The 72,089-nt window shown below is 36.0% G+C and overlaps 1 protein-coding gene across 1 annotated transcript; it reads left to right on the top strand.

Annotated features, from left to right (window-relative positions):
• Positions 1-3,821: 3,821 nt before the first annotated feature.
• On the top strand, positions 3,822-29,566 carry LOC131037954 (rho GTPase-activating protein 2). The gene is made up of 5 exons (XM_057970218.2): positions 3,822-4,447; positions 26,509-26,629; positions 26,743-26,862; positions 28,046-28,276; positions 28,386-29,566. The coding sequence occupies exons 1-5, from the start codon at positions 4,059-4,061 to the stop codon at positions 29,091-29,093; spliced, it is 1,569 nt and encodes a 522-aa protein (XP_057826201.1). The 5' UTR covers positions 3,822-4,058; the 3' UTR covers positions 29,094-29,566.
• Positions 29,567-72,089: the final 42,523 nt, after the last annotated feature.

Genomic DNA, 72,089 nt, shown 5'->3' on the forward strand with positions numbered 1-72,089 from the left:
ATAAGTCGCCTATAAATACAATTCATCAACCTTAATGATAAGGTCGACTAAACCCTAAACCTATAAACCCATAATTACAAAAATTACATCACATGATATCACCAGACTAATATTATGATTTACATTACATAGCATGGACCTAATTCAAATTCCTAAACAATTACATCCGCCATAAATCATGCTAAGACCAATCTCCAACACATTTCACAAACCGATAGAAACCCTTAGTGCAATAACACAGAATAATCAACCAGATCCAAATAGGACCACCAAATCAACACACCAGCCAATGAAAAGCCACCAAACAATTAGAACAAGATCAATAACACCTTCAACATGATAAGAAACTATTTCCATAAGACGAACCAAAATCACTTAACCAAATCATTAAGTATCACCAACCGGTAAAGCTAACCGGTACCAAGAAATATCAACCAGGAACATAAGAGATAGCTTTCGGAGCACCAAATCATGAACCAACTGAATATGACAAGCATGTAGCCAACTTGAATAACCAACCAAAACCGAATGCAAGGATCTGATCATACCAGATCAGAATCACAACCAAAACCAAGACAAACACCAAGTCTAACTGGGATAGGTCCAACCGCAATAGCAAAACCATATCCAATCGAGATACAGTGTTGACATCAATGACAACACTTAACCAAATCCAACATATTGCCAACACTTCACTTCATCATTAATGCTTATGAAGGAAAATTGAAGATCTCCTTGGTATGCATCTAAAAGATAAAGAAGTTTATTAATTCAAATGGAAACATATCTTCACTTCTTTTTGAAGAAAATGTTGAATTTGGAGCTCTTTCCAATCCATTTACCAACCGAAATCATAAGCAACTCAAAGGGTTGCAAATATTAGTTCTAGGAAACATGACAAGTTGGTTTGAAAGAGGTAAAGATGTGAAAGGCCAATCAAAATCCAAAAAACAAGGTGGCCCATGCACCCTTATCTAATTTGTTCCTCAATTTTGTGGGATAAAAAGCCTTGCAATCAAGGTTACATGAATCAAATTTGGACTAGTTAAGTTAGTGAAGTCAATGAACTTACTTAAGTTTCTCAAGAATATTTTCCTTATACTTGAAACTCCTAATGACTTGTTCTAGTAGGAAGCATGATTGAATTGAATTTCAAAGCAAAATTTTGTGGTATAATAGGTTATAAGAGGCACATGGAGTGATAAAGACACTTAAGGAGCCAATGCCACACACAATTTTAGCATTGTTGATAGATATGATTCTAGTTGGATTCATCTAATAATTTTAACTATAGTTGAACTCATCTTTTGTAGAGTAAGTCAATAGAGATGAGTTTAGTCATGGGTGAACAAGTACCAGACATGAGAAAATTTTGAGAGAGTTTTAAGAAGTCAGAACATATCATATTCTTTCTAGTTTTACTTCAATAAGACCTTTTGGATTCCTTCTAATGTTTCCTTCTACTTTTTTAATTCTATGCTCCCAAGAGAGGCCATTATAAACATTCAATGACATATTCCTAAGTATTTTCTTAGAAAATTATTTGAGTTGAGCTATCGTTTCTTTAGCCTATGAGTATTAAAGGATTGACAATGTGAGAGAATTTAAAAGCATTGTATAGTATTTGGACCTTGTTGGTTGTACCAAATAAGTCCATAAGGCCTCTAGAAGATGGTAAACCATTGTAAGAACTCATGGGATAGTGATTTGAGGAGGAGATCCATCACTCTTATAGAGTGTTTTTTCATTTTAGATTTCTCTCAATAACACGTTGTCTTATTCATTCTTACACATGTTTTATGCTTCATGCTTGTTACAAGCTTTCTTCTTTTTAACATAAGGGCAAAAAATATATTAAAAACACAATTGATTTCAAAGAGAGCCTAAAAAATAATCTTGGCACATCAATTCCAAAAAATCTTGATATTCCAAATGGAATGAACAATACTAGAATTCATAAACATGGACTATATATCTATAATTGTGAATATATAACAACATTTTTGTTAATTAAAGTACACTATGTACATCATCAATTGAATATGATTCATTTTGGTACATCGTACATTGGATTATCCACACCATTTACAAAACAATAACCAATTAAAGGGTATTTTTTATATTATAAAAATATAGTTTATAAAGTATGTGGCTTTAGAACTCAAACATAAAAAAGAGCACAAACAACAAAAACCCAAAAATAAATATCAATAACATCTCTTGAGGAGCAAAAAGAGTCAATCATGATATCATATTGACATTATTATAATCACACAAGAAATAAATTAACTATCATTCTCAAAATCTTTCTCCTCTCAAATGAGAATCATTAACATCTAAAGTCCCAAGGTCACTAGAAAGCTCATGAGAGTGATCTCTATTAACACTAATACCAACATAGCTACAATTTTGAAAGAGACAAATTAACCACCATTCTCACAATCTTTCATTTATCAAGTAAGAAACTCACTACCATCCAAAGTGTCAAGATCAACAATAAGTTTACCAATTGACCATCTTTATCGACATTAATATTAACACAACTACACGTATGAAAGAGATAAATTACCTATCATTTTCAAAACTTTTCTTTCGGTAAGAATCAATAGCACCTAATGTACCAAGGTCAACAAGAAGCTCATGACCATCAAGAGTGGCCATCTCTATTAACACCAATAATCATTAACATCCAAAGTGTCAAGACAAGCAACAAAGTCATGGGTGTAAATAATAATTGTCTTTATTAATGCTAAGAACCACTAACAACTAAAGTACTATAATCAATACGAAACTCCTAAACATTGAGAATGCCATCTCTACTAACACCAACATAAACATGATTACAATTATGAAAGAGATAATTTGACCACCATCCTCAAAATCTTTTTATACTAAATAAAAGTCACGAGCCAACCTCCAAACTAACAAGGTAAGTGAAAAACAAGAGAGTGACAATTTCTATTAGCACCAATTTTGTATCAATTACACATAATTGAGAGAATGAATTATTTTTAATAATGTCCATGAGGCCAAGGTAGCGTATGGGACCTAAGAGTAGCACACAACCCCTTTCTGCCAAAGCCTTTAAAAGTTCGTAATCTCCTTTCAAAATTAGGTCTTTTGCAATGAGTATTAACAATGAAGTTTGCAGTTTTGTACAACCTTACCTCCTCAAACAAGATGTTTAAATTATCAATTTTCAAGGTATCTTCGTAGCTGATACGAATGTCATCATATGCTAAGCACTTCATGACAAGATGCCAGTTTGTCTCCCCACCACACCCTTATGGCAAAATCCACCCTTATTGCAAAATCCACAATATCCTTGATCGTCTACATTAAATGTGCACTCCATGACAAAGGGCCCTTACTGCAAAATTCGTCACATTCTTGAGCTTCTACATTGAGTGTGCGGTATAAATTACATTGCACGAGTAGGGTGAATTTTTGCTTACTTATAAAGTGGAGAGTAGATACAACAAACTGACAATAAACTACCACGGCCGGGAAGCGACAGGATAGATTCGGCGGTCACATGGTCAGTTAACCGTTGAAACATTTCAAACCAAACCTTGGATTCTCGTGCGCAGGAATGGTTGACTAAAGACGAAAAATAGCTCATTTTAGAGCCCAAGCATAAGGTCACATGGGACCCTCCTCCACAGACTTCCCGCCTACTCCACCGGCACCTCTGCCGGTTCAAATTCCCCACACGACCTGGCGTCAGAAGACGTCAAACCAGAGAAGGATAAAATTCCAGTCGACAGACAGAAACACAAAGCCGTTGGGAATAGAGCCAAACGCTTCAAATTTGTACTGTGGCCCCCCTGCTCAAAATTTGAATGATTATTTACACCTTTTAATGGATTCAGCCAGACAAAACACAACGCCACCACTATCCCGTTTCTCTGACATACAACACACATTACCAGCTCCACTACGCAGACAGTACGAGCTTTAGCTGTCAAGCTTCCATGGACGACTAACTTCCTCACAGTAAGCCAAACTCATTTAAAAGCACCTTTAAGTCGTCACTTTGAATCCCCTCGCCACTTTCCATGGCTGAAGTTCATGTTCTCCCTTCTGACACTGGAAATCCCTCTCAGTCGTTCGATGACGGCAAACTTACCGTCTCCGTCGCCGTGACATCTGCTCCAAAGAGTCGCAGAGACAGAGCCTCTCTGCACAATGAGCAGGATAATAATACTGGAAACGGTAGTGGTAACAGCAATAGTGACCAGTTGTCTGTTTTAGCGCTTCTGTTAACGACATTTAGGCGGTCTCTGGTTGCATGCCGTGCTAATCGTGATGAATGTACGAACATGGAGATTAGCTGGCCTACAAATGTGAGGCATGTGGCACATGTAACGTTTGATCGCTATAATGGCTTCCTAGGGCTGCCAGTCGAGTTCGAACTGGAGGTTCCTAGGAGAGTTCCCAGTGCCAGGTTAGGCTTCTTGCTTTTCTCTTGAAGATTTTGTTTTTTTAACTCTTGTGTTTAATTTAAGTTCGAACACGCCTTCTATGATTTTGGCTGAAAATTTTAGATTTGAGATTTTCTGGTCGTTTCCTGCAAGCCGTTTGATTTTGAGAGTTTAAATAGTTTATTCAAGAATATATCACTAAGAATTTTGAAACTTTTGAAATATATTACATTAGGTGATTTCTTTGGTAGTTTTCAAATATATATTTCACAAGATAAACTTTTTCTTGGCTTTTGAGGCTTATTTGTATGTTTTTTTGGTCCTAACATCTGATACTGAGGGCAATGTTCTATGTGGGGTGAGGGGAGGGAGGCGAGTTGCTGCCGCTCCTATTGTTTTGGTGCAGGTGGGCCTTTTGAAATATAAAAATCAGGCATTTAGCTAATTTGGAATGTTCTTCTGAAAAGTTGGAGTGGTTGCTTTCTATGATGGATGATTTCAGCTCTTGCCTGCGATTGAGTACAGTCGCTAAGATATTCGAGCACATTTTTTAGGCATCTCTAAGTTTTCCTGTGCTCTGGATTTGCTGATTTTTCAGATAATTGGGTATTAGAAATTCAAATACCTGTAGGATATCCAAATGCATTGTTCTCCGTGAAGCAATATATTGCAACCAATTCGCTGAATTTTTCTCCACGATGCCTGCTGAGGAAATTTAAGAATATCTCGTTGATGAAATCACTAGGTGATACTGGGTGGCACCTTATTTTCAAGTTGGGCCTTATTTCGGCGAAGGGATACCTTATTTTCAAAATTCGATAATCTCTCTCTCACATTTTTTGGTACCTATCAACCTCTGTGACATGTCATCCAGCTAGCAATAAGAATCTGGTTTTCGCTCGTTTTAAAGAACCTTCTTCACATTCTTTTTTTTTTTTTTTTCTCTTTGTAAGTGAATTTATGAGTCTTATTTGTATGTTTCTTCAAATTTTTAGTTAAATATATACTCCGCTAGCATTTTTTTTCATGACTGGTGGTTTGGTTTTGTTAATTTAAAAAATTTAGTACAGTTATAGTTTCAACTTGTGTTGTAAAAATTATTTCCGTGTTTTTTGCAACATTTTTGCTCAAGGTCTGGCACTTAGACGGTCTCTTGCCTTAACGCTGTGTGCTGCAATCTCATAGCCATGTGATGCCACTTTGTTTTCAATACTTTGCAAGCTCAGTTATCCATAGCGAAATGCTCCACAACCTCTTTAGTATGTTCTTGGTCATATGGAGAAATGAACCTACCTAGGTTACTTACATATGCTTGCAGCTCCTTACTTCTCACCAGTAGTGCCACTTTATGTTTACCATTTTGCAAGACAATTTATTTCTTACTAGTTTTTTCTTCTCTTTGGTGACTGTCATATGCTCCAGATGAAAACTGCATTGTTTAATTTTGTTGAAACATGCAGTTCAAGTTTTCTGGTAAAATTTTAGATAAAAGATTTGTTCTGCAAGTTGATCGATTCATCATCAGCAGTTAATTTTTAAAATATATTGCCATAACTGTATTGTATTCTGAATTTTTTTTGTATGATCTTTACATTTTATGCCAATAGACCAGCATTAGCACTATGATTGTCTGCAACAGCCTTATCACGATTGGACTGCCATATTGAGATGTGGTGTTATCTTGTTTTAAATACTTCATATACTCACTTATTTGTATTTAAATCATCCAAAAAACTATGAGATATGAGTGTGCGGATCTAGATCTACATCTTGCTCACATGAAAAAGCCTTCCTTGTATTCTTATTTGCCGTGTCAATTTTTGTTTTTTCTTTTTTACATGATAAATTTTATTGCATGTGAGGTTATTTTTTTTTTTTTACTGCATTGTACTTGAAGTGTTGGCTTAGCTGCACAATTTTTATACCTTGGGCTTAGACAGATTAACAAGGTGATTTGACATGAACTTTGGCAGAGGGTTCAAAATCAAAGAGTTGGAAATTGAATTGTAAATTGTAAAGTTCCCATGTTTCTATCAGTAATTTCATATACTCGTGCATTTCTTTTTTCCCCAAGTTTTATCAATTTATATTTCTGTGTTGTTTGGCGAGTGTTGCTCAATGTGTTCTCCACTTATCTTGTTTTCCAATGCTTTTGTGCACAAATTTCCTTTGTCTGAGCTTCTTATGTAACATTTATTTTTTGCAGAATTCAGTTTCTATCTTTTGCTGAGTTATTATCAATTGTTGGTTTCCTTGTTCTGTTTCACTTCTAGTTAATAGTTATCATAGACATTTTGTCTACCTTTCTTCCTAGACATTTAATTATTTATATTTATGCTATTCTAACCTTCTTTGTTCTCGTTTTCGTTTTTTCCTTAGCCTTTGAATTTACAATACTTGTCTTGTACAGTTTTCTTTAAAAGGTGCTCCCTAAGCTTCTCTCTAATAATTTACGTACAGGATCTTCTCTGTGTTGTGTATCATGCAAAAGATCTTTTATTTTTCTTTATATATTTTGCTATTTCATTTCCCATGTTTTTGATATTAAAAGCAGCCAAAAAGCAAGGGGGCTGACCCATAGGAACATTAAGAAGACCAGTGGCAGGACCACTGACCGCATATTTTTGATATTTTGCTTTTTCATTTCCCATGTTATTATTTAGTTCTCTTTTCCTTCCAGGTTCTTTTTCATAAATTTTTGTTGGGTAAATATTTTTCTGGAATTTACATATTTCTGTCCAAACCATACACAGCACTCTAATGGAGGGAACCCCTGAATTTTCTTAGCAGGTTTTTTAGGTTAACTTGTCAAATGGTCTGATGAGTATCCTACATAAACTCCACTACATCTTTTTATCACCCTTTATTGGTTACTTCTTAAAAGAATTTGTTGTCAGTGCTGCCATGCAGCAATGGAACTATTAGATGGTGCAAACTTTCATCTCCCTTCTCCAGCAGACATTGGAAGTCTTCCTCTTAATCAAAAGCCTCAGAATTTTTGTGAAAAATAACAAGTTTCAATATTATAATTTCCTGAATGAATCACATTTCATGTGACTGCCTGGAGCCTAAACAGTCGAGTTGTTTGGTATGCCCATGGAGCGCTCGGTTGGCAATAGTTTTGCCCTATTATTTTTTGCAATGATGGGCTAATTGGATGCTTTGGCTTGTTTGTTTTCTCTAGGGTAGTATGTGGTGGATCTCAAAAAATTTCCAGTGTTTCGCTTGTGAATTCATGGGGAATCCAAATCTTGTTAGAATGTTGTATGTAGAATTTTGGCTGTATTATTTGTTAATGCCTTTGTTTCTACTTATCAGCTATTGATATCTTTTGTTCCATGATGGGTGTTTTAATGACCCAACAAAATTAGTTGCCCATTTTACCAAATAATTTTGTGGCAAGGTTGGAAATTTGTGGTGGACAGTTGTTCTAGGCTGGTCCACCAATCCCTGACAAGTTTTAGAGGATTCTATCCTTTCACTGCAATCATGATGTATTATGGGCCATTCTAACCCTGTTAATAATATTTTTCTTGTTGTTGCTTTGCTGTGTATACACCCCTCAACCTGGCTTCCATGAGCTTCATTCTAATTTAAATTCTCTCTATTTGTTCCACAGCACAATTTCATAATCTGATCCTTACCTAAATGATACAGTAATCCTTGGATTAGTTGGAATAGTTCAGATTTTAAAATGATTTTCCTTTGTTGGCTAGTTGTTATGAACCCCCCTTCTGTTATAGGTGTGTGTTAGTATTATATTTGGTAGATAAACTTGTAAGTCACCCATAGGGTAAATGAGATTAAAAATATTTATCAAATATGCATGGGATGGTAAAAGTTATATTTAGTAAGGCTCTTTATATTGTAATAACTTCCCAAGTGGAAGGTATATTGGATATTTGTGATTGGAGTGTATACCCTATTGGGAGGTTGCTCCCTCAGAGTGGTGATTCAAAGTTAATATAAAGCATTTTGTTGCTCTCTTTTATGTGTATATCTGTGTGCATAGGCTTTATTTGTATTGTAGATTTTTTACAAGTGGTATCATATCTCTATATGAGCACTGTTCTGTAGTGTTGTGACCTTTTTCACACATCGCCCCATTGCAAATGGGGACCCTCTCTTTTCCTGCTTTCTAGGGTTTTGTTAGTGTCCTGTGACCTTTTGCTGTAGTTTCACCAAGCCTTGTCCAATTCAGAGCATTTCAGGCCCTGACGATTGAAAGTTAGTTTTTGCAAGTTATGTGATTCCGAAGTGTGAACAACACCAGAGTGCTTAGAGAGGCCAAAGGACGAAGATCACAATTGATTTGGACGAATTTGGACAACTTTCTATTTTTAGAAAGTTTGCTTTTTTGCTTTTTCCTATTTTTTAGGAAGTTTTGTTTTTGGCATTTTCAGCTCGATCCCCGGTATGGTTATTTTTAGAAAGTTTTTCCTATTTTTTAGGGATGTCTGCTTTTTGCTTTTTCGAGATGCAAACCTAGGGTTTACACTTGTACCACTGACCAGCTTCGACCGGAACTCAAAAATTCCAAGTTTTGACCTAAAAAGCTAAATCCCTAGATTTTAGGCTTTTTGCTTTTTCGGGATGCAAACCTAAGGTTTACACTTGTACCACTGACCAGCTTCGATCGGAACTTGAAAATTCCAAGTTTTGACCTAAAAAGCTAAATCCCTAGATTTTAGGCTTTTTGCTTTTTCGGGATGCAAACCTGGGGTTTACACTTGTACCACTGACCAGCTTCAACCAGAACTCGAAAATTCCAAGTTTTGACCCAAAAAGCTAAGTTCCTATATTTTAGGGGGTCATGGCACCTTCAAAGGATAATCAGCTCGAAAAATCATCCTGATCCTCAAATGTCCTGAAATTTGGCTAAGTCTGGAATGTCATCCTGATCTTGAAATTTGACTAAGTCTGGAAAATTGGAGAATTCTCCAAAAACTAGATTTTGCATTATTAGTCCTAGAGGCCCGAAACCACTCTCAAACATCCTGACAATATCTATGAAATATAACTTAAAGTATAAGTGGTATTTCAACTTATACTTAAATGTTATATTTCATATATAGTTCGCCCTCTTGAGAGCCTCCAAATGTCCGCCTTGAAGAGCAAAGGTCTAGAAGTCCGCCCATGTTGGAGATGTCTAAAAGTTCGCCATGTTGGGAGGTAGACCAAAACTCTGCCAAGATGGGAGAGATGCTTGAAGTCCGCCCAAGAGGAGGGATGCCTAAAGTCCGCCCTAGGAGGTGTCTCCAAAGTCCGCTCAAGGTGGGAGAGATGCCTAAAGTCCGCCCAAGGAGGTGTCTCCAAAGTCCGCTCAAGGTGGGAGTGTTGCCTAAAGTCCGCCTTGCATGGAGCAACTCCAAAGTCCACCATAGGTTGAAGAGGCCATGGTGGCCAACACTCCAAAGTCCGCCATGTATGTGTAGGGTGCATAGGGGTGTAGCCTAAAGTCCGCCCAAGCATGCCAAGTGATGAGAAGCCAAGTCTACACTCCGCCATAGGTTAGAGAGCCATGAGGAGGTGTCTCCAAAGTCCGCCCAAGGTGGGAGAGATGATAGAAGTCCGCCCAAGTTGGGGACACCACCAAAGTCCGCCCAAGACGAGAGACCACCAAAGTCCGCCCAAGATGGGAGCCGCCACCAAAGTCTGCCCAAGATGGGAGGTCATGTATGAGCCCTCTCCCAAGTCCCCCAAAGTAAGAGAGCAAGGTAGGAGGTGCCAAGTTTAAAGTCCTCCAAGGGTAAAGAGAGCTACGAGGAGGGACCTTCAAAGTCCGCCCCATGCCTTAGCCAAAATTTCGCCTTGATGGAGAGCCATGAGGAGAGACCTTCAAAGTCCGCCCCATGCCTTAGCCAAAATTTCACCATGTAGGAGTCAACACTCAAGTCCGCCCCACCTAAGGAGGTCATGTGGGTGCTAAGGCCCAAGTCCGCCAAGGTTGAAGGGGGCCATTAAGGAGGCCATGTAGGTGCCAAGCTCCAAGTCCGCCATGCTGATGGAGGTCACATGGGTGCTAAGGCCCAATTCTGCCAAGGTTGAAGGGGGCCATGAAGGAGGCAATGGAGGAGCTCACTCCCAAGTCCGCCATGTTTGAAGAGACCATGGTGGAGCTAAGCCTAAAGTCCGCCCCACTTTGATGGAGGTCATGTGGGAACAAGGGTCAAAGTCCACCCCAATGCCTTAGCCAAATTTTCACCATAATGGAGGCCAAGGAGGAGCTCTAGCTAAAGTCCGCCATACCTTGGAAAATATCCAAAAGTGTGCCAAAATTCAAGAAAATTGGAAATTCAAAATTTAAAAATTTCACCAGGGCATTGAAAAGTCAAACACAATCAATATGATGTCATAAAAAAACTTATCTAAAATTTCGAATTCGAAGACCAAAATAGAAAGTTTTTCAAAATGGAATATTGGAAGATTAACAAGGATTTCGAACTTGAAAGTCAAAATGGAAAGTTTCTAAAAAGGGAAATTCATGGATTGTCAGATATTTTCCAACCTCAACCAAAATAGAAAGTTTCCAGAGAAGAATATTGGAGGATTAATTAATATTTCGAACTTATAAACCAAAATAGAAACTTTTGGAAGATATTTTCAAAATTGGAAACATGACCAAAAACTTTACGAAAGAACTGGAGATGAAATTAGAAGTATTTTTTTAAAGGTTTCTACTTGAGAATTTAACCTTGCTTACAAATACTTCATTTTTAACTTCATTGTTACATCAACAACTTCGAAATCACTAAGGAAACTTGGTAAAAGTTCAGTTCGAAGATCATCTGGACAAGGATTTTGACATTTTTGGAAGCTGGATAATCGCTTTAGACCAGATTTTTCGCGGATTTTTGGAGGACAATCAAGGCGTGAGAAGATTATTTAACCTTCGCTGAAAATTTCTGAATATTTTCGAGAAGATTTCTAGCCCTGTTTCTGCACATTCGAAGGTGAAATCAGATTCATAATGCAGATTTATGAATTTTTCTGAATATTTTCAAGAACTTGAGAAATATTTTTTCAAAATTTTTTGAAAAAAAATAAAATATATTTTTTGGTTAAGTATGAAATTTTTTGAAAGTTTTAACTCTTGATGGTGACTTCAACCGGCCTCAAGGCTGAGGGTCTGGAGGTGAAAATTCAATTTTTGTGGCTAAGTATGAGAGTGAAAAATGGAAAATTTTCCAACACTTAGCCATTTCGCGGCCCCGTTATTTTTTTCGAAATTTTGCAGAAATTTTCTAACTTAAAGTTTTCATCATTCATCTGCAGGTCTTAGACACCATGAAGTTCCAGGTAGATAAAGATGCTCCTCCAGAGTCAAGGATGACTTCAAAATGGAAGAACGTCGGCGACACCAACCGCGGACACATCAATTTGAGGGAGTTCAAGAAGCGAATGTTTGGTCTGGACAACCTTGTGCCTACCATCATTGCGCGAAAGATGATGAAGAGCAGTATTGTACATGCTGTTGGCTTCCTTCCCACCATGCAGTGTAATGAACTAGTGGTTGAGTGTGCCAAGCATTACAACCCCACCAGCAAGGACATCATCGCACCTGATGGGAGGATACTGGCGAACATCAGTGATGAGGCCATCAGAGAGGCCTTCAGGATCTCGGAGTATCACAACACAGTGTATAAGGCTAAGGATGAAGCAGACAGTCTGTATCAGGACCACTTGGAGGAGTACGATGCCATCGTTAATCATTCCTGGCTGGACAAGCTAAGGAAGGGAGCCTCCAAACTTCAGAGGAAGAGCCTAGTAAGGGCATACTTCAAAGAGGAAATAGAAGCGGGATCATCATAGAGATCGCAGTTGGAGTTCACAGGCAAGGTTCATCCGGGCATGAAGATAGCCAAAATTTGGCTAAGTATGGGAAATGTTGAAGGCATGTCAGGGTATCGAGAAGAAGGACATGATCACAGTGAATGCTTGAACAACTTGATCCCATCATTTCATATTTGCAAGGGGCTACCCAGAGCTTTTTAACCCTCCTCCCACGCAACATAAATTGGCAACTGAAGGCAGGATCATCATAGAAAACACAAATGGAGTTTCGAGCCAATTTCAGAATTGAAAACGGGACCACAAGCAAGGTTCGTCCGAGCATAGAGAGGGACAAAATTTGGCTAAGTATGAGAAATACTTCGCGAAGAGATTTCTCTTCCAAATTTGAGACACTTGAAAGAATCTCAAGGCATCAAGAAAGAAAAGTTCTCAGACTTGGTGAAAATATGGAAAAGTTAAATAAACTTCCAACTTCTTGAAGGATTTCATCTTCGGAAGGAATTGAAAAATACAAGCTCCCAAGCAGAATTAAATGGTGACAAGAAAGAATCAAATTTCCATACTTAGACAATTTCTTGACACAAATTGAAGAATTCAAGGAAGACATCCAACATGTTGAGATGGTCTCTCGTCATCTTTTCGACCAATTAGATTACTCCAAGTCAGCATGTCCAGGTTCAATGAACCCGACTCGTCCATAAGCTTCTAGAAGGGTACACGTCACAATGTAACAACCTTCTACTTTCATTAAAGATTTATTTTAGCAAGAAGGACAAGTGTCCCAAATGTAATTGGTCGAGGGTAGTTAGTTTTGGGAAACCCTAATTAGGGTTTATAGCCTTCAATCTGGGCCCTTGATCACTATTTGATCTCGGCCGTTTGTTTATTTTTGAAAACTATATAAGGCTACCTCCTCTCATTTGAAGAGTGTGAGGTTTTTGATGTATTGTTGCTTAAGGTCATTTCCAGATAATATATTGCATGTGCGTTGCTTTGTAATCTCTATTATTTGAATGATTTGCATGGTTTCAATTGCCTCAACACTTAGTTAGAAATAATTTAGATTTGCTTTCATTGTTGTTAATTTGAACGAAGGATTTGACAAGTGTCAATTGATGGTGTATCTCCGCTCATACTTTTGGTGTATGGATGATTTCCATCTCACCGTGCAAAGTTAGTTTGAGCCCATCCCCTGTGCATCCCAACATCTCGATCATAAGCACAACCCATTGAAGATTGCACTGGCCTTGTGTAGTTGTCCCTAGTGTGGCGAAGCAAGGTTTGGTTTCTCGAGAGCACCCAATTGACACCGTCTCCAGAATTCGTAGGATTAGATTAGCCTTCCTAAACCCTATCTCTTTTTCCCTTTCTTTTGAAAGTCTAAATCTCGGAAAATCCCCCCCAAAAAAAGGAAGAGCCTAAATTGCTAAATCCATCTAAGTCCAGCAGTCCAAAAAAAAATACTTGTCAAACGTAAGTCCCCCTTGAAAATTTCAGCATACACTACCCAAGAAGCTATTCCACTAAAGTCGCTTGTTCGCACATACCTTGGAATCAATAGTGATTTTTCAGGAGAGGATAGAATACCTTCGGGTATCCTATCCTAATGTTTGGTAGATGATAAAATAGACACCAACATGTAGTAGTATCACAAGTTTAGGGTTTTTATTGAATTCCACCATATTCTCTGACCTCACCCTCTTGGGATCTTGGTGATTAGAAAGTAGCTACAAAAGTAGTGGCACTAAATATCTTATGATTTTCCATATTTTTCTTCCAAAAAGTAGTATTCATTTTTAGGTTAGAAACTTGTGTTTAAAGGATCTAGTGAAGTGAGGTCTTCTTTGACTCAAATACATAGGTCTTAGATAGTCTTTGTATATGGTTGTGAGCTTCCTGGGTACATCAAAAGGTCCCATAAGATTTTTTTGCAACCTAACCCTAGACAACCTCTAGCTATTTGAAATCTACGACATATAGGTAAGTGGTTAGTGTTAGAGAGCTTCTTTTGTTGCACCTTGAAGATGAAATGGTGGGCTATGAGAATAATCTATTCTATGTAGTTTGGAGCTTTGAAACTTCCGGTTGACATTGTTTATGAACGAGATCAATATATTTGTGAGCCTACAAACTAGACACACCCTATAGAAGTCTTCCCTCTTTACCCTATTCCATGTAGTTAGATTTGGGTATGGGTAGTTAGAATGTAAGATGATTGAGTAGTTTAATGATATTATATTGGTGGGACAACATGCCAGATTGTTTAGATAGTAGAAACTAATTCATAGTTTATAGTTTTTTGAGTGAGTTACTATAGTAGGTTTAGGTCCTATATACTCAGTCCTCAGGACTTGCATGTTCTAAAGCTGTTATTTCTCAATTTAGGAACAATGTGATCAATTCAACAAAAAATCTTGCCCACACCATATTAAAATTAAAAAAAATCTGAAATGATTGGGCCAATTATTATCCTTTTGGGGCAATTGTCTTATTGTAAGCTAGTCGTTTTAATATATATAAATAAGAACACTTTTTGTTTTGTCATTTGGGTTGTTGTTGACCTCGTCCAAGAGGCAAGCCCATTGTGATTGTCACTTCATAGTGATCATTTTGCCATATAACTTCATTCATCTCCAAAATCGTATTTAGCAACTATATGGCATATGGTGTTGCTAAATATGATTTTGGGGGTGGATGAAGTTATGGCAAAATGATCACAGTGAAGTAACAATCACAATAGGCTTGGTGCTTGGATGAGGTCAACAACAACACTAACGACAAAAAGTGTTCTCAAAGTTATGTATCAAAACGACTAGCTTGCCAAAGTGATCAAGCTTACTCACCATGTCCTAAAAATCGACCTCAACAAATTACTTTTGAATGCTATTAACACTAAGTCAATTTCAATCATAGGTGATCAGAGACTAGACAACTCCTTGCAAACTTCTATCATAGTTTTGTATAAAGATTCTTGCACATCTTATGGCTGCTCAACGAAATCATGCACTCCAAATTGGCATTCTCATGGACGTTTGCTCAACATGCCTTCCAGGAGTGCAAGCAATGCCTATGTGTCTTGTTTGTTTTTACAATACTTGCCTTTGGGTACCCCATTGATATTTAGGTTGATGCATTTGACTATGCACTTGACATAGTTCTCACACCTATGCTCCACCAAGTTTTGGGGACGGGGATGGTGGGGGACGATGGGACGTGTTTTTGGTACGAGGTACTTTTGGGCCATTTTTTAGGGGATGGTAGGAGACAACTATAAAAAATAGAGAAATTTCAAATATTCATATCATAACATTATTAAAGCATTCATCATAGACAGTGTAGAAGCCTAATACATAACATTAGACTTGAATTGAGATTTCACGAGCATTGACAAACAAATTAACAAAATTTAAATGTTTTCATTATCAATGTGCCTACATATTATGAAATAATTATTAACAAAATGCATAAAGGCTCCAAGTTTCAATTATAAAATGACAAAAACAGAGAAAATATATGGTTGCCCCTAATCAACAGATGCAATTGGTAGGTTTGTATGAAAACTAGAGCTCAAGTTTGAGTCATTGGTAGTATAAGGGGCTGACTTAGGCAATGGAACCCCAAATCTCTAAGTCTCGAGTCCCTAAAATGTTTTGGGGACGAGAACAAGGGTAACAAGGTAGGGAACAGGTCCCATGGAGCACAAAGCCACACAAATGGGTATCCAAGCACATATCACTTAGCGACATTTAGCAACATAGTTTAGTGCCACTCTACCTATGGGAAAACATGTACTCCATTCAAGCTATCAGCAATGCTAGCAATAAATTTTGGGTAAGGAGATTAGCATTTATTTTGATCATAAGCCACTCTAGTTTCTACACACAGAGCAAATTGGAGAATGTGTGCCACATGAAGTGGATGACATATTTGCAACTTGAGGTTTCATTGGTTTCAAGGAAATATTAGAGGTTTATTTGGCTTCAAGGCAATATTAATTAGGTAGGTGTGGAAACGTTGCCGCATAAGAACCTTGAAGGCAACTTAGGTTCAAAATTCAAGTCTTATCTACTCGATTAGATGCAAGATGCTGATTGAGTTGAGTTAATGAATTAAAGGGTTTGTAAGATGCTATGGGCTTGAAAGCTCTAAATAGGGGGATGTGAGGATTTATTTAACTAGAATATCACTCATTCACTTGAGTTCGATAGAAGCTTAGAAACTTCTCACTTTGGACTTGAGGAAGTGACTAGGTTCGATTGCAATAATAAATTGGTGTCCTTGGCACTCTTAATAGCTTCGAACTTGATGCATGACAATATTTTAGGTGGGATGCAATTTTAAAATGATCCTAAGGGGAGACTCAGGTCAACGAGTGCAAACACTACCTTGTTGATGATTGCAAGAATGCAAGTTATTGTGACTTAGCTTAACTTCTTGAGTCCAAACTTTACATGACTTATTCTTCACTCTAGTCTTGTAAGGGACTTGTCATGTGGAGGTTTACATCATGGGATCAATAGTCAAAAGCATGTTTGGTGAATCAATGGGGTAGAATATACTTGGTGCTGACTATGAACACGAATCTTTATGGAGTTTAGCTCATTCAATCACTTGGGCCCAAGGGGAGAATCAGACTTGGAATCCTTTGCATTTTTGACATTGTTGATGGTGTTTTGATGCACTATACAACTTAGAATACAATACCAAAGGTACTCTATCCTCTCTTGATACAAAGACTCTCAAATGTTGAAGATTTGCAAAGGATCACTTGAGATGACTCCAAGGTTCTCTAATGTTAGGTCTTAACGTGTTGGATAGCTTCAAAGGTATGATGTGATTTGCTATACCTGTGAGGGGACTTACGTACTTTCTTGCTTCTATCTCAATGGTTATGATGTTCTTTAAATGATATTGCAATATTGCTCCTTTTCCTATCTCTATTGATTGTTGATAAAAAAATAAGTGAAAAAGGAATGAGGTTTAGGAATGCTATTCTAAACTAAGAGTGCAAGACAACGAGTGATTTCAAGTTAGCTCAACGAAGCTTTACTTCGACATCGCATGAACATCTCCACAACGCTAGTGCAATATTCTAAGGGGTGCTTAATGATTTTCAATTTACTAACTCGAGCATAGACACCTTCAAAATGAAGCATACCAATGATGAAATAATAATTGAAGTTAAGTTTAGGCTTAATGATTCTAGTTGACCACACAAGGCAAGTTTGCAATCAACAAATTGCTAGTAGTATGGATAATGGAGCTTTACTTGCAATCATACACATGTATCTTTCACTCATCTAAAACTTTGAAAGCAAATTCTATTCAAATGCTTCAAAACTCTAAGTCACCAACACTTCAATGATTTTATCAATTTTTGAAACATCAAGCAACAATTCTTCATAGTCTCTTGATTGATCTCCTAATGCTGAATTTCTGCTGCAAATCTAATCTCAAATCTCCTTCTAATGATGCAAAATGAAATGAGCTTGGGCTTATATAGAGCTCCTTATTACAATGGATGGCCAAGATTAAAACAGAATCGAGGGTCAAGCTCTTGCCACCTAAACCCTAATTAGGGTTTGTTATTACAAAATACCTAATTTATTGCAAAGCATTAAATGTCTAACAAATGGGAATGTGACATCCATTTGGTACAAAATATGAGAAAAATCCCCCAATAGGAAAATTAATGCCACATAGGATCATAACAAACTTTCTTCTAGAATCAAGTTGCCCTTATCCTTTTCTCTTCTTGTAAATTCAATGAATTTGGACGTTATGGATTCTATCTTTGTAATAGGTGCTGCAGGTAGATTCTCCAATTGATGCTCCAAGTAACTAATCTTGCTGACGTTGGTAGCAAAGATGGTATCCCATTCTTGTTTGTGATCTTTTGTCTTGCTGGTAAGTAATGCGAATGAAAGGATGGAGTCCAGCTACTGCTCTGACCCAAAGAAGATAGCTCTTATTTTCTCCATCAACTCCTCAAGTACAATATCAACTCCTTCATTCTTCTTTTCTTCAAGAATAATCTCTGCTACTTCTAGGATCTTGTTGTGTATAGTGCTAATAGATTGATCCACTTGTGTACATCCAACATTGATGTCTTCAAATATGAGTCTCCTCATGCGAAGCAAGTTATACCACATCTGAAAATTAGGTGACTGTGTCTCTTCAAGTACTCCTTCATCTATCAATGTTTGCCTCGGTGAAACCATCATTACTTGCAATATGGGAATGGTGAAATCTCTTGTGTAATAGAATCATCATATGCTATCTTGAGTTGCTGCATCCTTTCGAGGATTCTCATCACTTTGTCAAATATTCTCACCAATTCTTTAATGAATGCCTTCGCCTTTCTGTATGTCTTGGTGATCCATGCTTCCATCAATTGTGCTGATGCCTTTACCCTCTCAAAATCTTCAACTGTATCTGGAGGCGGTAGCAAAGAAGCTATTGGATTACGTTCCCTCAATGGAGCCTTGAGTTGCTTGAGGTGATTTCTCAATGTGCTGTTCTCTTTCTCCAATTTATTGTTCTTCTCAACTTCTAGCTTGAGCATGTCATTAACTGTTTTAACCGTTTCATTCATATCTTTCAACGCTTGATCAGTGGTGGGAGGACCTAGATTGATGGTTTGCACATCAAACTCTTCCGCTGCGATTTCATCTTTTGGCTTGTCTACCCTAGGAATAGCAACCTGCAGGATCTTGGATCCATCTCCATCTCTTGTCATCTTCGACATCTTGGTAGCGTTCCTTATTTCATTTCTTCACTCCTATCCAAGTAGTTTCCTAGATCGAATGGATCTTGCTCTTCTACGATCACCTTCTTTGATAATCTCTCTCTCAGCCAAATAGGTATAGTTGATCGTTCTTCTTCAACTTGTATCTCTTTCATTTGTTCTTCTTCTCGTGGAGGAGATGTCACTTCTTGGTCATCATCATCTCCAATGTTCACATGTGTCACTACCTATTTTGTCATTGATTGGCTTGGGTGACACTACTTTGTCTGGTATAACATGTTGTTTCCCTTTATCTGTGACTTCTTGATTTGTCTCCATCTAATGCATGAAAGAGGTACTAGAAGAAGGTCGTGGTGTTGAGCTTGGTTTGTGCTTCTTCTTCGGTTGCTCCTCTACATCAATCTTCTTTTGCCTAGATTCTTCGGAACGAGATGATTGAGCTGCATTTTCACTTTGACTTTCATCTTTTGTATTGTCATCAGTTGATTCCTCTTTTCCCATCATTTGAAATGTCGGTTGTATGCCACCATTCTGCAACATACATATCTGTCCTTCCACCCATCGCTTGGTATTGAGTAATACTGGCCTCATGAGTTCCCTTAAATCTGTGACTTCAATCTCCACCCAATTGACCTTTATTTCCTTATTTTTCTCCTTTTCATAAGATGGCAAGAGGTGTCCTCCACCTTCTTGTGCTTGATCAAGAAGATTGAAGACCTCAGTGGCTCTGATAACTTCAACAGATAGTAGTGAATGCATCTTCACTCTTATTTGGGAATCATCTGTTGCATTCATAAAATGATCTTCTGGCTGCAATCGTTGTGCATGCTTCCTTCCACTTGTCTTTCGGATGTTGCCGTAGGGATCAAAGTTGTTCCTCAAAATGTAGGGTTGAAGGTGTAACACCATCAATTCTTCATCTATCTTCTTTGCTGCTTGCAAGGATGTGCATACTTCTAGAGATTTTCCCAATGTGAGAGGGAAAGGAATCTTCGCTTTCATCTTGTTCTTTTGCACTTTGTCATAGGTCATCAACTGTCTCACCAATTCAAGCAATACCAACTTATTTGTAGGATACCTTGGTAGCATGAGAGGTGGACTTGAGCAACCTTGAACTCTTATATAGGTGAATTTAGGGAACTATATGAACCATGCGCCAAACTTCTTAATCAATGTTTGCGCGTCCTGAGATAGCCTTTGATGAATGTCGCCCTGCAAAGTCCTTGTGATGTGCATAGTGAGTGCATCATTCACTCTCCTGTAGTGTGTTTGACTGAGGTAATGCAGCTGTGTGTACGAATCGCATGCTCTGAACTGTTCTGCTTGAGCGCCAATTGGTTCTTTGTACATGAGTCCTACGTATTGATAAGCCTGCGCAAGTGAATATATGATGTATGAGACCATGTAGAACGTCTTTGTGTGCTCAAGCCTTCTAAGTTGTGAATCAATGTTGTTGCTAATGATCTTTGCCCAATTGATTCTTTCTTTTCTTAGCGACACAATGTCCATGAAGTAAAACATCCAAGGTTCAAATTGAAAGGCCTATGGGATCCCGAAAATTCGCCTAAGGAGTGTGAGCGAATCGCCAAATTCTTCCTTAAAGTCGATCTTGTGAAGCTTTGGGATATGCCTTGCCTACTTTTTGATAACCAATATTTGTTGACTATCCCAAGACATTAATCTGGATCATTGTCGTAGACTGCCATCGTGCTATTATGGCTCTTGTATATCATGTCGGTGAATTGAGGTATATGAAATGCTTCATGAATTGCTTCCTCAGAGGGATAAGCTATCACTCTCTCATCCGATGCAGTAATCAGTCTTCTATTAGGATCATAATGTTTTGCACACTCAACAATGAGTTCGTTGCATTGCACTGCTTAAGGGAAGTCAACTGCATTGACGACGCCACTTTCAATCATCGCTCTTGCGCATCTTGTTGGTTTGGTGGTGTAAAGCGTGCCTTGAAATTTCTTCATGTCAATGCGTCCAAGGTTGGTGTCACCTATATTGCCCCAATATGACGTGATCATTGACTTGACAATGATATTCTTTGAGTCCTCCTTGAGAAATGCTTGTTGCAATCCTGCCATCGTGCACTTGTGAGAGTTGGCTAAGTTAGTGTCATGTAATGGTATACGCTTGTAAATATGTAATCAATCAACTAGGCTAAGGAACCTAAAACACATTCCTAATCATCGATTGAGCATAATCATCTTAAGTTAACAACTATCCTTTAAAAATTTCTAAGATGACCAAAATGACATAAAGAAGACGTTACAATCATGATACTGCAATAACTGAACGAGACACAATCTGATCGAAAAGTTGTTTGAACAAACTTATTTCAGACCTGAGATCAGTATACTCTAGTTTGATCACTTCTCATGAATATTTTGATCAAATGAAGTGATCAAAATGAATGCCAAATCGCTGTCTTATTAGTATTTTGCCTTGCTTTCGAAGCATAAATCAGAATCAAACAACTTGATGATTTTCAAATAATGTAAGTCAATTCTTTATGTGACTGCGAATCTTGAATATGTGTAAACTCAGATTGCTGATCAAAATAAATTATCTTCACCACTGTGCCAAGATCGCCACCCTTCACAAAATCACTGTCATTAGTCAAATATGAGTCATTGTCGAAGAATGATGGTTTACTGATTGCTATTTCAAAAATTGTAATTATATATATATATATATATATATATATATATATATCTGCAGTTTGATCTCACCTCGACAACCTCAAAGTCTCAGGGGTATCGTCTTCTAATCATTTCGCAGAAGAGATTTCAGAATTGCTACAAACAGTCCTCTAAATCGCACAGATCCAAAATCTCTATCTCGGACATAGTCGAATCAGCAAATGAGGTGGAAGAAGTGAAATCGCTGCCAGCTGAAGATCGATTGGAATGTTAAATTGCTGCCCATGTGTGACCAAAGCTGGAGGTGAACTCAAAATCGCAGATCCAAGACAAAAGTTGCCTCTTTAAAATTCACCAAATCTCATATCAAAATCGCACAGGCTCAAAGATTAATCGCTATTGCCTACTGATCACTTTGATGTGCTTGAATCGAATTGCAAGTGTAAAGATAAATTTGATTAAATGGAATGATCAAATTGGAGCATATAATCGCTTAAGAAGGCTAATACATCATCGCGGGCACTCAGTGATTATCATTAAATGAATTATATGTAAGATCACAGCCTTTGCTTCTTCCACTTCATCGATTTGCACGTATAAATGGTTTTCTTCAAAATCGCATCACCTTATTGAGAGACTAATGGGGTTTGATTGTGAATTGGGTTGCATTTGTAAATGCTCCAGGGCATATATTAAATGACTGCCCTTTGATATGATTTCAGAAATGCTTCGAACTCTACATCTCTTAAATGCAATCCCCATTCGCCTTTAACCAAATCAATCGACTTGCATTATTTTAAATTCATGCGATTACTTAGCGATTTTCATTAAATGGGAATTCAATATGGGAAACTCATTTCAAACTTACTATTCTTGGATTTGCAATCGATCAACAAGAGATGAGCATTTCTCATTAAATGTGATCCATTAAAGGTCATACCATTAAAGGTCATATATTGATGCTTCGAATTTTGTGATTTAATTGAATTAGCCATGCATCGTTGAATGCCTTCTTTCATATGCTTTGAATTGCCAAATGTATTGTTCGCCAAGTTCACCACCTTCATTAAATATCTTTCAATTGATCACCATGGGGGGTGCGTTGAATCTTGCATTCAAACTTATGAGTTGGCCGCTTTGGGTCTTGTGAGCTCCATCGAACTCGAATACCAAACGTGTCTCATTAAATGTCTCTTCATTGACCTCTTAAGTCATCATGTTGAATGTGATATAAGGCAGCCCCACTCATGGCGGTCTTGTTTGTAATTTGAAAGCTTGATGTCAACAGAACATGACAAAGATGTGAAAAGTTATTATATGGCAGATGCATAAAGATTTTGAAACGTACAACATGAAATACTAATGACTGCTACCGAGAAATTAATCTGAAGGTCACTGTCATTCAAGGCTACTGTGCCTCATGTTCACTATGTTCACCCTTCTGTCATTACATGTTCCTTCATGCCATGCATGCCAATAATCTTCAAAACCTTCTTAACTTGTGTGTCGGTATTATGACTGTATTCTTAAGGTTTGCTCATTGTCTTTGTCATCTCTTAGTAAACAGTGGCTTTAATGGACTGCCATCATGCCTTCTATTGTCTCCTTAGATCCTTTTTCACTGTGATGTGACTTGAATGCCATTATATCCAAGCATATTAACACTGGAAACAACCATGCCATATTTGATGCTTCATTTTGCTTTTCATAGACAAGGCACTATCATGGCTTTGAAAATGGACTTCACTGTCTTATTCATCTTCCTTACCCATGTTTGGCTGTCCCTTCATGAATTTGCCCTGTTATATACTTTGACTATGCACTGTCTTTTATAACTTTTGACTGTGACATTCTTTTATAACTTTGCAATCTTGTATTGTGTATTGTCAATGACATCTTGTCAACAGTCCTCTATTTTCATCAAGCTGCTATTTGACCTCTTGACACACTTTTGGAACGCTCAATGAACCCTTACTACTGTCAAACATTCTTCCAAAGATTTTAATGTTTGTCTTTTAAACACGACTGTTGCTGATATCCTTGGAACTTCTATGCCTCTTCCACTAACACTTACTTTGAAGAAACAACTCCCAATTCTTTTGCAAACTCTTAAATGATTCCTTTACCAATCGTGCTTGAATTTCCATGTGCAAACATTTCACAAACAGCTCATAGAGACTCAGGAATAAAAATGAAAAAGAACCCATGTTGCATACCTGAAGTCCTGTAGATGTGTGTGGAGGAGAGTTGAGATGTCCACGTTCTCAAAATGAATGCCCATAACTATCCTGGCTGCCATAGAAAGAAGAAAACTATTGCTGGAAGTGATAGTAAGGGGAAACTTCTAACAGCCATCAACCTAGTCAAAGAAATGCTCTTTTCCTCTTTGCCTAATGCAAAACTTCCCTCCTATTTTTGTCTCTACGTCCTCCAAAGGAAGCATTAATTTGTTTTCCTTTATAAACGAAGCTGAACTCTTGACTAAGCCACAGAGAGGCATAAGTCAAGTATAGAGTGAAGAAAACAAAACCTAAAGGAATACTCACCTTTAACATACTAGAACTAAGATCCTTAGACAATCTGATAAGGATGCAACAATAAGACAAAGAACTGACCCCTTAATCACCATAAAATGCAAAAATGGATAACAAATCCAAATAACTTAAAATTAGATAAGGGTTCTACTTGTAAAGTTGCTTCTATCCTTCCATGGTGTTCAGAAAATGAGACCAACTTTTCATGGGAGACAATAGACCTAGTTTGGATTTCTCTGCTAGTTTCATGGGGAGGTAAGGAATGCCTGTAGTTTTCCAGTTTAACAAGAAGGATCATTACAAGTTCTATGATGCATTCTAATCTCCATTTAAATTTTTCTCATTGGTTGCTATGTCATATCCATTGCAAGTTGTATCCAATCAACAAAAGGAGGCACAATGTCCTCTTGTTTTTCTCAAACTCAATAAGTTCTAGGATGTTATAAATACATATCTTGTTAGACAATTCTATACTGATCTCTTCAACACTTCTCTATGCTTCCTGTCAGAGATGTTACAAATAAGGAATATGGGAATGATGGGAAAATGATTGTGATGCTGCTAGTCATCATGCATTCTAAAAATCCCTGTTTGTTTGTTCAATTTTGCTTATACGATGAAAGATGGTTGGCAAAGCTCTCATGGCAAAATATTCATTAGCTAGATTTATTAACAACAGATGTTGTAAGAGTTAGAAATTGAGAACAATATGACTTAAAATGTAAGCAAATGAATTAGAAAATGAGAGACCATGTGTGATAATTGAAGCACCATCAAAATGAGTGATATATTTTGGAGAAATTTCTTGTGGGTACAAACTCGAAAAAATATGTCTATGCACTCATTTAAGTACTCCAATGGCAAATATAACTGAGAAGAGCTCTCAAAACAACTGAAATGCTCCCAAGAGACCAATTACAAGAGCCCTCAAAACAATTGAAATACTACCAAGAGATCAATATACTTGGGAGAACTCCTTGTGGGTAAAAACTCAAGAAAATATGTATATACAGTATACACTCATTTGAGTACTCCAATGGAAAATAAAACTGATGTCCCACCCTTAGGTTATCACAAGAGCTCTCAAAACAACCGAAATGCTCCCAAAAGACTCCTCTGCCTCTGCTCTTTACAACAGTCCTAAACTATGAGAAATACAAGAAGGCTTTTCATTACTATATATATATATACATATAGCCCTTAGGAAGCCCCTGAAAGTCAAAAGGAATGAAGAAATTGAAGAGACATAAAAAATTGAAATGTCGAATGTTCTACCCCGAACTACAATCAAAACTACCGGTTTCAGCAGAGATGTAGTTTCAAAACTGCCTCGCTGATGCAAAACCACCACTGGCACTGAAACTGGCCCTCCTGGCAGTGTTTTGTTCTTCAGACTTTCAGAAGCTGTAACTTTTGCATTTGGACTTGAAACAAGGTGCTTTTTTTCAAACTTTGAATTACTTTTTGGGAGGAATCCAAATATGCAGCCATATTCAACTTTTGGGGTCATATAAGACCTGTTTTGGGACCTGCAATATCAAGTTTCTTTACTTGTCAAGAGAAACCAGATCCTTCTTGGAGCACATGGCTTGCTTCTACATCTGTGTTATGATTGCCAGAATGATGACTGAGAATATTTAACAATATTATAAATTACTTCTGCTGAATGATATGTTGAATTATTGATAACGTGGAAATAATTGTACAACATGTGTACATTATCTCCTCACACTGTCATTAACCTTAGATATTGCACATAACAAATATTTATGAAATCATACTGATCAAGTATTTGAACTATGTAGTCAAATTACATGCCGATTTGTCCTAACATGCATTTTCTTGTTCTAATTTTTCCTACGATACAAGTATCTGCAAAATGAATGTTACTTATCCTATGAAACAGACTTTGACATAATCAATATCATGTAGATATGGATGACTCCATCTGTGCCTTTATGGGGCATGGCCAGGATTCAACTTGGAATTCGACTTAGCACATGGCTGAGCTTGTCTGTTTTCTCAAACTGTGTGAAAGGATGAAGTGTTACATAATTTTGTGAAAATAGCTCTCATGGTCCAACAGAAAAAAGTTGGGATTAATTGATCAAGGCAAAAACAAGATAGATTTGTTAGTGTTTCAAGGTAATGGTAACTGAGGAAAGCTGGAAGGATCATGTTTTTTATTTTGGGTCTCTTTAGTTCCAGGTCTGTTATGCTATATTGGCATCTCTTCTCCTATAGTTGCCTTTCAGCTTCTTTTTTATTCTGTCTGGTCATGTTTCATATCCTTAAGATTCAACAGCTGGTGGGTTTTACGGATGTGCATCTTATTCCTTTTTAAAAACATTTTGCAGTGCAAGTGTCTTTGGGGTGTCAGCAGAATCAATGCAGTGTTGTTACGATTCAAAAGGGAATAGTGTGCCCACTATTCTTTTGCTTATGCAGGAACGATTGTATGCCCAAGGAGGTCTTAAGGTATGTAGTTGTATTCTTACATATTAAATAAATTTCATTGCATCTGAACAGTGCTTGAGGAGTTCACAATTGGCTATTGGTCTCACTGTCATTTGTTTTATATGAGCTTGCAGATGGAAGGTATATTCCGCATAAATGCAGAGAATACACAAGAGGAGCATGTACGGGACCAGCTCAATAAAGGGATTGTGCCTGATGACATAGACGTACATTGTCTGGCAGGTTTGATAAAGGTATGCCTAATATAGATTTGTCTTAGTGGTAACTAGTTTACCCAACAAGAGTTAAGATTAAATTAATTTTTTTAGGCTATATTTTTGGTCAATGTGATTTTCTCTGTCTACATTTTGCATAGGATTTTTTCTGTATCACTTGAACTTATATGTTTCAAATAGGTAGTTTGGGTATGTGAAAATTGCTTGTTTATGCTATGTATCCTCTGGTTGGAATTACCTGAACTTCTATGCTGTTTGGTCTTTATAAGCAATTTCACTTTTGGACACTGGTTTGAAGCCTGAATTCGTTCCCCATTTTAATTCAATTTTCGGTTTCATGATTATTCTTGAATAAACTTACAGAGGAAGAAGCAGATGGTTCTTTGAATCCAGAGTGAATGGAGAAACTCATTCAAGCTTTCCTCAATTTGGGTGATTGCTTCTTGTCTACTTTGGCAGCCTATTTCCAGCTTAGATCTTATCACCTCGGGAGCATTTTAATGCTTTGAAAAATGCCATAAATATAAAAAAATTGTCAATTGTTTAAGATAGCTTTAGAAGCAAGAAATGAACTTCATTAATATAACCTAATTCTTATGATGTGCTTTTCAGACTTCTGAAATACATCTCTCCAGGCTGCATTCTCATCTATTTCCTTGCAGAGAGTGCAGAATATAGTGGGACTATTTGGTAATATAATGTCTGTTTACAATAATATGACACATTGCACACAGTGTTGTACTGTTTCTTTTGTATAGTATTTTCTGGGGAATTGCAAAGAATTTGGCATGGTCATGGGCTTATTGTATGTGCATGGTTAACTCTGATTATCTTTTAGATGCTGAAGGAAACAAATTATAAACATTATTTTTTGTCATTTTGTTTTGCTTAGATTTTTTTAAATTTATGTTTGTTACCGTCAGTGATCATAAATGTGAAAGTATTGCAGGCTAATGGCAGCAAGAAAGATTACTATAAGCTGATTATGTGCTTTTATAGGTGGTGATTGCTAATAGCAATACTTGTTTTGCAGGTGGAGGGGGTTATAATTGCATCTTTAGTAAATATTGTTATTGTTGTGCTATCCATGCTTCTTGAGAGTGTTGATAATGAAATTTGTGACCTCAGAACAGTAGTTGGCTTTAAAGAACTGTTCTCTGCTAGTGGTAGCACTAAAGTATCTGCATACTGTGAAATACAGGCATGGTTCAGGGAGCTTCCTTCGGGCGTGCTGGACTCCCTCACACCTGATCAAGTATTACAGTGTAATGCAGAGGAACAATGTGTGGAACTGGTTAAGCTTCTACCTCCAACACAAGTAGCCCTCTTGGACTGGGCTATCAATCTAATGACAGATGTTGTACAAGAAGAACAGAACAACAAAATGAATGCACGGAATATTGCGATGGTCTTTGCACCTAATATGACCCAGGTAATTACTGTATTTCTGAAGTCAGTCAATATCATAACCTTTTTCCTTTGGTGATGGTGGTGGTAATGTGTTTGGAAATTTATGATACTGCTTTTTGTCTTTTCAACAGATGTCTGATCCCTTGACAGCTCTTATGCATGCTGTTCAAGTAATGAACTTTCTTAAGACCTTAATACTCAAAACATTGAGGGAACGTGAGGAGGTGGCCATATGTGTTTTGACTACTCATTGTTGCACAGATCGTCCTGATGAAGATGGCTATGAGAGCACAGGACAGACACTGGGAACTTGTGATGTAATGGAAAACACTGATGATGATGAACAAAATAGTGGGAGTGTTGAATTTCCAGTGGAATATTATTGCCGCAGCACTGATGGTGATTCAGTTGATGAGATTGAGGAAGATTTCTTGAATCATTTTGGTGAGAAGGATACCACAGATGAAGAGGATCTCTCTGGTGGCAGTGGAGTTGACAATTTCAGTCCAAGCAGCAGTGCAAATGATGAAGTGAGAGAAACCATTGGAGCAAGGATGGTAGACGATTTTAATGAGGTTGATGTTTATCAATTTAGGAAACAACCTAACATGTTTCTCTCCGAAAGTGACCAGGACAGGGTAGAATCAAGTGATGAGGACTCTGATAGCACTTCTGAATTTGTGGACAATGAAAATATGAAGAACAATGCAGAAGATCTCAGAGAAAATAAGGATCATGCACATTATATGGTTCAGGTTAGCCAGGCTGGAGTGAAGTCCAAAGGAGGAAGTGTTATTAATTCTATCGATCAGCAAACTGAGAGGGTGGAAGCATGGTGATAAATTTCATTTTGGTTTTTGTTATTTTGTGAGATATCTGTTTCTCTAACCATAAGATTTTTAGGCGATTCTTGGTTACTGAAGGTTTTCAAGACTTTTGAATTTGCTCTATGTGCTCTAACCATTGGTTTTTTGGGTGAATCTTGGTTATAGAAGCTTTTCAAGGCTTTTGACTTCATGGGTGATTTGTTGACTTTGACTTCTAAGTTTGTTCAGTGTAGTTGTTCATGGCCAAGGTTCTGAATTTATACCTGACAACTATGTAATCTTTGTAAATTATTCAAGGACATTGCAAGTTTGGACCCATTGGCTTCATGTGGGTGCAAAGCTCTTTAGATCTGTAATGATTTTCAGTCAGACATCTTGTTTGGCTTAACTTAGAACATGTCAAGTTATGATCTGCCAATTTGTGATTGTAAAACAAACATTTCTTTGTGGAAGTATAATTTGATTTACCTTTTTTCTCAAAGAAAGTATTTAATAGTTGGCCTATATATTTAAATTTTGAATGGCCTGATTAAAATTTGGGCGGTTGAGTAAACTAACAATTTAATAAACAGGTTCTTGGCTGCTATAGAATTTGGCTTGTTTAAAATGTGTATTTTTTTTTTTCAGTTTGTACTATACAATCAAAGTTTCTCAATGTTTATTGTAATTAGCATTATGTTATGAGTAATTATGTTCATTTTAAAAATTTGCAAATGCATGATATATTGCGGAAGTTGCTTTTCTGCGTTTTCCTTTTATGTAAGGGTCATGCAATTTTCATGTTGTAGACAAAATCTGAGCATGGTATGTGCATTTGTTATAACAGAAGTTTTGGGTTTATATGGACTGGGCTCGGTGTAGTCCAATAATCACTTCTATCCAACTATTGGCAATGTAGATGTATATTTACAAAGCTCATGTGAAATTAAGTGCAAGTTCATTTTGGATTTCTTTCTTTTCTACCAGACTTGATTGTGGTTAGTGGAGATCTTGCGAAACAATTCAATGACTGGAGGCATTTTATGTGTTAAGACCGTTCTCGTGATACTCAAACAATAGGTGTAATTTAAGGTTAGTTTTTGCTTGATGGAATATAGGAACGGTCTAATTTGGCTTATGCCATTTTCATCATAGTCGGCCCAAGCGAAGAAGATAATGTAACAACTTTGGTAAGTTTCAAGCTTTGAATATCAACAATCAAGAGCAGCTTTCTGAAATCTGGTTTGGATGCTGCACCTCGTTGAGTAGATTAATTAATGACAAATAATATTAAAGCTCGCGTACAAGCATCTTCAATAAACAATGTTCTCTGTAATAACAGGCTTGCGAAAGCAACCATTGGAGAATTGTTTCTGTTTTCTTAGTCATTATCACTCTTTTCAATTGTTGTGCTACCTCATAGAAGAATTGCTAATACTTTAGATGTGCAGTTAATCGATCCATTTTGAGGGAGAATAATAGTTTGTAAATAAGTTCACAGGACGAGCAAATCAAAATAGGAAAAATGCTAAACATAGCATTTAAACTGAAAAAATGTCAGAGCATTTAATCTTAAGATTACCAAGTAAGAAAAATGTCTCAAGAGCATTTAACCTGAAAATGACAAGCAGAAAAAGTGCTTGACATTTCAGCATGCATGCCTACTGTACTTCTTTTGATTGAGTTGGCGAATTTACTGTTCGAAATGTATGTGTTATGCTTCAAATATTCATTTTCTGTTTACTTACTTGCCACAAGGGAAGTTGCCTCAGACGTGTGAACATAGAGTTCTTGCACCTGCATACAATCTTGTGGACTTGGGGAACAGATTAGAGATGGAAGGTCACCTTGGCTTCTTTCGCAAGCACTTCTTCAGCTTACTGAAGGGTAAATGACCAAAATATAGTTGGGTGGGAAGATATACGTCTTTGTTCTCTGTATAAGGTCTATACTACCCAAATGAACTTTGGAATGTAAGAGAAGATATAGTGGGCATGATCATATAAATAACAAATAAAATCATAGAATTATTAGCATAGCATTACTAACATTCTTATCTATAGAGATAAGAAATATAGGTAAAATACATTCAAATATATAATATTTGTTCATTATTTTATTTAATTATTTATATTATATTAAATTATTATTTAGATATGATTATATTATTATGTTTTAATATTTCTTATTATTATATTTTTATACTTTTACATCTTCATTAAACTTTTTACCAAACGAAAAGTGTTTTATTATCAAATTATTATTATGTTAATGTATTTTTTTATTTTTATTAAACTTTTTGCTGAAAACAAAAATTCTATTAAGATTACATTATTATTTCATTATATTTTATTTTATATCTAGAAAAAAGTGGATTTGATAGGAATATTTTCACATGATTAATAATATTATTTTTAGTCTATTATTATTCTATTATTTTATTATATTATATATTTGAAATATTGTAAAAATATTTTTGGTTTATATATATAAAGAATATTAAAGTACTAATCATGTAAGAAAAAATAATTAAAAAATAATTTATTTTTCAAGCATTTAAGCTTCACAAATAAGTCAAATTAAATGCTTTTAGTTTTTATTGACAAAAGCTTTTACATTCAATTGAGAGTGTAATATGCCTTTGGCATAAATACAAATATCTTATCGTCTTGTTTTATTATCATAAAATTTACAAATGAAAAAGGATCTCTCATATTAACATTGTTGTAGTATAGAAATGACCAATAAGAATACACAAAAGGTTAAATCTTTGCAATTTAAATTCATACATTGGAACTATGTTGCATCTATGAAATATTTAGAAGATTAGCCTTTGAATTTTCGTTATTGTGAAATTTCACTAGTGTATTTCTAATATCTTTCACTATGATATTAACTAGCATACTTATATTTTATAAATTAAATTCACGTAGAGGACACCAAGAGATATATCTAATATTTAAAAAAAATAACATTCATAAATATAAACAAATGACAAGATTTACTATTGCATTAATCAATTGATGACATTGAAGCCTTATTTACAAGATAGATATACATGTGAAAAATTGAATGTAATAAAACCTACCACTTAACAATAGAATAATAACAAAACATTGCTTTCAAATGAATAATTAATCTTTATCAATTAACCACTATGCTCTATATTCTTTTCTTATCATTATTCTAATTTTATTATATATTTGATTATTACAATTGATCAATTTTAATTCATGATTCAATCATATCCAATACAAAACTAAATATTCTATAATTTATGATAAGAAGTATTGGACAATGGAGGGGAGGACGAGGCAGATGGAGATGATGGAGGGGGTGTTGCAACATGAGTGGGTGTCCTTTTGGCCACTTTTTCACTCTGTATTTGCTGGGTTGCAATTGTTTTGGGGCTTGCCTTGATCTTGTCAAGCCTAGTTTGTTGGATTGAAGGTGTTTGTTATGGGTTTGCTGCTGCATGGTTCCAGGGGGAGCCTATTTCTCTTGGGCTACCTGTTTATACCACTCAGTGGAAAGGATTCGGTTTGACCACCTTCACAACCCTTGCTTCTTCCATTGGTAGTTTGTGTTGCAGGCTAGTTGTTACTGGTGTGTATGGATTGTCTTAGGGCTCTGTTGGTGTACGGGGCACTGGCGTGACTCTCTCCACTCTTTCCATATTGTTCACTGCCTTGGGTGCTAAGATTTCTTTCCCTGTGTTTGATGGAGGGGCAATAGTGCTTTTGGTGGGGAGTTTTTAATGAATGTGTGCTTAATGGAGCTCCTAACCTGGTTTTTTGTTGGTAGCTCAAAGAAAACTCTATTGGAGTCTCTTCTTTGTGCTCTAGTGTGGGATGGCAGAATTGTGTCTCTAATTTCCTTGGGTGATTGGGGTGAAGTGGGAGACCAGCTTTCTCTTATGGACTCTATGGTTGGTCATGACTGCAGTTCGGTGGCTGCTGGTGGGATTTTGGGTCTGGACTCTGGACTCTGCATCTGTTGTTGGGTCCTTGGTATGGTATGCCGTGAGAGATCAAAACTTATTTCCTGTTTTTGTCACATGTTAGATTGGAGTTTTCATTATACTCTAAGTGTCTTTTGCATTGTACTTGGTCCCTATTATTCCTATTGAGGTGGTTTCGATGGTGGATGTAGTTATGGTTGGAAGAGGGCGATTTTTTGTGGTGGTTCTCTCTATTGTGTTCTCTATTCTATTTGAGCCTTCAAAGGTGGAGTTTTCTTAGTCGATGGTGGTTGGATCCTCTTCTCTTTGGAGCTGGTTGGTTGAAGGTGCCTTACTTAGATCTGGTTTACTGGTGAGGATTTCTTCCCCCATGTTTTCTTCTGCGGGGTCTATGGAGGTAGTTTCTTTTATTGAGGTTGATTTTGCAAATCCCTTAGGATGGCTTCTGTGACTACAAATGTAGAGTTTATTGGGGGTCTTGGCTTAGAGTGGGGTGGCTTAGGTTGGAACCTAGATCATTGGCATGTGGGTGTGGATTTTTTTTTTCTTTTCTTCAAATGGTGTTTTCCATTATGGTTGATCCTATGGAAGTGGTTTAAGCTACAAAGTTTGTTAGGGTTTGTCTTCATGCTGGTTGGAAGAGGCAGTTCTAGTGGTTGCGATCTTTGTACCTCAATATAGGGTCATCCCATTTTTCATGTGAATGTTCCTTTGGAGGAGAAGTGTGATTGTTCACCAAAAATCCCTATTGTTACCTTTTATTGGGGTGGAGATAATCCTAGGGTTTTTGTGGCCTTTAAGAGAAGAGGGAGTTACCCCTCTCTCGGTTTTAGCCCAACCTATTGTTGTGCTTGCTTTGGGTTTGGGCTATATTTCAACCCACTATTGGAGTGGGTTGTTAGCTCTTCCTTTGCATTATAAATGGCCTTTTGGCCTTTGTGCTATCAATGATGTGTTATGATCTTAGTGTTGTAAATGGTTTGTTTAGCTTGTCTAGAAGTGTCCTTCTTGGCCTTGTTCTTCAACCTTGTGGCTTGGGTATGTACCTTGTTTTGCTACATTACTAGTCACTAACCTGTGTGCTATCGATGACCTTTTTGGCTTGTGTGTTATTGATAGCCAGTTGGCTTGTTAGTAAGTGGCCTTTTTTGGTGTAGTCTTTTGGCCCTTGGGGCCTTTGTAATAGGGTCAACACCCTTGTTTTGTTACTTAATTTATCAAAAACATGGTTGTATTTTTTACTTAATATTACTTAATTGGATCCAACGAGGACTCTAAAAATTCATCTAACACGACATTAGATTTTTGAAATTCAACTCTAAACCTTAGAGTAGATAAACTTGATGATGATGGCCTTATGATTTAGCATTATAGTTCAAATTAGTGCTCAATTAGGTTTTAGGTCAGTGTTTAGTTTGTGTTAAGGTTTTATAAGTGTAAGAGTGCAATTTAAGTTTGGGATTAGAGTTAGACTTCAATTTGGTTTAGTATTAAGATTCAATTTTGTTTATTGTTAGGGTTATGGTTCAATTTGGTTTTAGATTTATGTTGGATTAGATTATATTACTTTAAGAATATGTAATGAGGACATATTAATTAGAAATGAGATCACTTGATAAGACACTAATAAGGGTTATCATTTAGTTAAAAAATAATTAAAATAGGGCCAGTATAATGCTCAATTCAAGGTTTATGGTTAAGGTTCACTTTGATTGAATTTTAAGGCTAGGGTTCAATCTAGTTTAATGCGTGGTTTGGTTAGGGTTAAGGTTAAGGTTTAATTTAGTTCAATGTTTAATTTGGTTTTGAAGGTGATTATTTCTATATCTTTAATCGGATTCTCCATGACCTAAAGATTTAAGTTTAACTTGATTTAGAGGTTGGGCTCAATTTGGTGTAGGTTAAGTTCAAATTTGATTTTGAATAGAATTTGACTTAGGGTTCCATTTGTTTTAGTGTTAGGGTTCAATTTAGTATAAGATTAAGGATCAAATTGATTTTGTGTTAGGGTTAAATTTGATCTGATTAAGATTAAGGTTAGGGTTGGGGTTAAATTTAATTTATTGTTTAGTTAGTTTTAGGGTTAGGGTTCAATTTGATTTAGTTTTAGGTTTATGGTAGATTTTGGTTCATGGTTAGGGTTAAAGTTTAATTAGGTTCAATATTTAATTAATATTAGGGTTAGAGTTCAATTGAGGGCTAGCGTTACAATTAAATTTATTTTAGGGTTAGGGTTTGATTTGGTTTAGTGTTAGAGTTAAGTATTGATTTAGTTTAGGATTTGGGTTCAATTTAGTTTAGGGTAATATTTCAAGGGCCCTCTTGGTCTATTTTTCTTTCCTTTTTACAGATTAGAGTGCGATTCAAAATATTATCACCTATTTAAATTTGAAAGAATTTAATAACAATTACATGATAGTTTACGAATTAATATTTCTAGAATTTTCATGATCCATTTTTTTAATGATAGACTATATTATGTTTATGCGAAGATCAAGAAATTTCACCATCCTTCATCACATGCCAAGCCTTAGTATTGAATTTTTTTATTGTTCATGGAAATATATAGATATGTTTGCCTGCTTTCTTTGCTTATCATATTGGTTCACTTTTGAAGAACTCATAAAATATTATATATAATAGGAAGAAGAAAATATTTTATAGATTTTTTTCAAAATAATATTCTTCTTACTATATTCATTGTTATAGATATGGAAATATAATTCTAATATAATCTTAATTTTTCATAGTAGTTAGATTATAGAAACATCATGGAATTGAGAATTGAATGTAGAGGCATGTAATAGGTACTTAAAAATAACAATCTTCTTACTATATTGATAGTTATAAATATGAAAAATGTTTTTGACATAATTTTAATTTATTTAAGTACTTAAATTTTAGAAATATCATGGAATAGAAAGTATAGAAACATCTTCATTCTTATTAATTACTTTTTATTTATTCATAGAGTTCAGTTTAGTTTATGGTTATTTTTATTTATTTTAGTGTTAGGGGTAGAAGTCAATTTGGTTTAGGTTTAAGGTTTAATTGAGTTTATAATCTTAATTTATTTTAAGTAATTAAATTATAGAAATATTATGGAATTGAAAATTGAATATAAAGGCAATAAATAGAATTAATTTTTTAAATAACAATTTTGTTGCTATATTGATATTTACAAATATGAAAAAGATACTTGACATAATTTTAATTTATTTAATTAATTAAAATTTAGAAACAAAATAGAATTGAGAATATAAAAAAATCTTTATTCTCATTCATTCCTTTTTTTTATAGAACTTCAAAAAGAAATCTTTCATAGATTTTTTAAAAACAATAATTTTATTACTATCTTCATATTTATAAATATAAAAAAGGTAATTTTGAATTAATTTTAATTTATATTAAATAATTAAATTATAGAAACATCATGGAATTGAGAATTGAATGTAAAGGAAATAAATAAAATAACAATTTTGATACTACATTGATATTCACAAATATGTAAAATTACTTTTGACATAATCTTAATTTCTTTTAAGTACAACATAGAATTGAGAATTCAAAACCCTTAATTATTTTTAAGCATTGGTTTGAGGGTAATAGCTTTCCAATTGTATCAATGAAATTTTTTAGTAGGAGCATTAATATTCTATTGAATTGATACATCAACATAAATTTACCAAAAAAATTTGTAGGTTTTTAATGTTTTACTTGTGCAAAAAGTTGTATTCCTTGTTGTTGAGATGTTGATATGTTTGTTGATTGAAGATGAAAGTGAACATTATCAATTACATTTGCAAAACCAATGAATAATTCAGTCAATAAAACCTATCCTTGTCTAAATTACATTGTGGACCCACAACATTTGCTTAAGTCAAAGGATAATATATAAGACAAATTTCTATCAAATGAAATTTACCTCTTTCCTCAGGAACCTCTACCTACAAGATATACTATAACACATATGACTATATGCGAGAAAGAAGAATCAATGGCATTCGATAAGAAAGTATGGTGCTACAATATAGTTATGCCTCGACGCACAATTAATAATATAAAATAATTTATAACCTAATTTTCCACTATTTTACTTAAATAATATAATATTATAAATTATAATATTAATGTATATCATTTTATAATATTATTTTAAAAAAACATTAATTTTTTTTTTAAAGATAGGAATACATGATTTTTTATTTTTTAAATATTGAAAAAAATATCATAAATTTTTTTCAAATATTAATTCAGAAATCTACTTTAATTAAGTCGGGAAGGTCATGATAATTTATTATTTAATAATTAAAAAATGGCATTTTTTGAAAGGATATATTTATCTATATAATTCTTATGTTTTTTTAATATAATATAGCTAATAATATATTTTTTTTAACAAAAATTCTACTTCGAAAACAAAAAAAAACTTTGTATTTAAATATATATATTTTCTTTAGAAACAATTTTTTTTTATATTTTAAAATTATTTAAAGAAAATTAAATGCTATTTTTCTTTGAAAACAAAAAAGCTTTACATTTAAAAATTATAAGATTTAATAATTATAAAGAAAATTAAAACATTTTTCAAGTTAAAAATTTGTTGATGATCAAATACATGTCAAATTAGATGACTTTTGTTTTTATTTATGGAAGATTTAATATCCACCTATGAATGTACATGTCAAATTAGATGACTAATACGCCTCTCTGCGTAATAAGAAGTTATTGACACTTAAAATAAGAAACATAAAGAGTTGTTTCTACATTGATTTTTTTTCCCAACTAAATGATCAGACATGAACAATGAATTTGATTTACATAAACGATAAAGTAGCTAATGAAATTGAAGAGGGATAAGTTGGTTATCTATTTTTAGTTCCTGCCATGCCAGGAACTATAGCGAAGGGTTGAACATTAACTGGTGATTAAAGTACACATTAACAATCAATCATATTTCTCCAGGCACTGCTCCAGGCGTTGGGGGCACCGCATATTTTGGGTGAATGCATCTTATTGGAGTTAATTGGGACAATAATGATATCAGAGGCTTTTTGTCAAAACATTTTCCAAAGGCAAATTTACCAAATTTCAATATGGGTTTTTTCACCGACATTGTTTGTGACTGCATGGAAGAAAATGCTTCAACCAACTTGAGAAAGAAAGATTCTCTGGTATAAAGAACGACCCAATTTGTCGAAAAAGACTTCAATTTGTACAGTAATAAATCAATTTTTAAAACTAAAAAATATTTTCAGTTAATAATTTTGTATTGGTAGTAATTTTTTTTAATGCTTTTGTGCTTTGTCCTAAGATTTGATACTGCGTTTGTTTCTTAAATCCAATACATTCAATATTCTATCTAATTAAAATTATCTTTTAAGTAGTAATATTAATTATTATACATATTTTTTATACTATTTTAATATTTTTAATTGTATCATTTTTAATCAAGGCTTTATGAGTCTATCCTTATCTTATTTTGGAATGATGTATAATATTTTTTCAGCTATTTGTCTATTTTCATAATTATTAATATTACAAGAGGATTAAATTAGAAAATCATACATTGCAAAGTAAGATTCATCCTTCTCCAACTCTTGATTTGCTCACAACCGAAACATATTTTTGTGTATAATATCGTATAAATAGTCTATTTACCTTTACACATCGAGCATGCTTTGCCTCTTCCAAGTTACCTCCTCATAGGGGGGCATGAGCCTATAGGCTAAAACCTCTTCGACTAAGAGTCGGCTAAGAGACAAGGACTGAGGGGTATCCATTCCACCAAATCCACTCAAGGGGGTGGGGGGGAGCCTATAGGTTGAAACCTCTTCAAGTAAGAGCCAAGGAATGAGGGGTATCTATTCTGCCAAATTTTCTTGGGGCATGATTCTAGTCTCATCTCTTATAATGTCAAATGCTTGCACTCAACAAGAGTTGATCCCTGGTGGACTCATTTGGAGCTGTTCAATTTCATCAATAGACCAAGAGCCCATTGAGAATGTACAAAATTTTTAGTTGCATTTAAATTGTATTGTTGATTTGGTGGGTCCCAAGGCATTGACATTCGACCATTGTCTGTCTATCATATGTGAAGTCATATTAAAGTGATCAAACCCAAAATTGTATTATTTTTTAACCAAGCAGTATCCAACCAACCTTAGATAACTCCTGCTAGAAAAAAATGTAAGAGACAAATGGGCTTCAATGTCTTTTCGTCTCATGGTCTGTTAGGTGCTCCCCGAGAAAAATGGGTAAAAACATATCAATTAAAAGAAGATAGATCTACACTACTAATTCATAGATTCATAGCTTGTACATCCAAAAATCTTCTTCTTTAGTCAAATCACAATATTATTTAACATTTACAAGTACAAACAAGAAAAACTCAATAAATCCCATCTAGATAAACACGAGTTGTTTTGTAAAGAGCACTTGACAATGAGGTAATATTGGCCAGCCAATCTTTAAACTATTTTCATAGCCTTTGAATTTCTACATATCAAGATAATTCAGAATCAATGAAGACAAGAATTCAATTCATCTAGAACTTCCTCATATTTCATAGTCAAACCCCCAACAAAATTGTCCTCCCAAATATGACAGGAACTATGCTATAATGCAACACTTGTTAACATGGTGGCACTTTCGTCCTATACAACACTAAAGGTATTTTACTTTCTTATTTCCAAAGGGGAGAAATAGGCAAATTTTATAATTTTTTAATGCTTTCCTTCTTGAATGATGAATGCAATCATGATATTGAGTTTTACGTATTTTGTCATTGGCAAAGTTTTGGAGCATGTAATGTACCTTATTTTGCTGTTTAGTCTCATGGATGCCATCGAAATCTTTCTTTCATTCACTCAATCATACATATGTTTAAATATTGAAGGCTTCATGCCAAGATGACCTTGATGACTAGTCATTTGTATTATGAATTTTTTATTTCTTCATGTTTTGGAAATAATTTCAAGTCAAGAGGATCATCTAAACTAATGATGTTTTTTCCCTTGATGTATGGTGGAAATGGTTTCAAGTGAAGAGAGCCAATGCAAATTTTTATTTCATGTGATTTGAAAATAATTACAAGTCAAGGGGTCCAATGCACTTTTTTCTTTTCTTTTAATCTTGAAAGAAATTATCAGCCAAAGGGACATGTTGAATTTTTTTAAAACATATTGGAAATAATCACATGCCAAGGGACACATATACCACATAAGTGCTATAAGTATTTGTTAATAGGTAAAGGAATGATGAATGTAATGAGTACTATGCGATTTTCACCCTTTAGCCTCTTTTGTCTTTTGGTAAAGCTTATGGAACATATAATATTGTTTCGTATAAAAAATTAATATTTTGAACATATTTGAATTTTTTTCAAAATCTTTGAAATTAGGCTAGTTCATTTGTAAAATTGTCTTGTCTTTCATTCTTACAAGTATCTTTGGGTAAAAATAATCAAGCAACAAATTGTGAAATAATTGAACAAGATTTTCTTGAATACGAACATTATTGTCAATCTCGAACTTTTATATCCTTAGGCATTCTTTTGTATATCAGACTTTGAGTGCCGTTGATTATCTGTAATTATTCATAAGAACTGAACAATTAATCTGACTATGTCACGTTGTCACATTTGACCTGAATCTCTTATAGTACAAAATGTGTTCATCTATGCTAGGGAGCTAGAACTTGGATATCAACTATATCGAGGTACTAAGGTTGGATGGGAAATTGACACTACATAACTAATAATGTTGGCTTATTAGTCTTTTTTGACACCTTATAAATGTGGGATTTTTTCTATTTAAGAGGAAGGTATTAAAGCATATGCTGGTTTTTTTTATAGTCTTCACTTTTTAGCCAATCTAAGGATCTACTAATTCTTAAAGTTTTGTTTCTACTTGGTCAAATATAGGAAGGACTGGGGCAAGTTCAACCAATATTATAGATATTATTAAGAATTTGGTCAAATTTAGTTAGGATCATAGGCCTATGATTGCAAATTAAGATCTCAAATCTCCATTACATAATTTTGGAACACAAATAGGTTCATCTTTAGTCTTAATACGAGAGTTGAACACTTGGGTTTATCTTCTTATCCAAGTATGATTGCACATGGAATTGTACCACCATGAATGAAAATGAGATCCCCAAACAAGAAGCTGTAGACACCTAAAATTGTCCTGTTTAATTAAATAAATGTTTTATTAATTTAATTATTTTACCCTTAATTTAATTATTTTACCCTAAGTCTTCTATTAATTAAATAATTATTTATTTATTTAATTAATTCATTTAGCTTCTTCTAGCCTTTTTCTAATTTAAATAAATACTTTTATTTATTTAAATTATCTTGCTCCTAAATTAAATAAATGTTTTATTTATTTAATTGGCCCCACTTCCTCTATTAATTAAGTAAATCTTTATTTATTTAATTACTTCATTATCTTTTTCTACCCATGACACATGTCATTCATCCTAGCCGACCATTTATCTTTACACCTCTTAATCTTATCCCTCCATTTCCTAAAGTGTCTTCTATATAAGAGGATACTCTCCTTCATTATAAACCCTAATCAATGCATCTAATCAACACTTATGCAATCAAGCCTTCTTGCGATCAAGCTATCAACCACAATCCATTCTTTGTTGAGCTCTTGTGCACACATAAAATCTGAGAGCAAATATACTAAACAAGATCAATAGAAATAGGAGACAATGGAGATTGAAACCCTACTTGGCATGTGAATGGTAATATTGCTTTATTTTGTGAATTTGCATGATCTTAGGTATCTCTTGTTGGCCATATGATGGAATTGATTATGTGTTGCATTGATGTTTTGTCATTGATGTCAACACTTGCTGTTATGGCTGTTTATCGGTAGGAGGATTGGATTGGGAAGATAATCAGTTGATTGTCACCGGTATGATCTGGATGATGAAATAAGTTTGTATGGATGGTTCATATGCTTATGAAGTATGTTTCAGTCAGTTGGTATTGACTTGATGATCAGATGCTATCTTATGTTCTAGTAAGCTTTCCTTATTGGTTCGATAAGGGTTTCATCGACAAAGCTTTATTGAAGATCTTTGATGTAATGCATAAGTGGTGTAGGTGCAGCTTCTAGAAGGGATTCCGGATGCTGATGGTGATTGTGTTCGTACCTCGTTTGATTGGTGTCATTGCTTTGGTGTGTGTGGATCTAATTTAGGTCCGATGCTATCTAGGTTATGGACTGACTTGCATGAAACATGTTGGTGGATCCTCTGATGCGCTTCTGAGATGTTTCATTGATTGGATGAAATTTGTTTGGCCTTAGGCCGACATGTGTTATGATTTTATTTTAGGATTATGTAATGAATCTATTGTATTATTATTTCTGTGGCCGACCTAATTGGTTAGGTCCTAGGTTGGTATAAATATATGTAAGATCTCATTTTAGATCATATGAGAAAGGAGAAAATATTGTAATAGTCATTTGTGCAGAGGATTTGGTCGATCATAGGTGAACGAGTTGGGTTTATGTAAGAGATTTTAGACCTCCGATATTGAGCTTAACCAGAATTGTAATATGGCATGTTTGATTCTATCACCAACAATTCTTCTCTTTGGATTGTAGTCCAAATATCTTAAGGTGGTTGACATCTCTGTAGTTAGTGAGACTCCATTGTGATGAGTAGTGCGCTCTAGGCAGTGTGCCTTCCTGCATGTGTAGGCTCCTATTGTAATTATATACTTGCTATAGAAGTATCATCTGACTATGGGTAGGGTTTCCCATCGTGGTTTTTCCTCATTGAGGTTTTCCACGTTCAAATCATGGTGTTATGTGTTATGGTTGCATGGTATTGATTCTCTAGTTGTCATTTATGCTTTAATGCTTAATCAATTATACCAGTGTAAGGTTTTAAGTGCTTTAATTCACATAATCTGTTAACAAATGATTCACCCCCCTCTCAATTGTTCATCGGTTATCTTAACAATTGGTATCAAAGCCTGGTCCTATTTTTGCAGAAGCTTAACCACTTGAGGAAGATCCTATGGCAACTAATAGTTCAACTCATGTTTTCCGGAAGGACAACCCTAGGTTTGATGGAACAAACTATGGAGTATGGAAGATTTTGATGGAGACTCATTTAAGATGCATTGGAAAGGAAGTTTGGGAAATAAATCAGAATGGTTACAATCCTCATAATTCGACATCTGGTATTCTTGCATTGACAAACTTGGATAAGAACATTGAGAATGATTACAGACCTAGAGAAGCCCTCTTAAGCGCCTGATCAGATCACTAAATCATGAGACTATTAGACAAATCATCGACATAATATATATGGGACAAGTTGGAGACTCTGAATGAAGGTGATCCTATTGTTAAAATAGCAAAACTTGAATGTTACCGGGTAAGATATGAAAGCTTTAAGATGGAGGAAGATGAAAGAATTTTTGCATTCATGGAAAGGGTAAATGAAATTGTATTAGGAATTCAATGCTATGGTGGATCTCTGAGTGAGGAAGAGATTGTTTCAAAAGTTTTAAGGGTTTTGCCATCGGCATATAAGATGAAGGTAATTGCAATTAATGAGATAAGAACCATGCCTAATTCTTTTGTCAATAGAGATACTCTTGTTGTGAAGATATCTTCTTTTGAGCTTGAGGAATTTGGTCCTCTTGGAGCTACAAAGATTGATACTGCATTTAAGGCATCTACATCATCAACCGACAAGCAAGATTGGAAAGTTTTGCATGCAAAGGAATTGGAAGAGATTAGGAAAGAAGATGAAGAGCTTGAGCAACTTGAAGCCCTATTTGCTAGAAGGATACCTAGAGGTTTGTCAGGAAGTAAGTATGAAGGAAAATCTCCTTTCAAATGTTTTGCATCTAATAAGATAGGTCATTTTGCATCTAGATGTCCTGAAAGGAATTCAAAATTGGAAGAAAGAGCAAGAAGATCTTTTAAGCCTAACCCTGAATATTAGATCAAGCATAAGTACAGAAAATTAAAAAAAAAATCATGCTACTATGCTGATGAAGAAGGAGTAACTAATGACTCAGAAGAAGAACCGACAAGAGATTTAGCTAGTGGATCCGACAATGGAAAAGACTGGGTATTTTATGTTATGAAAGAAGATGATCCAGAACTAGTTATCAAAAATGAGGAAAAGACACTTGCAACAAAAGTTGAAGACACAGATGAATGGGTAATAGATAGTGCATGTTCTCATCATATGACAAGAGACAAAGGAAAGTTTCTAACCCTGCAATAATTTGATGGTGGTCAAGTCAGATTTGGTAATAACAAGGCATGCATGATCAAAGGAAGAGGAACCATTTCATTGGATAGTAAGCATAAAACTGATGATGTCTATTATGTTGAAGGTCTGAAGCATAATCTTTTAAGTGTAGGAAAGTTGGTAGATAGAGGATTTCAATTACAGTTCAAGGATGAAAAGTTTAAAATCATTAGCAAATTAGGATTGGAAATTGCAACTGGTACACAGACAAAAGGTAACATCTTTCATTTGAACTCTGGTGAAAAGACATGTTTGATTGCATATATTGCTGAAAGTTTCCTATAGCATAAGAGGTCGTGTCATGTAAATTTTGATTGCATTGTAAAGATCAGTTCAACTAAGGAGTTAGAGATTTACCTAAGATTGTGAAGCCTCATAATCCGGTATGTAATGAATATCAAATGGGTAAGAAAATCAAAACTTCTTTTAAGAGCATACTTGATAAATCTAATGATGTTCTTGATTTGATTCATACTGACCTATGTGGTCCTGCTAATGCAAGAAGCTTTCAAAGAGATATATATTTCATGTTAATCATTGATGACTATTCTAGAATGATGTGGGTTGCTTTTCTAAGGGAGAAATCTGAAGCCTTTGAGAAATTCAAGATCTTTAAAGCTATGGTTGAGATAGAGACAGGAATCAAAATCAAGTGTCTGAGATCAGATCAAGGTGGTGAATTCACATTTGGTGAGTTCAACAGCTATTGTGAGAAAAATGGCATTAGGAGACAATTATTTGCACCCCAGACACCTCAACAAAATGACATTGTTGAAAGAAAGAACATAACCATTCTGGATGCAGCCAAAAGCATGATGATGGAAGCTAATTTGTCTCATATCTACTGGAGAGAAGCAGTAAGTACATCAATTTATACATTCAACAGAGTTCACATCAAAGGAGATATCAATAAGACACCTTATGAATTATGGTTTGGTCATTCCCCTACTCTTAAATATTTCAGAATCTTTGGAAGTAAGTGTTATATCAAAAGAGATGATTCCATTGGAAAGTTTGACCCTAGATGTGATGAAGGAATATTTCTTGGTTATTCAACTAAAAGAAAAGCATATAGATGTTACAACAAAAGATTGCAGAGAATTGTGGAGAGTGCTAATGTGAAAGTGGACGAGCAGCACAAAGACCAAGATACATCTTATGATAGTGAGCCGATAGTGGAAATGATCATAACTGAACCGGTAGTGGCTGTATCAGAACAAAATACTGAACCAGTTACCCTGACATCATAAAAAAACTCAACTGTAACTGAAGAGCAGCACAAAGAACCTGAAAATCAGAAAACACCAAGGTATGTAAGGCTAAATCATTCTAAAAATCAGATCATTGGAGACAAAAACATGGGAGTTATGTCAAGGAGAAGATTGGAAAATCAAGAGGTATGCTTCATTTCTCAGATTGAACCGACATCAATAATTGAAGCTTGTAAAGATGAATGTTGGATGAAAGCTATGGAAGATGAATTAGATCAGATAGAAATGAACAATACTTGGACTTTAGTTCCTTGACCCAAAAATAAGAATGTTATTGGAACTAAATGGTTTTTTAGAAACAAACTGAATGAGGATGGACAAGTTGTAAGAAACAAGGCTAGATTGGTCTGCAAAGGATATTCTCAGAAGAAAGGAATTGATTATGGTGAAACTTTTGCACCGGTAGCTAGAATTGAAGTTGTTAGACTATTTCTTGCTTATACAACCTATAAGAACTACAAGGTCTATCAAATGGATGTTAAGTGTGCATTTTTGAATGGAGAACTTGAAGAGAAAGTCTTTATTGAGCAACCAAATGGATTTTTACTGACAAATGACAAAAATATGGTTTGCAGATTAAGGAAAGCCCTATATGGACTAAAACAGGCTCCTAGAGCTTGGTATGCAAGGTTGGATAAGTATCTTTTGAAGCTTGATTTTATAAAAGGTAATGCTAACAGTAACCTATATTATAAAGATCACTAATGATGATATTCTAATTATTAAAGTATTTGTTGATGATATCATTTTTGGAGGTGAAGAAAAATTGTGCATGGAATTTTCTGATAATATGCAAAGTGAATTTGAAATGTCTATGATTGTAGAAAAATGATTTTTTCTAGGTTTGTAGATTACTCAGACTGAGAAAGGCATCTTTATCTATCAAACTAAGTATCTAAGGGAATTTTTGAAGAAATTTGGCATGAAAAATTCTAAACCGGTTAGTACTCCTATGGTTACAAGTGAAAAAATGTCACTTAAGGATGTATCCCCTTTAGTAAAATCTACAAGATATAAATCCATGATTGGTGGTTTACTATATTTAACTTAGACTAGACCAGATATAATGAATGCAGTCAATATTGTATCAAGATTTCAAAGTAATCCAAGAGAAAATCATGAAAGTGCAATACAAATGATATTCCGGTATTTGCAAGGTACAACTGAATATGGTTTATGGTACTCTAAAGATGATGACTTTACTTTATGTGCATATACATATGCAAATTGGGAAGGTGATGTTGATGACTAGAAGAGCACATCCGGTGGAGCATTCTTCCTTGGGAAGAAGTTGGTTTCATGGATCAACAAGAAGTAGTCATGCATTTCTTTATCTACTGCTGAAGCTGAATATGTTGCAGCTGCAACCAATTGTACTCAAGTTATATGGATGAAGAAGATGTTGAAGGATATACAAGTGAGTTGTAATGATTTGGTAGTTATCCATTGTGATAACTCTACAGCTATTGGCATATCAAAGAATCCGGTATTTCACTCCAAGACTAAGCACATATCAATCAAGTATAACTTTTTGAAGGAAAAGGTGGAGGCAAAAGAAGTCAGATTGGTTTATGTGAACACTAAAGAACAAATAGCAAACATCTTCACTAAATCTTTGTCTCAGGAATCATTTGAGAATTTGAGAGACAGATTGGGGGTTTCTACCCCTCCGGTAGAGATTTACCCCTATTGTAATTATATACTTGCCGTAGAAGTATCATCTGACTGTGGGTGGGGTTTCCCACCATGGTTTTTCCTCATTGAGGTTTTCCATATACAAATCACGGTGTTATGTATTATGGTTGCATGGTATTGATTCTCTGGTTTTTGATTATGCTTTAATGCTTAATCAGTTATATCGGTGTAAGGTTTTAAGTGCTTTAATTCACATAATCTATTAACAACTGATTCACCCCCCCTCTCAGTTGTTCACCAGTTATCCTAACATCTCTATTGGTGTATGGTGGATGTTTCATTGTAGGAATTAGATTGTTTGTGGTTGGATCTTTATGGTTTTACAATAGGTTTTCATCATCATATTTTCACCGTATACATTCTGGCATGCACGGTGGGACCCTTGTCCCTTTTATTTTAACATTTTGTTTGCAGATCTATTGTTTTGAAAAGTTGCAGGTCATATTTTGCGATGATTTCAGTTTATTGCACGCCTGCTACTATATTAACATCTTCTGTGATCATAATTCACATCTATGACATTTCTTTTTGCATCTATGTTTTTATGTCCATTTTGCAGATCTCAGACCCGAATATCACGTCTGTGTTTATTTTTATTGCTTTTTTGACATATAATCGCGTTTGTGTCAGATATTGTCGCATTTTTGTTTTTTGTGTTTTTGCAAGTGCAGTTTTCTATTTTGTAGATACAAGTTCTTGGGATTCCGCATTTTGGATTTATCTAATTGCGTCTGCATAGTCTATCACCACGCTTGTGTTTCAGATCCATTTTTTTTTTGCAGATCTTCAAAATCGCGTTTCAGTCTTCTCTTTCCGCATCTGTGTTCAGAAGTTGCATTTGCGTTTGGTATAATCGCGTTTTTATTTTCATCTTTTGGCATGTCTTTCATTTGTTTTATGGTTTTTTTGATTTTGGTTTTGGCCTAACCTGTTTGCATTGGACTAACGAAGTGGTACATCTGTTAAAAAAGAGCAAATATCGCATTGTTGAAGGCCCCCCTTTTCACATTTGGATTTGGATTTCTAAAATTTACCTAACTAGTGTGCTTGCAAGTGGGGGTAATCTATCAAAACTACTAATCATTTGTTGCAGGGGTAATCTAGGTGTGTGTCTTTGGATGTTTAGTCTAATTAGTGTCACATCTCTTTTTGATTTGGGGTTAAAGAACTTATTTGAAGTGTTTGGTGCACTTTGTACATTTTATGTTTATAACCCTAGAGTTGATAACAAAAGTATCCTCTCCCCTCACCTTCCATTGGACCTTGGGTGTAAGATAGATTGTTATCATCCTCTATTTAGGTAGGACGGTGTGTCTCCTGGGTAGCCCATAAGGCCAAGTGAGAGAGCACAACCCAAGCGATACTTCTTCTGCCTGCTATATAAATTAATATGTTAGGCGAAAGCCCCAATGACTTGGTGATGTGTATCTACAATGACGATACTCCCTAGTATTTGCACTATGTGTATGCAATTGTGTGGAGAACAAGGAGTGGGTTCTTAAATGAGTTGCTGTCGCATGGGTAGACACCAAGTATCGCAAAAGTTCCCCCACTAAACACCTTGGTTGTAAAGGCCAAAAATCCTTACATTTCATGGTTTAGGGAGTGTGGATCATACTTTGTAGATACCCCTCATGTACCCTTTCATGTTGAGATAGGAATCCTTCATTTGATCTTTGGCCTTTTGAGGTAAGAGAATCTGGTATGCCCAAGAAGTGAGTGCCGGGGTGGGGGAGGCAGTGCTACCAAAATCTCTAGTTGTCTGCTTGTTTGAGGTATTTCTATGTCGTGGGGGCCCCATTGAATGGTTTCTCTTTCTAACCTAGGTTGTGCATGTTTTCAAGTCTTCAATTTGTGCTATACCAGTGAAAATCTTTTGAACATACAAAATTTTTTTTTGGGCAAACACACCTTCAGACACTGTGTCTTCATTGTTTGCTGTGCTTTCTTGCCACAAAAAAATTCAATATTGAGATTTGTTCACGTTCAACAACTTTATATTTGGATAGAATCAAACATCTTATTAGAAACCACGTTTGTGATAGCTTAAACCATCTCTGGGTTTAGAAACCACATCTGCGTAGGGTAGAATTGTGTTTTTGTTAGAAAAGAAAAACAGTGTTAGATCAACACATTTTTGTCAGTGTAATAGTTTAAACCACGTCTTTGCACCTTGAAAACACGTCTGTGTTCAGGAATCGCGTCTGTGCAGGGTAGACTCGTGTTTTTGTCAGGAAGTCAAACATTGTCAGTTTAACAGTTAAAACCGCGTCTGTGTTGTTTCAAACAACATTTGAGTTCAAAAAGCATGTTTGTGCAAAACAGTTCTGTGTTTGTGTTTCAGATCAACAATTTGCAAAATTTGAAAAGAGAAAAACGGGCTTAAGTTTTGAGATTCAAAGAGCTTCTAAGACATTTCTTATAGGGCTTCACAATTTTCAGTCAACTAGTCTTGGTTTCACATTTGTTCATCATTTGCCTTCATTTGCAATCCCTCATATACATTTTGCAAATTAGAGTCAAAAGGTTGGCTTTTTGTCCTCATTATATCTTGCAAACTTGCTACACCACATCACTAAGTGGCTCCCACATCAGATCTATCATCTTAGGGTCCCATTTACTCCTCTTTAGTCAAGGTCAACTTACCTAATCAAGAGATCTATCATCTCTTTGGAAGCCACACCTTACTTTAGATCACACATATCTTGAACCTATATTTTTGGACATTGCAAGACAACCCTAGATTGTTTCCATCCCATATCCTTTCTTGGTCTTCCATAGTCTTCACATTTCCTTCCATCTTTCATCTTAGCTAAGGTCAAGTTCATGGTTGAAACCCATTCCCAAAGGTCTAGAAGAGAATCCAAATAAGCTCTAAGATATCTCAACATGAGTACCTATGAGTTTGACAGAGATGAATTTTATAACCCATTTGACAATTGCAGTAATATACCAAACAATGACAATGAGAACAACAATGATAATGAAAATACATTTATCACTTCCACAAACACTGAAGAGAATATCATAGATCCAAGGTTCAATAGATTGGTTGAAGAAATCACGAGAAGAGATAGACAATACTTCTTTCACATTTTGGCACAAAGTGGAATGAAACTACCTCATGATTTTGATGTGTCACAAATTATAGAGGAGAACCCCAATCAAGGAAATCAAATAAATGCAAATCTTAGAGGACATAATGGTGGTACTAGGAGAAAGCGTTTTGTGCCTAAGTTACCTTTATCCTTATTTCAAAAACTAGAAGTTCCCAATACCTATGCTCATGCCAATTTCACTAGGAACTCTCATGAAAAACCTCGCAGTTGTCCTTTCCCATGGAGAAGAGCTGCCACTACACATGCTCATGATGATACCCAAGATCATACCAATACATACAATTACACTCAAGCAAACATTAAAAATCATGACACGAGGAGAACCCGTGTCAGATTTGGGGGAAATACTCAAGATCACTCTTATGATACCTCCTATCCTCATGGTCATGATATGTATCAACCTAGACCTAGTGCTCCTCATTACAATACTATACCAAGTGGTCCATATGCAAGATATAACTATGTCACTCCTCCATATGAATACATCTATGATCAATACCATCCATACATGCATTATATCCTTCCTCCTCCACCCGATAGCTCAGGCATGGGACTAGCTCAAAGAGAAAATACACCACCAAAGAGTGACTTGCAACAACAAATCAAGGATTTGAAAAATCAAATGGCAGACATGAATACACCAAAGCAACAATACACAATGAAAGATATATGTTATTAACCATTTGATAGAAGCATTCCAATGCTTCCATTTCCTCCACATTTCGTGACACCAAAATTTGACAAATATAGAGGCAAAGGGGATCCTAAGGCACACATAAGACAATTTTTCACAGCTTGCATTGAGGTAGCAGGAGAAGAAGCATACTTGATGAGATTGTTCCCACAAAGCTTAGGTGGACAAGCTATGTAATGGTTCTCCCAAATTCCACCTAGAATCAAATCATGGATTGGTCTAGCAGAGGCTTTCATAGAACACTTTTCATATAACACTAAAACAAATGTGTCAGTGACAACCTTGTGCAATACTAAATAGAAAAAATGGGGAATCTTTTCCTTTATTCTTACAAATATGGAGAGGTCTTGCTAGTCGATGCTCTTGTGATATCCCACAAAAAAACATGGTAGAAATGTTCACTCAAAATGTCAACAAGGATATTGGATATGAGATAAGAAAAGCTTTTTTGTCTACCTTCAAAGAGGTCATTAAGAAAGGATTAGCAACTGAAAAAGTCCTTATTGAACAAGGTGTCATAAAGATATTCAAAGAGAACAAAGAGGATTCAAATGGGAAAGACAAGCCCCGCTTTTGGAACAAGAATAAGAACACAATCAATGATAGCATAGTAGATGTAAATGTTGTAAAACCAAAAATGACTTTCCCTGGTGCAAGTTCATCTAATACGAACAATCAAATAAACACTCAAAGGCCATCAAAGACTTGAAGGAAATACACTCCATTGGGAGAACCACTTGAGACAACATTCAAGAAATTGGTTGCAAATAAGCTCATAACACTACCAGATAATCCACCTTATGAACCAAAAGTGAAACTTGCATCATGGAATGATGATGAGTATTGTGAGTATCACAAGAGAATAGGACATACAACCGATAATTGTCATAGATTGAAGGATGTTATACAAGATCTTATTGACAAGGGCAACATAGAAGTTAATAGTCATATCTACAATGAGGAACATGTGATTTTAAGGAGTCATTACCTAAACATGATAAGGGAAAATCCAAAATAGATAATCAAGCCAACTATGCTAAGATGTCCAATGATTATGATTATACCGTTAACTTAATTTCAATGGATAATTATATTTCTACCATTATCATAAAGGATGAAAATTCTGAAAGTTCTACCCTAAGGAGTAAAGTATTTTGAAAGGCATTAGACCATCTTCTTCATCCTTCACAGATGAAATCTCTGAATGTAATTTCACAACCCATCGAGGTAAAGTCACCTTGCAAGGCATTCCACCCAAGACCACAACTTCATCATATACCAAGAATGAGTATGACCTTGTAAATCAGTTATGGAAGGAACCTTCCCTCATTTCCATCCTTGATCTTTTGTGTATATCCCTTTCACATAAGGCCATTCTTGAAAAAGCATTGAGAGAAACCTCTGTACCCACTGATCTGAACATGGACCAGTGTCAAGCCATGGTGGGATACCTTTCCACTCCATATTGTCTTACATTCATAGAAGCCAATGATGTCTCCATATGCCAACCACACAATGCACCCCTCTACATTGAATCCTTTCTCCATAAAAACCATATCAAATGAGTCTTGATAGATGGAGGAGCAGGTTTGAACATTTTTACATTGAACACTATTAAACAATTGGGGTATTCTAAATAAATTATGAATTCAAAGAACATGATCACCATTAAAGCATATGATGACGAAGAATGCTCATTCAAGGGAATAGTCACCTTACCTTTGAGAATTGAGCTAGTCACAAGGGATGTGGTTTGTCAAGTCTGTTGTCTATATTTTGAGTATTGGTATTTTTCTTCTTTCAATCCGCTAAAGTCTACAAGGGTTTAGTTCTTCATTCTGCCTCTGAGGGGTTATTTGTCTAAGGGTTTAGGGTTTTTGCAAATTCACCCTTTCTCCATCTTGTAGGCCCTACGTTCTATTTTCTTGTTCCCTTTTTCCACTTAAGTGGAAGGGTCGCTCCATCGTTAGAGAAGGGGTCCCTTTTTTAGGTCTTTGCCTTGGCGGGATATTAAATTCTTTTTATTAATGCCCTTTTCCTAAGTTTTATTTCATTTTATTTTTGTTTGCCGGGTATTGTAAAGAACGTGCATCCTATTGTTGATCTAATGGTTGGCGCCATTTCACTATGCAAAGATGCATGCTATTTACCTTTCGTGAAGTAGCGAAAGGGCGATGGGCTCAGTAGATAGATTGGCTTGTGAGTTAAAGGATGTGCATCTCCAAGGTGATTTGACGGTGCACGTGGTTTCACATTGTGAAATAACAAGATGTTTACCTTTCGCGAAGCAGCAAAAGGGCGGTGGGCCTGATAGATAGATTGGCTTGCGAGTTAAAGGATGTGCATCTCCAAGATGATCTGATGGTGCGCGTGGTTTCGTATTATGAAATAACAAGATGTTTACCTTTCGTGAAGCAACGAAAGGTGGTGGGCCTGACAGGTAAGCGGCTCCCATGTTTAAAGACCGATCAACTTGAAGTTGATCAGATGCCACACATTGTTTCGCAATGAAAAGTAAAATGATGTTTATCCTTTGCGAAACAGAGCTGGCTGTGACATGGTGATACAATTGGATGTATGACTAAGAAAGAAAATGATTTGTCAATGGGACACGTGGCTCCGACTGGATTTCCGGATTGGTCCATTTGAAAAGGTGGTGGTGTTGGTAAAATTCATGGTGCAGTGAGACACATGGCGGTTCAGATGTGGATCTCGACAGAATTCTTGAGCTAATAAGTGACGACCATATGGAGATATTAGCCGGCAATTTGCAAATGAGTGGATTTGCAAAGAGGGCCCACTTTGAAGACTAAAGAGACTAAAGACCGATCAACTTGAATTTGATCGGACGCCGCACGTTGTTTCACATGCAAGATGTTTACTCTTCGGGAACAACAAAAAACCACTAGTGGTGGCAGTTACACACGGTTATAAGGACAAGCAATCACAATGAAGGCTAAAGGTCGAGCAACTTGAAGTTGATTTGACGATGCGCGCTGTTTCGCATTGCGGAGATGCGCAGGGTTGACTCTTCACGAAACAACGAAAGGATGGTGGGGCCCATTTCTAAAGAAGGATGACTCAAGTAAGGTAAAAAATGTGCACGTCTTGCATGATCTAATGACAGGTGCTATTTTGCATTGCAAAGATGAGCAAAGTTTACCCTTCGTGAAAAAGTGAAAAGGCAAAACACTTAGAAAATTTCTATGGTCCGTTGGAGCCATTTTCGAATTCAATTATGAATTAATTGCCGAAGCATGTGGCTTAATTGTTTTTAATCAATTTTCAGTTACCGTAGTAATCTTCACATCAGTTGAAACTTTGGTGTCAATTCGAAGACTATTGCAGAGGAACTAGTGCACAAAGCAAAATTTTTTAAGCAATAAGTAAGTTTCTGCAAATTGCTTAACAATTACAGTTGAATTGGTATCACTGGGTGTTTGATCTCTCAAGAAATCTGTCTAAGATTTAATTGAAATAATTGTAATTTTGAGATGGCACCACGAAGAGATTTCATGAGGAAGGTTAATTACCAGGAGAGAGCCATTTGTGATGACTTTTTAGAGCAATTAACCAGGTCCACTAATGCTTCTGGTAAAATGAAAGAATTGGTGCCTAAAGCTTCCCGCCTGAGAATTGGCGATGGCCTATATGATAAAGGGAATTGGTTGAGGGATCCCCAAATATGAATGTCAGGTTTGAGACTTTTTAAAGTGGGTTTTAGCCAAAGAAATTCCCCTGCTCCAATGAATAGTGTGATGCTAAAAATGTTGTTAGTATAAGAGGCATACACATATAATGAGACAATAAAAACATAATTGAAAAGCTTAATTGAAAACTAGATTAAAATTGCAAACCACAAGCCTTCCTTGAAATGTCCCATTTTCCTCTATTCTTGAGGACCTTGAAGGTGTTGGATTGATGGGCTCTCAGCGGAGCAATGACCTCCAAAGTGACAACTCAAGAGTTGAGTAGCCATTTGATTATGATTGACTATGAAAATGATATGAAATGCATGATTCAAGAAACTAGATTAACATGCTATGATTAATCCAAATGCTAATTACTAGATAATTGAAATGTAAATGCTTATAGTAACAATGCCTAAATTGATATGAGATGGGATCCTTATTGCTCCAAAATGAGGGGTATTTATAGGATTTCCAAGGCCAAAGCTGAGGTGACAGGAATCAACGGTCCAGATTTGATCTGAAGATATCAAGGGCCAAGATTGAGGAAGTTGGAGAAGAGGTTGGAGGAAGGGACACTTGTCATCTCTATGGTGACAAGTGTCAAGGAGCCTTTCTCATGAGAGGGCAAGTGTCCAAGGGAGGAGACATGTGGAAAAAGTGCCATGTGTCTCAAGGAGAGAATATCCACACCATGGGAGGTTAGGATAAGGAGGTTAGAATGGGGTTAGTTAGACCCAAGATTAGATTGAATGGGTTAAGTTAGGGGATGGTTAGGTTGGGTGGTTAAAGTTAGGAGCCATGTGCTCATTTGAATTTAGAAATTCAAATAATTGGAAAATGACAATTAATCTCAACAAACTTGAGTTTGTTAATCTTAATTAGGGGTTAGAAAAATTGATTAATATGGGGAGACATTAATTAATTTAGAATTAATTAATCAAAGGGGGATGTGAAATGAACTATGTAAATAAATCATTTAGATTTATTTACTTAGTGGATGAATAGAGAAATTAATTAAATTGCTTGTGAATTCAATTAATTGGGAAGGGGAATTAATCAAATAACTGCGTATTTAATTAACTATCTTCAGACCATTTTTAGGTGTATACATTTTGCCTCTCTTTGAAGCGATGTATGACGATGCGTTGATTCAAAGAATAATCTCAATGTGATGATGTTGATGTGATATTGGTTCTGATAGGATGTATATTCGATCTTGATTTGATACGGATTTGGTTTTGATATGATACTGATTTGATTTGGAGATGATAAATCTTGATATGATGTTGATTCGATTTTTGGAAATGATAAATCTCAATATGATGCCTGAGACGTTGATTGATAGATCTTGATATGATGCCCCCTCGGGAGATGAATCGGATAATTTTTTGAATGATTTTGAATTTTTTGCGATTTTTTGAATTTTTTGAAATTTTTGAAATCTTTTTAGATTTGTAGATTTTAATGATTTTTTGATTTTTAGAGTCAATCCGATTCATTTCTCGATAAGAAATTTGAAAATATTGTCCTACCAGGTTGATTAGTTGATTAGATGATTAACAATAAGTAGAATAAAAATCCCACTTAAATGCCCCATTATGAGTTTAAAAAGGTGAATTCATTTTTCCACTCCTCATTTGTGCACTGCAGTTGTTGGAGAAAAATTGCTCTGGAGGAAGGAAATGGCGATCCCGTACCACCAGCATAGGTTCGAGCGAGTTCGGCGATATGAGCGTCCTTCGACCTACGGTCCATCGATACGTACTTCGAGAAAACCCAACTTTGTTGATTTTTTTTTTTTTAAATTTAGCTATTTGCATAAAAAAATCATTTTTTAGCGTTTTCGCCAGATGGGTTGGGAAAAAAATTATATTTTTGAGATGGGTTTTTTGATTAGTGAAATGGGTTTTTCGAATTTAAAAAAAAATTTCCATTCGCATCTCAAAAAATTTATTTATACATGCATTTTTGAATTTTTTGAAATTTTAAAAAAGGGTGGGAAAGGAAAAGGTGGGGCGGGGGAGAGGAGGGCAGAGGCAGAGGCCCACTGTTGGCCGCCATCAGCATCGCCGATGCTGCGGGGGGGTGCCACAGGCGCCACCGCCGACGCTGGTGGCGCCGTGGGCGCCACCGCTAGCATCGTCGGTGTTGCGGGAGGCCCCTTCGGAGCCACTGCAGTCGCCTCCGGTGCTGTGGGCGGCGCCTTAGGCACCACCGCAGGCGCCAACCGGGGGGAGGGGGAAAAACCTTTTTTTTTGATGATTTTTGACGATTTTTTTGACTTGATTTTTGGAAAATGATTCGGCGATGGGGTCCTAATGATTTGATTTGATTTTTCAATTTTTGATAAGGTAAAGTTTGATTAACTATCTAATTGATAAAATTAGATGTTCCTAATTGATAAATTTGATGATCAGTTCTAATTATCTCGATGCACGTGTGAGATGGGATAAGATTGATAATGACCTCATGATAGATGAGTGTCATTGATAGGGGCCCAATGAGATTTGATAAAAATCACAATTGAGCAAAATAGATTGATAGATTGATTTGATAGATAGATAAATTAAGAAACTGATATGATGAGATTATTTGATTGCAAGAGCACTTTACCGTTCTTCAGTCTCGGGAGCATTTCTCGAAGACATGGATGCTGATACCCTGCCTTAGCAAGGTGGAGCGAGATCACATTAGCAGATGTGGTCTGTCTTCCCTTCTTGATATGCCCCGACCACTGATAAAATGGGGATTACTGACAGCTTTAGTAGAGCGCTGACATAATGAACATAACACGTTTCACTTGCCGACTGAAGAGATGACGGTAACACCCGAGGATGTCTACCGAATTTTGCGGATCCCTATGATGGGCAATTTAGTATATTATGATCTCAGCAAGTGGGGTGGGACAGAGGCACTTTGTCGCATGTTTGAGGATGACAAGATTAGCGGGTATGATATTGCGTGGTAGGAGATGTTAGAGCTAGGGTATGCTACGTTACTGACTGTGCTTGCTAGATTTATTGGAGGCTTCCTTTGTCTTGATCATAGGTCAAAGGGATTATCTTTTGGATGGGGTCATCTGCTTGAGCAGATGGTGACAGAGGGGAACCGATTTTCATGGGGATCATGTATGTTAGGGCACTTGTATCATGACTTGCACCGAGTCGTGTACCAGGGATCAACTGTGTTATCAGCATGGGTGACTGTGCTTCAGATATGGACCTGGGAGCATTTACCTATCACATGACCATTGGCAGATAGAGAGAGACCTATAGGAAGACCTTATGCTGACGGGTATCCTGGTGTCATTGTCTAGAGAAAGCTGGGCAAATTAGAGTACTGGAGATGGACCTTGGATGACCTAGATACTATGATACAGAGGCCATACAGGGACTGCGAGATTTGGCCCGAGGATGTCGCAGAGATGCCATATGTATTCATGACGCGATATCTGATTGGTTCGACACCTTATGTCATCGAACGATTCCCTTGTATGAGGGTGTTGAGACAGTATGGCAGGATACAGGGGATACCATAGGGTACAACTCATTATGCTCGTTGGAGATTGGATGTGGCTACTTGGGGGCCTTCTATTTCATATGACCATGCTTGCACATAGTATTGATCATTGGGGCCTATGGATTGGGATTATCTTCCAGGTGTGATGGATAGCGGGATGACACATGAGTATGCCATGCATTGTATTGTACACAGGTTTTTGAGGCAGACACATTCGGATGAGCCAGAGCCAGTGTTAGATGAGGATGATAAGAGGCCACGACACAAAGCTCCTAGATGATGGAGGGATGGAAGAGACAGAGATGATAGATGAGATGGAGATGGATATTGAGGAGATGCAGGAGATCATGGTGATGGAGGTGATGATTGTGGAGATGATGATGGGGGAGATGATGATGGGGGAGATGGTCGAGCAGTGGCAATGGAAATGACAGGCACACTGGGAGCTAGCAGTTCTAGATCTGCTAGAGATGTATATACAGATTGGATGGCCCAGGTGGTCCGACGTAGGAGGTCAGGTCCTGGGGATCAGGGGCATCAGGTCCCAGAGTAGGAGGTTCCCCCGGTTGAGTAGGTACCTATGACAGTATCACGAGCTGAGCAGCCACAGGCAAAGGCACCTTGATGGATCCTCATTCGGATGCTGTCTCATCAGCAGCAGGCTCAGATTATGGATTTACAGGTTCAGGTTCAACAGCTAGAGAGTCGATTAGCAGAGAGGGACTCTCAGATGGCCCAGCTAGAGACTCAGATGGCTTCTCTCCTAGTCGAGAGAGATGCAGCTAGGGATAGGTGTCGACAGGCCGAGACACAGGTACAGTTGTCAGGAGGGTCTACTTTAGGGAAGAGTGCCTCGAAGATGATGCGCCAGGGGATCCGAGAGGCTGAGTATTACAGGACATTATACTTTACTGCTGTTCCTTCTAAGCGAAGGGCTCCAGGATTTTCATAGCTGAGCAGGAGATCGAGACAGAGCTAGATTGAGAGTCGAGGAGTGACAGGGCTACTTCAAAGAGCTCCCCTAGGTGGGGACTTAGGTACAAGAGTACTAGCTGGTGCTACTCTACTTGCCGCATCAGGACAAAGTTCTGCTCCATGTCCAAGTGGTCACACTGATATGGGACATTGATCTATTTATGTACACACCTTTTTGTGATGAGATATTGATGATTCCTGTGATGTATATTTGTGATGTATCTCATATATTTTGTGATATCATTGTACATTGGACATTTGATCTTGTTTTGATGATATGCAGTCAATCCTATTTTCTCTACATGACCTATAAGATGATGGATGCATTCTATTTGATATATGATTATGATGTGCAGTTTACTTTCATGATGTATCCTTAATTTTTTTTTTGCTTATGAATTCTAGATGATAGATATATGATGATGCAGTATTTACATGATGTATGCAAATATGTATGGTGATGCTTATAATTTCTATGTGATGTTTGTGCGATTGCAATGCTTTCTATGTTTATGATATTTTTTTATGATTTTCTAATGCATGTTAATATGAGATGGATGCAATGCAATGCAATGGTGCTATTTCATATGATTTGAGATTAGATGAATGTCATGCAATGATCTTACTAAATGAATGAATGATTTGATGCTTTCTATGAATGATGTCTTGGTATGCAATGGTTACTTGAGATGAACTAACTTATCATGCAGGATGAATGAATTGATTATTTTTGTTATTGTCCAATGTACTCAATCATGTAATAAGAGAGATAACACCATGTTAGCTTTGGCCTTGGAAAAGATGAGCATTGTGATCCCATGCAGAATGAAATGCAAATCTATCTTAAAATGCAAATGCAAAAATGAAATGCAATGCAGTGATCGGACCGGTCATGGAGTCATTGCTTTGTTTCATCATTGAGCCTTTAAAATGTGGGAAGTGAGTGCAAACATCAATCGTATAATTGAACCATGATGACTTGAGCACTACTTCCCTAGGTTTTGATATTGCAAGTTAGCACAAGCATCGATGTATAATTGAACCAAGATGACCAGAGTGTTGCTTGCGTAAAACAGGCAGTATTAACCATTTCTATATGCAAGTCTGAAATGTCTTCCATGATACTTTGATGATCATGTCCTTAGACAACCTTGCACATATTAATGATTAATTTACAGACAGTAGACAAAAAAAATATCATGTTCCTTCCTCGTTCCTCTAGTCAAAGACATCTTAGAGTTACTCAGAAATCATGATAGCGAAAATCAAAATAAAATAGTTGAACCATTATTGCCAAAGTGTTAAAATCATGAGTCAAGATATATCATCCATTGATATGTGTTTTGTCATGTTTAGATTGATATGTGATAGTTAATGGTTGACAATGTGATATTATGTTCAACGTTGGATGTCTTAGTTTTTCGCTTGACAAGCGTAGTCTGACTGTTGTTCTACCTGCTTTGATTAAGCTCAAAATGATCAAAACTTTTTGCCCCCAGCCAGGTTCATGATTTTGCCCCCAGCCTAGAAACAAGCTTTATTATGATATAGTCAATGATCCAAACCATGACGAGAAATCACCTGGGATGCCTACGTATGTACAAAAGGCTTTATGATGAATATGAACAACACTGATGGAAAAGAATGCAAGCAGAAGAATGCATGGACCAATAGATGGCAGAGCTAGCCGACAGATAGCGCCTGTTTGCCAGGTTTTCACCATCTATTTTTATTGCACTTTTTCTCATATTTGGTTTTTTTTTTATTTTTTTTTCTTTTTCACTATTTTTGGATTTTCTGCTTTTTCACTATTTTTGGATTTTCTGCTTTTTCACTGTTTTTGGATTTTTCTGCTTTTTCACTATTTTTGGATTTTTTAGACATAAAACTTCTTCAGATGCATGCTATTGATGGGTTCCTCGAGCTGATCTCCATCTTGTGTTGATAGCTGATATGCTCCTGACCCAAATACTGTTGTGACCACAAATGGACCTAACCAGTTTGGTTCAAATTTTCCCTTCTTTTCTCGATCTGACTGATTTCATGGATTTTCCTTTAGTACTAGTTCTCCCACTTGAAATATTCATATTTTGACCTTGTGATTATAACTTCAGCACATTCTTTGTTGATATACCTTTAGATGATCAAAGGCATTTTGTCTTCTTTCATGGACCAGTTCTAACTCTTGTTGTCTAGATACTCGTTGTTCTTCATCTGTGATAAGTCCTTTTAGTGATACACGTAGAGAGGGCATCTCTACTTTGATTGGCAATATGGCTTCTGATCCATATACAAGAGAGAAAGGTGTGACACTTGTTGTGCGAATAATGGTGCGGTAGGCCCATAGAGAAGGGTTTAATTGAATATGCCAATCTTTCCCAGCATCGCTCACTGTCTTTTTGAGGATTTTTAGAATAGTTTTGTTAGATGCTTCTACTTGCCCATTCCCCTATGGATAATAGGGTGTGGAGAATCTGTGTTGGATCTTAAACTTCTCACATAGCTCTTTTACATCGTGATTCTTGAATGGTTGCCCATTATCAGTGATAATGGTCATTGGTATTCCATAACGACAGATGATGTAATTCAAGATAAATGCAACAATTTGTTTTCTTGTGATATTTGTGAGAGGTACTGCCTCGATCCATTTTGTAAAATATTATGTAGCTACAAGGATGAATTTGTGACCATTAGATGAAGAAGGATTTATCTTTCCTACTAGATCAAGACCCAATTGACAAAAAGGCCAAGATGTTGCCAAAGCATGAAGTTCTTGTGTTGGTGCATGGATCAAGTTTCCATGGATCTGACATTATTTGCACGTTCTAGCTATCTGAAAAGAGTCTCGTTCCATAGTCAGCCAATAATAGCCCAAGCATATGAGTTTTTTCGAAAGGGTAAGACCACTTGAATGAGTGCCACAAATGCTGTTATGGACTTCCTTTAAGGCCTTCTCAGATTCTTCTTGTTCGAGACATCTTAAAAGAGTACCGTCTAGACCTCATTTAAATTGGGTATCCATGACAAGAGTATAATGGGAGGATTGGCGAATAAAGTTTCTCTTTTGATTTTTTGATAAGTTAGGAGGTAAGATGTTATCTTTTAGGTATGTGTAAGTTTGGCCATAGCGGGAGGAATCATGTCCTATAAGTTGACAGATGGTTTGAGAATCAGGACAATTATGAGAAGGGTAAAACAACTCTTCAACCAGGAATTCATAATGCTCTTGATTTTCCTGTGTTTGTAATAGAGAAGCAAGTGTTTCCATGGCATCTTTTGCTTTGTTATCATTTCTTGGAATCTATTCAAAAGTGATTTCAACAAAATATTTCTTGAAGTCATCCACCATCTTTTTGTAGGGCATGAGTTTATCATCTTTTGTTTGATAGTCATCATTGATTTGATTGATGACAAGCTGAGAGTCTCCAAAGACCTGAAGTTGTGTAATGTTCCATTCTACAACCATTTTGATACCTGTAACCAAAGCTTCATACTCTACAGTGTTGTTGGTGCATGGAAAGCTTAATTTGTATGCTTTTGGGATGGTATGACCTTGTGGTGTGATAAATAGAATTCTTGCTCCTGATTCGTGTTGCGTATATGAACCATCAAAGTATAGTTACCATGCTTTTGTTGTGACTGGTAGGATATCAGCGTCAAGAAACTCAATCTGTAGAGGATGATCATCTTGAAGTGGTGCCTCTGCTAGTTGATCTGCGATGAGTTGTCCCTTGATAGCTTTTCTATCTACATACTCAATATCAAACTCACTTAGGATCATGATCCATTTTGCTAGTCATCCTGTCAATGTTGCCTTGCTGAGCAAATATTTCAATGGATCAATTTTAGCTATCAACTTGATGGAGTGAGACAGTAGATAGTGTCTTAATTTTTGAGAAGCAAAAACTACCGCCAAGCATGCTTTTTCTGTTGGGGAATAGTTGAGCTCATATCCCACTAGTGTTCTACTGGTGTAGTAGATGGCTCACTCTTTTCCTTCATTATCTTGTTGTGCAAGCAAAACTCCTAATGATACTTTAGTGGTCAATACATAGAGCAATAACGGCTTGTCTGGAATTGGTGACATTAGAATGGGTGGTTGCATGAGATATGCCTTGATCTTGTTGAATGCATCGTCACATTGATGGTCCTACTTGAAATGAACATTTTTATGTAATAGATGGGTGAATGGTTGACATTTATCTGCTAGTTGAGCCACAAATCTTCTGATTGACTGCAGTCTTCCTTGTAGTGATCTGAGTTGACTTATATTCTTGGAAGATGCCATTTCCATGATTGCTTTGACCTTAGCTGGATCTACTTCGATACCTCTAGCTGAAACAATGTATCCCAATAGCTTTCCTGAAGTGACACCAAAGGCACATTTCTTAGGATTTAGCCATAGCTTGTATTGTTCTAACCGATCAAAGATCTTTTCTAGTATTTCAATATGTTCTTCTCTGTTGTATGATTTTGCCAAGATGTCATCCACATAGTCTTCCATGAATGTATGCATCATGTCATGGAATATCATTGTCATAGCTCTCTGATATGTGGCACCTGCATTCTTTAGTCCAAAAGGCATGACGTTCCAATAGAAAGTACCCCACGAACATGTGAAAGCTGTCTTTTCTTGATCTTCAGGTGCTATTTTAATCTGATTGTATCGGGAGAAACCATCCATTAGGGAAAACATGGAGTGTCCAGCTGTTAAATCTACAATGATGTCAATGTTAGGCAAAGGAAAGTCATCCTTTGGAAATGCATTATTAAGATCTCTGAAGTCTATGCATACTCTGATACTTTTGTCTGGCTTTGAAACATGAACAATGTTTGATACCCATTGAGGATATGCTATAGGTCTGATGAATCCTACATCCAGTAATTCTTTTAGTTCTGCTTTGACCAAGAGAGCAATATGTGGATGTATCTTTCTTAATTTTTGTTTGATTGGTTTGGCTCCTGGATTAACATTCAAGTGATGCATAATAAGCTCTGGATCCAATCCTGGCATGTCTGCATATGACCAGGCGAAATTGATTTGCCGTCGTGTAAAGAATTCCATATATTCTTTCCTTTCTTTTTTTAATAGAGAAGTTGCTAGATGTAGGATCTGTTAGGCCCTATATGGAAAGCTAATGTACTGAGAGAGGAGGGTTGAATCAGTACTTCAAATCCTTTTTATTAACAATATCTTTACTGTTATGCATAAACTGAATAGTGCAGTAACATAATATAATGCTAAAACAAATAGATAACAATCATACATGATTCACTCCATAACACATATATTTTGGTTACGCGGAAACTCTTGGTTAGAGAGAAAAACTGTGGTGGGGATGGCACCCACAACTTCACTATTACAATAATAAAGGTTGCTCGGTTAGAGCTACATGTTTAGCTATTTCTGATAGCTTACCCCATTAGGAGTATCAAGATCTGTTAGATCTACCTTGCTAAAGGATTTTACAACACTTAATCTAAATGCTGCACCTGGTTAGAGGCTTTACAATTTATAGACTTGATTAGAGTCTTTTACCCTGTTAAAGGTTTCTCTTGCAACTTCAAAATATTACAATAAAATCATTACAAATATCTACAACTTTACATCTGGAATGTTATAGCAGATTCTATGTGCTCAAAATAAGATTACCTTGCTTATAGCATACCTCGGTAACCCATATAGTAACTCGGTAAACCCTTCTGTTTACTTTGTTCTTTGACTGTTCTCTGAAATCCTTCTCGGTGACCTTTGTGTCTCTATAACAGTCATAACACTTAGTGCTTTCACATGTCTTGCTTCATATATTTCTATATCTTCCTTTCTGTCATGCTACATGTATATATTTGTTCTTAATCCATGTTGTATAAATAGATCTTTTATGTCGGTGGTCCATTCATTGCTTCGATCTTACAAACATGTTTTATCGAATGAATAACCATGCAAAATATTTCATTGGTTAGATGACCTCAAAATCATACACAATCTTTAAGTGCAATTTCCAATGTGATAACGGTTCTATGTTCCTTGATCTTGTAACATGTTTTCATATGTATGTCCAGGTTCAATGAATCTGGTAACATGTTTCACTCGGTGTATATCAACTCGGTGTGTCATCTTTGCTGCTTGGTAGACATGGAATGATACTCGGTAGACAACTCAATGCATACTGGGCTCTTGACTACTTTCTTCTATAACCGACTGGACTGTGCATACCGACTGAATATTTAGGTAGAGATAACCGACTAAAGTATATATAATAACTTTGAACATAAAACTAATGGCAACTTGATAAGTAGTAACAATCTCCCCTTTTGTCATTAGTTGAGATGTTTGATAAAAACTACTTTCAAAGTTATAACTCAATAATCTATATACTTTGCAAAATTTGACTATACTGACAGTATATACAATAGTCAATGAAATAGAATCCAGATATACTCCCCTTATCGATATACTATACAGAACTCTGATTTTGCATGCTTGGTGATCAATGTTCTGTGTGTGACACTTGTTCTTTGCTTACTGTTCTATTCACTGCTTGGTTCACTTCTTACTCTGCTCGGTATACTCCCCCTGTATACTACACTCCTTTTGTTTGATACTATACTTTGATGCTTTGAATACTATATCACTCCCCCTTTTTGATAAACATCAAAATTTAGTTACCATTTGGTGGTGGCAACTGGTCAAAAATGGATTTGTACTTTGTCCATGCTTCGGTGAGAGTGACAGAGAGGGAATCCTTTACACTGTCCATTAAAGAATTCTGCGCTTGAATATCAGGCAATAATGATATTAAGCCATCTAGAGTGCTTCCCTCTTGTGTATTAGATAAGCATGTGGCTCGGTTGATCTGTTCTTGGACAGATGAAAGATGAAGAAGGAATAATGTCTGAAGTGTCATTATGTCCATCCTGATCTTGTGTTCATCATTTCTTAGGTCCAATTGTTGAGCCATGAGCTGTTGTAACTTTGTATAGAAATTCTGAACTGAATTGGGGTCAGTGGTCAACTTATTTGAGAGATCGGTGATCTCTTTCTCAATTGCTTCTGTTTTATTTTTTATGTCTCTAATGAATAAAGAAAATGTACAGAGTTTCTGAAATAAATAAAGAATGTGCTTGAGTTGAGGGGTCAACTCAACAATAAATTTGACAAGTTTGACTTTGCCAATAGCTATATCTTTCTGTACCTCTTTTATCATTTTTGCAGTGAGCTCCTTGTCTTTTAACTTGCTCAAATATTCGGACGCATCTACTCCAAATGTCTCTATCTTGGTTAGGAGTTCATCCAGTTGAATGTGGATGGCTGCATCTTTGGTTATTGTAGCTTCAGGTAGCATATCTATTAAGAATGCTTTCACCTTCTGAAGTACTTTATTTTTCTTTTGAATAGCCATTTGCTTCTCTTGTTCGGCCTTTGCTTTGCATAGTTCACCAAAATCAATGAGTGCTTGCCTCTTTAATTTGGATATATCAACATTGGGCAACACTATTGGTTTTGACAAATCTACTTTGAAACTATGCTTTTTCATCTTCTTTTCTTTACCTTTCACCGATTGAACTAAGACAATGGCTTGTGAGGCTTGATGACCCTCGGTAGGTTGCTCGGTAGAGGAAACACTTTGGTCGGTTTCTTTAGCCTCTGTAGTGTCCTTTGGTGTCTCGGTACTTGGGGTCTCAGTTGCAACATTTTCAGTGCTAGAAGGTGCTTGAGACGTCTGTTCTTGAGTAGTACCTTCTCCTGCTGTAGACTTGTGACCTTCAGTACCTTTATCTGTATCCTGAGGGGCTTCGGTTGAGATAGGTTGATTGACCGGTGGATAAGGCTAAACTTGTTCCAAGACTGATTCACTAGATACAAGTTTTGCATATGCATTGCCTTCTATCATTTCCTATTCAGGTGCCTCTGTATCCATGATATCTTCATCTATTTGAATGGTGCCAGCAGGGTCTTGCTCGGTAACATCAGGATCTTGCTTGGTGACATCAACTATTTCAACTGTAGCTTGCTCACCAGCTTCCTTGATTCTAAAGATTTCCTGCCGCTTTTCTTTTGTCTCATTTTCCACTTTAATATACAGACCATTCATCAGTTTTAAGGCTCTTTGTTTGACGAGAAACTTTGTTGTAAGTTGTGAGATGTTCTTTTATTTCAACTACTGACATGTCTGGAAAGAGATGTACCATACTTCTTTCTCTAATCTGTTTCTCCGAGTCCATTGCATACTTCCACCTATTGTCAATATGTAAATATAATTCATTTGGAAGTGACTTAGATAGTTCCAATGGAGCCAATCGGAATTTTAGAAGTGTGCAGATGACAACTTCTTCAATTTGTCTCTTTTCATCTTCATTTCTGGATTCATACTTAACATATCTAAATCCTCCAAATCCACCATATTCTTTCAGATTAGCACAGAAATTTTCAACACTATGTACATTTACCTTCTTGCTCTTGACAATATGAAATTTGCTTGCATCCTCAGATTCGGTGTCACTAGACTCTTTTGCCAAAATGAGTCTCCGAGTAGATTTCTTGTAAGTTTTTGTTACCTTGGGAACAATAACACTCTTTGTTTTCTTACTCGGTGAAGCTGCAGATGCTCTTGTGTTAGGTCACTTTGCTGGAGGAGTCAGTGAGGCCTTTGATGAATCCTGTTTCTTTCTTTTCAACACTTTTCCCTTAGGCAATTCGGTGCTCAGTGTTATAGCTACCTCTTGGGCTTCAGATTCCTCTTTGGTAATGGCTATAGTTCCTTTGACAGGTGCTGAGGATGAATCTTCTCTGAATTTCTCCGATAATGCCTTTATCATCTTTGTTGCCTTTCTTGTAGCTTTGGGTACTACAATGCTCATTTTTACTTTTTCCTTCACTTCTTCATAGGTTCCAAACCTCAGCTCGGTAGCATGCCTTGGTAATGTAAGAAATGCATCAATTTACTATTGTGTGATGTCAAAATCAATCTCGTAACCCATAGGTGACAAATATTGAGTTCTTGGTTCCACAACATTCACATAACAGTAATCAGTGTCTACTTCAAAACATATGTCATCTTTGTATTTCTCCACTAGCTTGGGTGGAATCCGGTACCTGTTATGCATTTTCTCTTGAAACATACTAAAGCAATCATCCATAATATCATTAAAATTATCACCTAGCTTCTTGATGAAGTCATTGATATGATGGGTGATTGGTCAATGTAGTTCCCAAACAATTTTACCGACTGATGGAAAGAATTTTTCAAAATAGAAAAACATGCATACAAGTAGTGATCCAAACTTTAGTGTATTAGCCGAGTTGTTCTTCTTCGGCTTCCTGATGGTGTTCAGATTATCAAACAGGTTTTTCAACAACACCTCACATAGATCAATTTTCATGCCTTTCTTCATAATTTTGTATGCTAAGTCTACTGCTGCACAGGGTACACTATTTTCCCTTGCTGATTGGAAGAAACAGTAACCTATTACTCTAATAGCAAATTTTAGTTCTGCATCAGTGACATTATTCAGTTTCAATTCTCTGCAATCTGATTCTACTCTAGTTAAACTGATCAATTCCTTCTGTGATATCATTTTCTGAGCTCGAGCATGATCATAAATAGGGTAACCGGTGATCAGATGAATGCTTTCCTTGGTAATCTTAAACGGTTTCTCCTCTAACCACATGAAATCATTGTGAACTCTGCTTAGAAGAAACTTGACCCACTAGGGTTTGAACACACGGGGATAGGTTAGGGCTTCAGTTAATCCCTTGATCTTAATGTGCTCATACTTGCTATTCAATTTACCATCGATGCACAATTCATCATATGTGTCTTTGATTTCAACGTGATCAAGTTCTTCAACACGACATTTGGTGAAGAATCTCACATCCTCGACTAATAACACTCTATCCGGGATGAGTAAAAATGCGGTTTTGTCATCTGGTTCAGATGCAACTTTGGGAGTTAAAGAGTATTTTAGTGAGGGCTTTTCAACATTCTTAACAACGATGGGATCTTGGATCTTAGGTGCCATTTGTAGATTTTAGATAAAAACTAACAAAAGATCCTTAGGGTTTGAGGATTTTCAAATGACAGACGCTTCACACTTAGCAGATAATAATAACTTGATAAGATCAGTAAACTAGCTTAACAATGCATTGAGATTTAATGTAAATACCTTGAATTTTTCTGCCTAGGAGGTTTGATCACCTTAGATTCACTTTGCTCCGCTCTCTCGAAAACTTGGTAAGTAAAAATGACCGCGTAAATGTTTTAAGTACACAATATATCTTATTAGGCTCCGTGCGGGTTAGGTCAAAAACATTAAATGCACTCGGTTCCACTAAACTTTCTTCCCTTTTTTCTTTTTCGCTTTAACCGATTAACCAAACTTCCTTCATTTACCGACTTGATAGGTTTCCTGTATTCACCGACTTGACAGGTTTCCTATATAGTGCTCCAAAAGACTTTGATATAATTTCAAACTTACTACTACATCTTAATTATGCAGATTTTGAATTAAGTACATAATAAAATAGGAATTGTTAAGATTTAACCTTGAGAGAATGCAATCCCTTCATACCTTTACCGATTAATTTGGAATAGGTGCACCTAACTTGGTAGGTAAGGTGCTTTCTTCATTTGACACAATTTCCTTCTTTTTCCAAATCATTTGTAATTTGTCTTTTATTTCTTTAGTGTCTTTTCTAGGTTGATCTTTGCAATCTCCAGCCAAGTGTCCAACTTTGTGACAATGAAAACATGCCATACCAGGATTTCTCCATGATCTTCGGTTGTTCATTCCAAACCTTTTAAAGCAGTTGGCACTTATATGTCCATATCTTCCACTACATTCACACCATATCCTTGTATTGTAATCCCATGGTACTATAGAATACTATCGGTTAAGATCTCTGTGGGTTTGGTAGCTTCTAGTATTTGCTCGGTGTGCATACCACATATAGTTCTTTTGCTTATACCAACACTTCTTGGTACTATGTCCATATCTATTGCAGTTTTTACAAAACCCTTTGAATTTTGCCTTTTGATAATTGTTAATAGACTTTTTCTTACATTGATTAGATGTGTGACCATATTTATTGCAATTGTAACAATAACCATTGGACTTAGTGACTTTCGGTTGCTTACCTTTTCTGATTTGGCACATGTTGGCAGTGTGACCTTGATTTCCACAGTAGTTGCAAATAGGCTTCTTTATTTTGATGTTCTTCTTGATTCCAACTTGCTTTGATGATTCTCCTCTCTCGGTAGTATGGATTCCCTTCTCAGTAGTATGGATTCCCTTCTCGGTAGAGTCTTTTCCTTTGTAACCGAGTCTTGCATCTTTGTTGGGTCATCTTGTATTTAGTTGCTCAACCAACATATTTGATGCTTCATAACTCTTCTTTAGTGTTTCTTTGGATTTCTTCTCTGTTTCAAGTTCATTGGTCAACCTTGATACTTCAAGTTTCAATGCTTGATTCTCACCATCTTTTAGATTTGCTTCATGATGTGCATAACCTAGTTGATCTGACAGGTTTTGTTGAATTCCACTCAACCTTGTGATTTCATCATTCTTCTCAGATACTAAGACTTCAAGTTGTTGTTTCTCTCTTTCTAGATCTCTTACTTTATTCTTGGCTGTCCTTAATGCATCAAGATTTTCAGTCATCTGTGTGCTGAAATGTTCATGTTCTCTTTTCATTGCTTTTAGTTGATCAGCTAGTGCTTTGTTATTTTCTTTCAATACTCCAATCATTTCTTCAGTCTCTTCAGACATACTGTTCTCAGATGATATCTCAATTTGTTCCACTAACTCTTGAGAGTTCTGCAAATCATCAGATAATCTTCTTCTCACTTTCAGAGATTTTTGCATTTGCCTTTGCATGTCTGCAATCACTTGATTAGCATGATCCAACTCTTCTTACAGATACACAATCCTTCGAGATTGTTTATAGCCTTCCATTGATAAGATCTTTCTCTTTAGGCAGTTAAACCCTTTTCCAAGATTGAAGCTCTGATACCAATTGTTAGGCCCAATATGGAAAGCTAATGTACTGAGAGGGGAGGGGTGAATCAATACTTCAAATCCTTTTCTTAACAATATCTTTACTGTTATGCATAAACTAAATAGTGCAGTAACATAATATAACACTAAAACAAATAGATAACAATCATACATGATTCACTCCATAACACATATATTTTGGTTAAGCAGAAACCCTTGGTTAGAGAGAAAAACTGCGGTGGGGATGGCACCCACAACTTCACTACTGCAATAATAAAGGTTGCTTGGTTAGAGCTACATGTTTAGCTATTTCTAATAGTTTACCTTGTTAAGAGTATCAAAATCTATTAGATCTACCTTGCTAAAGGATTTTACAACACTTAATCTAAATGCTACACCTGGTTAGAGGCTTTACAATTTATAGACTTGATTAGAGTCTTTTGCCCTGTTAAAGGTTTCTCTTACAACTTCAAAATATTACAATAAAATCATTACAACTATTTGCAACTTTACATCTGGAATGTTATAGCAGATTCTATATGCTCAAAATAAGATTACCTTGCTTATAGCATACCTCGGTAACCCATATAGTAACTTGGTAAACCCTTCTATTTACTCTGTTCTTTGACTGTTCTCTGAAATCCTTCTCAGTGACCTCTGTGTCTTTGTAATAGTCATAACACTTAGTGATTTCACATGTCTTGCTTCATATATTTCTATATCTTCCTTTTTGTCATGCTACATGTATATATTTGTTTTTAATCCATGTTGTATAAATAGATCTCTTATGTCGGTGATCCATTCA

Source organism: Cryptomeria japonica, chromosome 9 (assembly GCF_030272615.1).
Source record: "Cryptomeria japonica chromosome 9, Sugi_1.0, whole genome shotgun sequence".
NCBI lineage: Eukaryota > Viridiplantae > Streptophyta > Pinopsida > Cupressales > Cupressaceae > Cryptomeria > Cryptomeria japonica.

Bases quoted from the DNA above. Each gene is read 5' to 3' on its own strand.
- LOC131037954 (XM_057970218.2), top strand. From the start codon at position 4,059: ATGGCTGAAGTTCATGTTCTCCCTTCTGACACTGGAAATCCCTCTCAG. The intron at 4,448-26,508 runs GTTAGGCTTCTT...AACATTTTGCAG, and splicing joins AGGAGAGTTCCCAGTGCCAG to TGCAAGTGTCTTTGGGGTGT. The intron at 28,277-28,385 runs GTAATTACTGTA...TCTTTTCAACAG, and splicing joins TTGCACCTAATATGACCCAG to ATGTCTGATCCCTTGACAGC.